The sequence below is a fragment of the Manis pentadactyla genome, chromosome 9 (genome assembly GCF_030020395.1).
Source record: "Manis pentadactyla isolate mManPen7 chromosome 9, mManPen7.hap1, whole genome shotgun sequence".
Taxonomy (NCBI): Eukaryota; Metazoa; Chordata; class Mammalia; order Pholidota; family Manidae; genus Manis; species Manis pentadactyla.
This window is the reverse complement of record NC_080027.1, coordinates 6,189,068-6,250,015: the sequence shown is the minus strand read 5'-3', so window position 1 is coordinate 6,250,015 and position 60,948 is coordinate 6,189,068. Positions and strand designations below refer to the sequence as shown.

The 60,948-nt window shown below is 46.5% G+C and overlaps 1 protein-coding gene and 1 long non-coding RNA gene across 7 annotated transcripts in view; both read left to right on the top strand.

The window, feature by feature from the left end:
- Positions 1–17,205: 17,205 nt before the first annotated feature.
- On the top strand, positions 17,206–26,465 carry C9H11orf24 (chromosome 9 C11orf24 homolog). 4 transcript variants are annotated; one of them, XM_036875912.2, is made up of 5 exons: positions 17,207–17,382; positions 18,199–18,303; positions 20,393–20,651; positions 24,095–24,261; positions 25,037–26,465. In XM_036875912.2, exons 4-5 carry the CDS (start codon positions 24,192–24,194, stop codon positions 26,161–26,163), a joined length of 1,197 nt encoding a protein of 398 aa, XP_036731807.1. In that variant the 5' UTR covers positions 17,207–17,382; positions 18,199–18,303; positions 20,393–20,651; positions 24,095–24,191; the 3' UTR covers positions 26,164–26,465. The 4 variants fall into 4 exon arrangements, with proteins under 4 accessions (XP_036731810.1, XP_036731807.1, XP_036731805.1 ...); XM_036875915.2 differs by lacking the exon at positions 18,199–18,303 and having other exon boundaries at positions 17,206–17,382; positions 20,393–20,611; XM_036875910.2 differs by lacking the exon at positions 18,199–18,303.
- A 27,617-nt stretch (positions 26,466–54,082) lies between these two features.
- LOC130684767 (uncharacterized) overlaps positions 54,083–60,948 on the top strand; it is a 183,937-nt gene continuing 177,071 nt past the window's right edge. For all 3 annotated transcript variants that reach the window (XR_008999091.1, XR_008999092.1, XR_008999090.1), the window contains exons 1-2: positions 54,083–54,196; positions 55,202–55,320. This is a non-coding gene — a long non-coding RNA (uncharacterized LOC130684767). The remainder of the gene's footprint in view (positions 54,197–55,201; positions 55,321–60,948) is intronic.

The window sequence follows — 60,948 nt, the reverse complement described above, 5'->3', positions numbered from 1 at the left end:
TCCCAGGCCCTGGTGGGAGTGGGTAGGGGCTTTCCTGGCCTTGTAAGGCCAGCAGGATACCTGGGCCTGGCATTGAACCTAAAGATCCACTTGTTGGGGTGTTGGGGCAGCAAAGATAGGGAACCTCATGAAGTGGGCAAGTCAGACCCTGCGCTCGACCCTCAGCCCCAATTGGTGAAGCAGGCAAGACTGCAGCCTGCTGCCTAGGGGTGCCTGGCAATAGGGGACGTGTCTCCTGCCAGCACCCCATCCAGGGCCAGGATCACAGGTCCTGCCCTGTTTGTCCTGAATTCTCCAGCCAAAGAGCACAAGGGCAGCAAGCAGGGCATAGGCACCTTTGATGTGCAGCTCAGGGTTCACAGCCAACAATCTCTTGTGCAGATTTTGTACCAACACTGTTTCTCCCTGCAAGGAAGGGGCAGATCAAAGGTCTCCTGCTCTGTTCCAGAGGTGCAGGGAGAGTTTTCCCAAGATTCTCCAGGAGTGTCACTGAACCCCTGCTTGCCTAACAGCCCTTGAAGGGAGGTCTCACTCATGCCCAATCTACAGGGTGAACCTGAGGCAGGGGGACAGGTTGAGTGACCTGACTGAGGTCCCTCAGCAAGCAAGGGCTGCAGCTACAGACCCCATTATTTTTCCTCTCTGCAAGGCGCTGTGTCCTTTCCTTTTTATATGGGGAAAAGTCTAAGGCAGATGATGGCCAGGGTGGCTGAGTCACCGGCCTCCCCTCCTCGGGCCTGCAGTGAGCCGTGCGGCCACCAGGGGCCAGCAGCATCCTGCCCTGCCTGGATTCTTCCCGGCACTCCCAGAGCTTTTGTCAAAATGGGAGTGAGTCTCAGGTGCCTTGCCAGAGAAGCCACCGCACACATCTGATGCTGTCAAGACAAAAAGAAAGAAGCAGGCTCCCGGGTAATGGGACACAGTTCAAGTGCCCACTGCATGACCTCAGGCAAGCTTTTGATTGCCCAGGGACCTCACTTCTAATCTGGGTCAGTGGGAATTATAGTAGCTGCTGGCTTGGCTGTGTTGGGGATGAAGCTAACCAGGTAGCAAATACAGAATGGGTGCCCAGGATGCAGAAGGACCCCAGGCTGAGCCTACAGGGGGTGTCCGGGGCATCAGAGCTCAAACCTTGTAACATCTGAGTGGTGCTCCTCAGGGCAGAGCTGCTCGGAGCCTCCCTTGTCTGCCTATGACTTTCACAGGCAGGGCATGTTTTTCCTTAGCCAGCACTCGGCCTATACATGTACAGACTCATGCCAGCCTCTGAGCACTCATGTTGCCCCTGCAGGGAGACTCTGTTATCATCTTCCTTTTGTGATAATGAAGCTGAGGCTCAGAGAGGCCGAGCACCTAACCTGGAACACAGCCCACATTAGCCCCAGAGCTGGGATTTGCACTGGGGGCTCTGCCCCCTGCATCCCACACAAACCGCTGCCTGAGTCGCCTATGCAAGGTCAAGGATGTTGACTCCCTTCCAGATCCCCATCTCTGTCCCCATCTGGTTTGAGGTTTGCTTGGGAAGAAAAGCTCTAGGCAGATGTCCACTGTCAGCCTGCCATGGGCCTCCCCAGTGGCTCAGGACCTTCAGCCATGGGCAAGCCAACTGGCAGGCAGTGTGGTGCGGTCAGGATTCTCCTCCCACTCACTCCTGTCAGCCCCAACAGGCTGAGGAACATGCAAGTGGCCTGCGGCAGCCCTGTGATAAAGTAAGGTTGGTGTCAGTGAGGCTGAAGGTCAGAGAGGGAGGAGCCAGGTTAGAGACAGGGTTTATGGGTTTCATTAGGTTAATGGGATTTATTTTATACTCTGATTATAGAACTAATTCACGTTCATTGCAGTAAAGTTTGAAAAGATAGTAAAGGATAAAGAAGAGAACAAAAATCTTCTATAATCTCATGGATGCGATCTCATTACTGTTAGCATTTATATGTGCAGACATATCTCAGAGATACTGAGGGTTAGGTTCCTACACCACAATAAAGAAAATACTTCAATAAAGTGAGTCAGATGCATTTTGGTTTTCCAGTACATGTAAAAGTTATATTTACACTATACTGTATATAGTCCATTAAATGTGCAATAGCATTATGTCTAAAAAACATGTATGTACCTTAATTTAAAAATACTTCATTGCTAAAAAATGCTAGCCATAATCTGAACTTTTAGCCAGTTGTAATCTTTTTGCTGGTAGAGGGTCTCATCTCAACGTTGAGGACTGCTGACTAATCAGGATGATTGTGGCTGAAGGTTGGGGTGGCCTTTGGCTTCTTAAGTTTCTTAAAATTCTTAAACTTTCAATTCCTTAAAATAAGATAACAGTGAAGTTTGCTGCATTGATTGGCTCTTCCTTTCACACACGATTTCTCTATGAAGTGCAATGCTGTCTGATAGCATTTTACCCACCATGGTAGAACTTCTTTCAAAATTGGAATCAGTATCAAAACCTGGCGCTGCTTTATCAACGAAGTCTATGTAATTGTCTAGATCCTTTGTTGTCATTTCAACAATCTTCACAGCATCTTCTCCAGGAGTAGGTTCCATTTCAAGAAGCTAGTCTTTGCTCATTCATAAGCAGCAGGTCCTCATCTGTTTGAACCTCATCATAAGATCACAGTGACTCAGTCCCATCCTCAGGCTCCATTTCTAGTTCTGGTTCGCGAGCCATTTCCACCCCGTCTGCAGTGATTTCTTCCACTGAAATCTTGAATCCCTCAATGTCATCCATGAGGGTTGGAATCAACTTCTTCCAGACTCCTATTAATGTTGACATTTTCACTTCTTTCTGTGAATCACAAATGTTCTTAACAGCATCTAGAACAGCGAATCCTCCCCAGAAGATTTCTGTTTACTTTGCCCAGATCTATCAGAGGAATCCCTATCTATGGCAGCTATGGATTTACAAAATGTATTTCTTACATAATAAGACTTGGAAGCCACTTGGAAATCAGAATGACTCCTTGATCCCTGGGCTGCAGAGTGGATGTTGTGTGAGCAGTGTGAAGACAGCATTAACTTCGCCGTCTGTCTCCATCAGAGCTCCTGGGTGACCAGGTGTATTGTCAGTGAGCAGTCATATTTTGAAAGCTATCTTTTTTTCTGAGCACTAGATCTCAGCAGTGGGCTTAAAATATTCAGAAACCATGTTGTAAACAGCTGTGCTGTCGTCCAGGCTTTATTGTCCCATTTCTGGCAGGCAGAAGAGATTTAGCATAATCTTAAGGGCTCTAGGTTTTCAGAATGGTCAGTGAGCATTGGCTTCAACTGAGTCACCAGTTGCATTAGCCCCTCACAAGAGAGTTAGCCTGTCCTTTGAAGCCAGGCACTGACTGCTCCTCTCTAGCTATGAAGTCCTGGATAGCAATTTCTTCCCATAGGAGGGTTTCTTCTACATGGAACATCTGTTGTTTAGTGTAGCCACCTTCATGAATTCTCCTAGTTAGACCTTCTGAACAACTTGCTGCAGTTTCTCCATCAGCACTTACTGCTCCACCTGTACTTTTCATTTATGGAGACACCTTCTTTCCTTAAACCTCATGAACCAGCTTATATGAGCTTCAGACTTTTCTTCTGCAACCTCCTCCTCAGTTCTCTCAGCCTTTCTAGAATTGAGTAGTTAGAGCCTTACTCTGGATTGAGCTTTGGTTTAAGGGAATGTTGTGGCTGGTTTGATCTTCTATCCAGACAACTTGAACTTTCTCCATATCAGCAATAAGGCTGTTTCACTTTCTCATCATTCTTGTGTTCACCACAGGAGCTCTTCCAATTTCCTCTAAGAACTTTTCCTTTGCATCCACAACATGGCTAACATAGGCACAGGAGGCCTAGCTTTCAGCCTATCCTGAATTTCAGCATGCCTTTCTCACCCAGCTTAATCACTTCTAGCTTTTGATTTAAAGTGAGAGATATATAACCAACACTTAGAGGCCACTGTAGGGTTTTTAACTGGTCTGGTTTCAATGTTGTTGGGTCTCAGGGAATAGGGAGGCCCAAGGAGAGAGAGATATGGGAACAGCCAGTCAGTGGGGTGGTCAGAATGTTATTTATAAATTAAGTTCACTGTCTTACTTGGGTGCAGTTCATGGCACCCCAAAATAATTGCAATAGTAACATCAAAGGTCACTGATCACAGATCACCACAAGAAATTAGTAATAATGAAAAAGTCTGAAATATTTTGAGAATTACCAAAATAGACACACAGACACAAAGTGAGCAAGTATGTTGGAAAAATGGCACCGACAGGCTTGCTGAGCCCTGGGTCACCACAAACCCTCAAGTTGTAAAATGTGCAATATCTGTGAAGCACAATAAAAAGCAAAGTACAGTAAATCAAGGTACACCTGTATTTTCTTCCAGTCTTTTTTTTCCTAGGCACCTACATGGAGATGATATTTTAAAAGCAAAATCATGGTCAGAGGGTTCTTATTCTGTCAGAATGACAGATTAGATGTCCAGAGAGCCCCTCTTGGTACAGGACATGTAAAAATACTGAAACGATATTAATTTTTAAAACACTTTTTAATGCATAGTAAAGTTGGTGGGAAAGTAGGGGTCATCTTTAAGGCCAGAAATAATAAGAAAGCCATATTCATATTTTTTAGACAATAGGCAATATGAACACTTATTATAGCAGAGAAGTAAACACTGATGATGTTAGGGGATTGTTACTTAAATTTTTAGGTGAGAATACAATATTGTGGCTATCTTCCTTATTTATTCATTTATATATATATTTTTAAATTAAGGTATCATTGATATATAATCTTATGAAGGTTTCACATGAGCAACATTGTGGTTACTACATTCACCCATATTATCAAGTCTCCACCACACACCCCTTTGCAGTCACTGTCCATCAGCACAGTAAGATGCTATCTACCTGTCTTCTCTGTGTTATACTGTCTTCCCCGTGATCCCCCCACACCATGTGTGCCAATCATAATGCCCCTCAATCCCCTTCTCCCTCCCTCCCCACCTCCCCCACCGCCTCCCCTTTGGTAACCACTAGTCCCTTCTTGGAGTCTCTGAGTCTGCTGCTGTTTTGTCCCTTCGGTTTTGCTTTGTTGTTATACTTCTCTGTGGCTCTTTCTTAAAGAGTTCTTATCCTTTGGAGATGTACACGGAAGTGTTTTCAGATGAAATAGTGTATCTGGAATTTACTTCAAAACCGTATCGAGGATGGGTGGGCTTTGAGATGGGCCATGTGATGAGTTTATTGGGGGTTGTTTTACCATTCTTCATATAATTATATATATTGGAAATTCTCCCTTAAAACAAAAAGATGAGATTCAAAATGGCATGAGAAGTGAGATGGAGAACTCCTCCTAAAACCACAAATAGTACGAAAATACAGCTAATTAATACAACTAACACTAAAACAGCAACAGGAAAGAGGGCTGCACCAGACTGCACAGAGACCTCACGAACAGAGCAGACCTCACAGAACAGGGTAACGTACAAAACCCTTGATCTGGCGGGACCCGAGCCCTTCCCGCACCTCAGCTCACCGGCAGGAGGAAGAGAAACGGAAAGGGGAGGGGGTGGAATCCCAGAACTGCTGAACACCCAGCCCTGGAGGTCTGCTTTGGAGCAGAAACCTACATTGTGTGGTGCTCTGGAGGTTGGTGGGGTTGAGGAGCTGGGACAGGTGGTGTTGAGAGACTGAGATTCCAGCCGTTTGTGGAGGAGGGGATCCACAGCCAGCCACTCTGGGACAAGGGAAAGGCAGGCGGTCTGAGAGGCTTCCTAGCAGCGAGAGGGCTGCTGAAGGGGAGGGGTTTGCACAGAGCCTGCTGAGTAGGAGAAGGGATAGGTGGACAAGGATATCAAGGAGCGTTCAGCACGGCTGGTTGGGAACTTTGAGGAGCTTCAGGCACCCCATCCCGCTGGCTGCCTACTCAGCTCTGAGGACCTCACTGTGATATGCAGCCTGCTGCGCCTTCCTCCTGGCCTGCCGGCACTGTCTCACAAACCGGCCGTCACTGCGCTGGCATCAGGCCAGCCAGAGGGAGGCCGGCCTACATCACCTAGAGATGCAAAGGACAGAGGCTTACACCTGTGTGCTCAGCCCACTGGCTCTGACACTGGAGACAGGCACTGCTCCAGGAATCAGGAAAGAGCTCTTGTCTCCCCCCAGGCACCAGCGCCACTCCCCTATGACCCCCAGCCTCACTCTAGGGGCTGAGCACCTCCAGAGGCTGGAGCTTCTGGCCACTAGAGGGCGCCACATAGACATATGAAACGTCAAAGGAACCTGGTTCAGACCAAAACCTCACAAACCCCAGAAAAAGGGCCAAATGAAACTGAACTCACCAATCTTCCTGAAAGAAAGTTCAAAATGAAAATCATAAACATGCCTCTGGAGGTACAGAAAAATAATGAAGAACTCAGGAACAAATTTAAGTCAGAGATTCAATCATTAAAAAATTCTGTATCTGAAATGAAACATACAATGGAGGGATTTAAAAGCAGATTAGAAGTATTAGAAGAGATGGTAAATGGAATAAAAATTAGAGAAGAGGAATACATAGAAGCTGAGGCACAGAGAGAAAAAAGGATCTCTAAGAATGAAAGAATATTGAGAGAACTGTGTGACTAATCAAAACGGAACAATATTCGCATTATGGGATACCAGAAGAAGAAGAGAGAGAGAAAGGGATAGGAAGTGTCTTTGAGGAGGTAACTGTGGAAAACTTACCCAATCTGGGGAAGGAGATAGTCTCTCAAGCCATGGAGGTACACAGGTCACCCAACACAAGGGACCCAAGGAAGACAACATCAAGACATATAATAATTAAAATGGCAAAGGTCAAGCATAAAGACAGACTTTTAAAAGCAGCTAGAGAGAGAAAAAAGATCACATACAAAGGAAAACCCAACAGCCTATCATCAGACTTCTCAGCAGAAACCTTACAGGCCAGAAGGGAGTGGCATGATGTATTTAATGCAATGAAGCAGAAGGGCCTTGAACCAAAAATACTCTATCTGGCAAGGTTATTATTTAAATTTGAAGGAGGGATTAAACAATTTTCAGATAAGCAAAAGCTGAAAGAATTTACCGCCCACAAACCACCTCTACAGTGCATTTTGGAGGGACTCCTATAGATGGAAGGATTCCTAAGGCTAAATAGATGTCACCCAAGGGATAGACAAAGAGCACAGAATATGATTCATAACATACAAAAAATGGAGGAGGAGGAAAAAAAAGAAGAACCTTTAAGTTGTGTTTGTAATAGCACATGAAGTGAGTAAAATTAGACCGTTAGATAGTAAGGGAATTACCCTTGAACCTTTGGTAACCATGAATCTAAAGCCTGCAATGGCAATAAGTACATACCTATTGATAATCACCCTAAATGTAAATGGTCTGAATGAACCAATCAAAAGACATAGAGTCACTGAATGGATAAAAAACATCTATATGCTGCCTACAAGAGACTCACTTCAAACCCAAAGACATACACAGACTAAAAGTGAAGGGATGGAAAAAGATATTTCATGGAACTAATAGGGAGAAAAAAACAGGAGTTGCAGTACTCATATCAGACAAAATAGACTTCAAAACAAAGAAAGTAACAAGAGACAAAGAAGAACATTACATAATGATAAGTGGGTCAGTCCAACAAGTGGATATAACTATTATAAATATCTATGCACCCAACACAGGATCACCTACATCTGTGAAACAAATACTAAGAGAATTAAAGGGGGAAACAGAATACAACGCATTCATTTTAGGAGACCATTCACTCCAAAGGACAGATCAACCAGACAGAAAATAAGTAAAGAGACAGAGGCACTGAAAAACATATTAGAACAGATAGACCTAATGGACATCTACAGAACACTCCATCCAAAAGCAACAGGATACACATTCTTCTCAAGTTCACATTGGAACATTTTCAAGAATAGATCATAGAGTAGGCCACAAAAAGAACCTCAGTAAATTCAAAAAGATTGGATTTGTACCAAACAGCTTCTCAGATCACAAAGGTATGAAACTAGAAATAAATTACACAAAGAAAACTAAAAAGCCCACAAACACATGGAGGCTTAATAACATGCTCCTAAATAATCAATGGATCAACAACCAAATAAAAACAGAGATCAAGCAATATATGGAGACAAATGACAACAATAATTCAACACCACAAAAATCTGTGGGATGCAGAGAAGGCCGTGCTAAGAGGGAAATATATTGCAACACAGGCCTACCTCAGGAAAGAAGAACAATCCCAAATGAACAGTCTAAACTCACAATTAATGAAACTAGAAAAGGAAGAAAAAAAATGAGACCCAAAGTCAGAAGAAGGAGGTATATAATAAAGATTAAAGCATAAATAAATAAAATAGAGAAGAATAAAACAATAGAAAGAATTGATGAAAGCCGAAGCTGGTTCTTCAAGAATATAAACAAAATAGATAAACCCCTAGCCAAACTTATCAAGAAAAAAAGAGAGTCTACACACATAAATAGAATCAGAAATGATAAAGGAAAAATCACTACAGACACCACAGAAATACAAAGAACTATGAGAGAATACTATGAAAAGTTATAAGGTAACAAACTGGATAACCTAGAAGAAATGGACAACTTTCTAGAAAAATACAACCTTCCAAGGATGACCAAGGAAGAAACAGAAAATCTGAATAGACCAATCACCAGCAAAGAAATTGAATTGGTAATAAAAAAACTACAGAAGAACAGAACCCCTGGACCAGATGGTTTCACTGCTGAATTTTATCAAACATTTAGTGAAGACCTAATACCCATCCTCCTTAATGTTTTCCAAAAAGTAGAAGAGGAGGGAATACTCCCAAACTCATTCTATGAGGCCAACATCACTCTGATACCAAAACCAGGCAAAGACACCACAAAAAAAAGAAAATTATAGACCAATAACCCTGATGAACATAGATGCAAAAATACTCAATAAAATTTTAGCAAACTGAATTCAAAAATACATGAAAAAGATCAACCATTATGATCAAGTGGGATTCATCCCAGGGATGCAAGGGTGGTACAGCATTTGAAAATCTGTCAACATCATTCACCACATCACAAAAAGGACAAAAACCACATGATCATCTCCATAGACACTGAAAAACACTCAACAAAATTCAACATCCATTCATGATAAAAACTCTCAACAAAATGGGTATACAGGGCAAGTACATCAACATAATAAAGGCCATATATGACAAACCCACAGCCAACATCATTCTCAACAGCAAGAAGCTGAAATCTTTTCCTTTAAGATCTGGAACAAGACAAGGATGCCCACTCTCCCCACTTCTATTCAACATAGTACTGGAGGTCCTAGCCACGGCAATCAGACAACACAAAGAAATACAAGGCATCCAGATTGGCAAGGAAGAAGTCAAATTGTCCCTGTTTGCAGATGACATGATATTGATATTGTACACAAAAAACCCTAAAGAATCCACTCCAAAAATACTAGATCTAATATCTGAATTCAGCAAAGTTGCAGGATACAAAATTAATACACAGAAATCTGTTGCATTCCTATACCCTAGTGATGAACCAGCAGAAAGAGAAATCAGGAAAACAATTCCATTCAAAATTGTATCAAGAAGAATAAAAGACCGAGGAATAAACCTAACCAAGGAAGTGAAAGACTTATACTCTGAAAATTACAAGACACTCATGAGAGAAATTAAAGAAGACACCAATAAATGGAAACACATCCCACGCTCATGGATAGGAAGAATTAATATTGTCAAAATGGCCATCCTGCCTAAAGCAATCTACAGATACAGTGCAACCCCTATCAAAACACCAAAAGCATTCTTCAATGAACTAGAGCAAATAGTTCTAAAATTCATATGGAACCACAAAAGACCCCAAATAGCCAAAGAAATCTTGAGAAGAAAGAATAAAGTGGGGTGAATTATACTCCCTGACTTCAAACTCTACTACAAAGCCACAGTAATCAAGACAATATGGTACTGGCACAAGAACAGACCCACAGACCAATGGAACAGACTAGACAGCCAAGATATAAACCCAAGCATATATGGTCAATTAATATACAATAAAGGAGCCATGGATATACAATGGGGAAATGACACCCTCTTCAACAGCTGGTGTTGGCAAAACTGGACAGCTACATGTAAGAGAATGAAACTGGATTACTGTCTAACCCCATACACAAAAGTTAACTCGAAATGGATCAAAGACCTGAATGTAAGTCATGAAACCATAAAACTCTTAGAAAAAACATAGGCAAAAATCTCTTGGACATAAACATGAGCAACTTCTTCATGAACATATCTCCCTGGGCAAGGGAAACAAAAGCAAAAATGAACAAGTGGGACTATATCAAACTAAAAAGCTTTTGTACAGCAAAGGACACCATCAGTAGAACAAAAAAGACATCCTACAATATGGGAGAATATACTCATAAATGACATATCTGATAAGGGGTTGGCATCCAAAATATATAAAGAGCTCATGCACCTCAACAAACAAAAAGCAAATAAGCCAATTAAAAGAAAAAATGGGCAGAGGAGCTGAACAGACAGTTCTCCAAAGAAGAAACTCAGATGGCCAACAGACACATGAAAAGATGCCCCACATCACTAGTCATCACAGAAATGCAAATTAAAACCACAATGAGATACCACCTCACACCGGTAAGAATCTCTGCCATCCGAAAGACAAACAACAACAAATGTTGGTGAGGTTGTGGAGAAAGGGGAACCCTCCTACACTGCTGGTGGGAATGTAAATCAGTTCAGCCATTGTGGAAAGCAGTATGGAGGTTCCTCAAAGAGCTCAAAATAGAAATACCATTTGACCCAGGAATTCTACTTCTGGGAATTTACCCTAAGTATACAGCTGCCCAGTTTGAAGAAGACATACGCACCCCTATTTTTATCTCAGCACTATTTACAATAGCCAAGAGATGGAAGCAAACTAAGTGTCCATCAGTAGATGAATGGATAAAGAAGATGCGGTACATATACACCATGGAATATTATTCAGCCATAAGAAGAAAACTAATCCTACCATTTGCAACAACATGGATGGAGCTAGAGGGTATTATGCTCAGTGAAATAAGCCAGGCAGAGAAAGACAAGTACCAAATGATTTCACTCATATGTGGAGTATAAGAACAAAGCAAAAATTGAAGGAACAAAACAGCAGCAGACTCACAGAACCCAAGAATGGACTGACAGGTACCAAAGGGAAAGGGACTGGGGAGGATGGGTGGGGAGGGAGGGATAAGGGGGGGGAAAAGGAGGGGGCCATTAAGATTAGCATGTATAATGTGGGGGTGCATGGGGAGGGCTGTGCAACACAGAGAAGACAAGTAGTGATTTTACAGCATCTTACTATGCTGATGGACAGTGAATGTAATGGGGTTTTTGGGGGTGAGTTGGTGAAAGGGTGTGTCTAGTAAACATAATGTTCCTCATGTAGTTGTAGATTAATGACCCCAAAATTTAAAAAAAAATGGACAGAGGACTTGAAAAGTCCTCACTAGTCAAAAGGCTTTGAGAGGGTAGCTGGGAAGAGAGGGAGAAGGGGATTGAGGGGCATTATGATTAGTGCACATAATATAGGGGGGCATGGGGAAGGCAGTATAGCACAGAGAAGACAAGTAATGACTCTGTAGCATCTTCCTACGCTGATGGACAGTGACTGTAATGGGGTGTGTGGTGGAGACTTGATAACGGGGGAATGTAGTAACCACAATGTTGCTCATGTGAAACCTGAGCATAAGATCGTACGTACATCAGTGATAGAAAAAAAAAACTTGAGCATGTTTCACTGTTAAAGGCAAGAAGCCAGTAGAGAGGGAAAGTTGAAATGTGCAGGAGGGAAGTAGTTAATCAGCAAGATAAAGTTCTAAAGGAAACTAGAGAATGAGGAGATAATCTTTTACCGGAGAGAACACGTCTTCCAACTTCACAGGAAGGGAGAAGAACAGCATGGGTGTGGATGCAGGCCCATTTGCAGGTGGGTAGAGCAGGTGGGTATAAGGAGGCTTGAGGAGGGAGAAGGAAAATGGGAGCCAATGCCCACCAGGCAAGCATGGAGTCTGTGGCAGCACAGAGGGCCCCCTGAGGCAGGAGACCACAGATCTGCTTCAAGACCCTGGGGTCTACATGAAAAGGTAGACCCCAGAATCATCCAGTTGAACTGTGTTGCCGAGTGGGTGTGCTGGAAGAACGAAAAAGTTGAAGATACAGTATTGGCAAGAGAGTGACTTACTGGGCGGGTCATAGAACACGAGCTGGAGGAGGAAGGAACGAGGGCAGTGCGAAGGGTGTAAAAGCAGAGAGGGGAAGGGGCTGCAGGCCCGGGAACAGGTGAGGCAGAGGAAATGAGGTGGGTTAATGGAAGGATGGCTCAAGAACGAGAGCCTGAGAGAATCGTCTCTGAGATGGAGCCTCTCTGAGTGTGGCCTTGGGGTGGGAAGCTGAAGTGGGGAAGCCATGGAGGTCACTGGGATGGGGAACAAGAAAGTCAGAGCACACAACGATGGAATCGCCCTTGATGCTATCAGAGTAGGGGTGGGGGGAAGATGGTGGTCTGATGCCATCAGAGGGGGAAGAGGAGGTTGGTAGAAGGCGGTGCCAGGAGTAGGAGAGGGTGGGCATGGTCCGCCTGCGGACAGGAGTAGGTGAGTATGTGTGGGTATGTGACGATGATCAGTGAAACCGTAAGCACTACAGGGAAACCTGAGTTAAATCTGAAACTTAAAGGAGAGGGAAGTGCAGCATTTCCCACTATGGGCCTGGGCCTGGTTAGAGGTCCTATGATGCAATTTGTGATTTAAGTAATCATCACGGACAGTGAGTGAGGTTTATTGTTTATAACGGCCCAGTGTTCCTGGGCATTCCCATCCATTGGGCTGGAAATAAATAACTCATGGGACACAAATGACGCCACTGGGTACATGGTTGTGAAAATCTCAAAGACAGAAAGCAGCATTTCTGCATTTCCCAAGTGCACCAGGGTTCCGTCTGGTGACTCTCGGTGCTTATTTTCTCCTCTGTACAGACAAGGGATCCACATACTTCTTGGAAAAATCCTTCAGGTCTGCAAGACTGAAACTGATTAATTTGCGTCTTTGTGTTTCTCTCAAAGCAAAACAGTATCAAATCATTAACAAAGAAATTTTTTTCCATTCCTTTGCCAGTCTTTAAGTGGAGTAACTTGAATTTCTAACAACATCTAAAAAGGAATGGCTAAATTCGTAGAATAGAGAAAGTTTATGTCTCAGCAATTACATGTTATACTATTTTAAAATATGCATTGGGATTAATTTGTCTTTTATTGTTGTTAAAGAACATTTTTCCTAAAACAAAAATTATAATGGAAAATTTTCTACAATAAACTAATACATATTTCTTAGAAATTTTTAGAAATACAGAAAGGCGTGATAATTTTCATAAAGTTTCATAAATAGTTTCAACCATTTAGTGTTACAGATGAATGTTAGAATTATTTTCTCAAGTTCCAAAAGAAGACAGAATGAGTTTTTTAATTAGAATTGCATTAACCCTATTAATTAATTTGGGAAAATTTACAACATTACAATATTTCATTTTCCCATCCAGAAACACTCTATACCTGTTCATTTATTTGAGTTTAGTTTTAAGTCCTCCATACAAAGAGAATTAAAATTTGACTAAGTCCTGAATATTTCTTGGTAATGTATCCCTAGGTAAATCATTATTGGAATAACTGACATTTATAATTTTTTTAGTTATTGTTGGTATACAAGAAATCTGACAAATATTTATTTTGTATCCAGATGGATTATTCACTTGTTCTTATAACTTTTAATTGATTTTAGGTTGACTCTTAGACATTCCAGGTAATTAATCATATCTTACATAAATAATGAAAACCTGTCTTTAAAAATATTCTATTGTTCTTTCATTCCTTCGACTAGAGCAATATTTACTAAGAGCTTGAGAACAGGCATCTCATTTCTGGTCTTTCTGGGAACACCTTTAGTGGTTTTTCTTAATCAGTAATAGCGTGAAATAATAATTCTTTATCACATTAAGTAAATATTCTCCTATTCCTGGTTTACTAAGAGCTTTTAATCAAAACACGTTAACCCTTTTTCACTAAATTTGTAATAGAGAGTCCCATCATTTTCTCCCTACCTGTATTATACATAGTGAATATATGCTTGCAGTGATTACCCAGAATTCCTGATCGACATTTTTTAATGATGACCTCTTCAAATTTTGGTAATCAGGATATACAAGATATGTTGTTTGCATAAGTAGGAGATAAACATTTAAAACCAATATTTTTAACAACCATTTCTGAATGAAAGTCCCTGCTCTGCCTCAAAGTTCCCTCATCCTCAGTTTTCCATGATTGGACCCTGAGCCATTCAGTCAGGTTCCTAGAACACAAAGTTACACAGTAGCACCACCCCCCATCTGTGAAGGCTGCAGTGGGTTCATTAATCCTTTCCCCCGGGACATCCAACAAAGCTATTGGCTGTTCAGTTATTAGGTGATCTAAGTCTGTTCAGGAGGCCAGAATTTGCTAGTTATGTCATTTGAGTTTTTAATGATCTTACTGGATTTTGTTATGTGTTTACTTTTTATTTATTAATTTATTGGTCTGCCTGAGCCATACATTACTAAAAGAAGCATATTAACATCTCTATATTGGGGATTTTTCTGTTTCTCTTCTGTCAATTTTGCTTTGATGTATTTAGATATTTGGGTATTTCCAGCTTTTGCCAATTATGAATAAAGTTGCTATGGACACTTTCATATGGTTCTTTGTGAAGATATATGCTTCCATTCCCCTTGGGTAAATACCTAGGAGAATGCCAAACCGTTCTCTAAAGTGGCTTTGCCATTTTGCATTCCCACCTGCAATGTGTTAGAGTTCAGGTTGCTCTGAATCTTTGCAGAAACTTGGTGTTTTCATTTTGGGACTAGCAGGGGGACAAGCGGGTCCCAGGGGTCTGATTACACAGGGGGGTTCAGTTGGTGAAAATTCAGCACGCTGTAAACTTACATGTATACTTTTCTGTATGTAAAATAATCCTCAACAAGTTTTTAATACCATATAAAATACCTTTGAATAATTCCACTAAATTAACTTAAAGTGTATTGAAATTCAAAACATTTGAAATTTCTTAAAAATTTGAAATGAAAAATTCAGTGTAAATCCATAGCATCCCAGTTTCATAATCCTTAAGATTTTTTTATTATTGTAAATATCTAAAAAGCAAGTTAATATTTCTTAACATTATAAGTGACAGGAGGATCAATCCAATAATGCATATATGATTATATTCCTATCCCCATCAATTATATATTTTTATTCTAAAAATTATCGTAATTTTAATGTCCTTAATTTTATGTTTAGAGCATAAAAATGAGCCCTTGATTAATAAATAATGACAATAAAGGGTGAAGGGAAGTGTTGGCCTTGTGTTTTTTCTCTAGGAGTGATAGTTCAGTATTCACTAAGCTAGTCTTCATGGTGACTTTATTAAACGTAACTACCATGAGTTATGACCACATAATAAAAGCGAAGCTCAGGGAGTCTGAACCGCTTGTTCTCTGTCACTCAGCTAAAGAGTGGAGGAGCCAGGATTTGAAGCCAGGCAGTGTTACTCCAGAGCCCTTTCGTGTGTGGCACCTAGCCTGTAACTGTATTCCAATTAAATTTTATATACAAAAGCAGACACGGCCAGCACACAGACCTCAGCTCTCCACTATGCTTTACCTTTGTAATTTCAGCCCTAGCACTAAAAATTGTCCCCATTTTACCAAAGAGGAAATGAAAACAGCGTGACAGACATTGATATTTGAGGAAAACAAGCATAGAATGACAACTGGCTGTTTGGGTATATTTTCATTTGTGAACATAGATACTGAACTTCTCATGTTAGGTCTGTGTCAGTTGGGAAAATTAAAACAAGCACAAACCAGACGGATCTTGTCACAAATGCTTGTAACCGGCCTGGGTCCCAGCACACACAAGTTGAATCTATGAAGTTGAACTGGAGATTAGGGTGGTGACAACTCTAAACTGCATTTCAGGTGCTTCCAGAACTCAAAACTGGCGAGTTGATCCTGTCTTTGCACATCGTTTTCTGTGTGTAGTTTCATTTCTTAGCCCAGGACCCCAAGAAAGGTTATAAAACTGTCTTAAAGTCTTTTGGTTTGCTCCCTTGAGATCGTCCTTCACACACAGGCTTTGGTTTGGATTTAGGGAGGCCTGAGAGATGGGGATTCAGTCAGACTAGTTGGATAAAGGGAAGGTTCCTGTGGCCTGGATTCTCACCTTGCCCTGGTCCGCTAGTTCACTACACACGTGTGGGCAATACGTGTTATTGACTCTACATAAAGAGCTCCGCCCAGGGCTCTGGGCTGCACGGTGGCATGGCTGCAAGGCTGCAGGCGGGCAGCGATGAGACTGGAGTGGTGGCAGCGCCGAGGACAGAGACTGAGATGGCTGCACACGTAGAGAGGCCCAGAGGCAGAGACCGGCTTGCTGCATGTGTACTCGCTCTGAGTGGACGGGATTCTAGTGAGTGACCTGCCACCGTGGGAACAGAGTTGGGTATAAACCCTTTCACCCCAAGAACGTTCTACTGTCATTTCTTCCCTTTCATTGAATCCATAGTGAACTTGCCCAGGGCTGAAACCCACTGTTAAGACAACGAGTAAGTTTATTTCTAAGTAAGATCACGTTACCGTAACTTTACTCTACACTCCATTTTGCCAGCTGTTACCCATGTCTTACAATTAACAAAGCATTTTGTTGAGTCTGTTTCCGCGTCTGCAAATCGGGGACAGAGCGCCTCGTAGGGCTACTGCACAGCAAAGTCAAAGAACCTGCAGGTGAATCACTGAACCAAGGGCGGTCTGGGCACGTTGTAGCGCTCAAACCGCGCTGGCTGCCACTACCAGGTCGCCACCTGAGGCCGGATCCAGCCTGAGGGAGGAGGGCAGGGGCGTGTCAGGGCCCCGCCCTCGGGTTCTACGCCACTGCGCTGCCTGGGCAGTCGCAGCTCCGGCATCGGCAGTCCGTAGCCCAGAGCTGAGGGCCGGGCCACAGGTACGGCAACTTCCGGCCGCGCTCGAACACAGCCGGAGTCGCCCGCGGTGGGCGGTGCCCGAGCGCAGCCACGCCCCCACTTTCGGCTCGCAACCGGCTGTGCCTGGCACTGCGGGCCCACCCTCCTCCGGTGACGTCACTTCCGGGGCGGCCTGGGCGGGGCCGGCTAGGGCGGCTGCCCCGAGCAGTCCCGGCTGGCGCCCCCGCCGCTCGCAACCTGCCACGTCCCCAAGCAGAACCGCGGGCGCTTTCCCGCCGTCCGAGGGCCGCCGGGCCGCCGCAGGCCTGCCGCGCCCGGGTAAGGGGCCCCCTCCGCCGCCCGGGGGGCTGTTGTCACGTAGCCTGAACTGGCGGTGGCTGAGAGGGAGGTGGGGTGGGAGGATGAATGGGGTCTCGAGAGGCAGAAGGCGGACGATGGGAGAGAGGAGTGGGGGCACAGAGCACAGGACGGTGAGGAATAGGGGGAGAGGCAGGAACGGCGGAGTCGACTGGGGGCCGAGACTCGAAAGGGGCGTGGATGGGGGCCCGGAGGGGGAAGAGGGCGAGGGGGCCCCACACCGGGAAGGGGCCCAGGCTGTTCCAGTTTGGGAGCGGAGGACGGGAAGGTTGGGGCACCCGGTGTGCGGGGAAACTGAAGGGTCTTCCCGGGGCAAGGCTGTTGTCCTGAAAGACGGTGCTGACCTTTTGGGAGACCCAGGCCTCCCCCAGCCCCTCTTCATCTGGGAGGGAGTTGGGCATCTCCACCTACCTGCCTGCCTTCCCCATGTGAGTCTGGGTGGCTCCTTAGTGTGTCTGTGAGGCTGATAGGAGGAAGGAGCACCCACGTGGGTTGCCGTAAGACCTAAACAGTGCTTAGAAATCTGCCTATAACTACGTGCAGTTATTTTTCCCTCTGGAGGAAGCATCTCTAAGATTTCAATAAAATCATCCAGGAGAGTATTTAAAATACAAGTTTTCCACTTATAGGGTGGACTTACCTAATGGACAGAAGAATGTCAAATTTACCTACATTGCCAACAAAAATTAGGCCCTTGATCAGCATTTAACTGTGATACCAAAACTTCCAGAAACTTGGAAGTGAGCAATGTAATTAAGATGATATCCAATGCTGTAGGTTCCCATCTGCCATGGAGACACATCTTTGAACCACAGGGCGATGTCTATATCTGCAAAATGGCAAGCCTGTATTCCTTGGGTTCTGCTGCCAAAGTTCAGCCAGGTGATGTGTCAAGATAAGTTATCTGTGGTTTGCCCTGTATTTACTAATGCAATTCCTATTCTTTAGTACGTATAGCTTTTCCAGCTTGGAGTAGGGGCCCTGGCCACGTTGTTGCTGATAAATATGTATTACTAGCTTCATGGAAGGTGGGGGTGACACTTGCAGTCCTGTGCCAAGCCTGAGGATTACTTGTGTTGGGTCTTAGGAACCTGAGAAAAAGGAATTCAGCAATTTGAAGTTGGCTTTCATGTAACTTGTACACAGCACTCTGCATGTAACAGGTTCATAAAAGAGTTTTTTAAAAAAACAAGCAAAGGTTGGAGACACAGGAAATGAGGAGAGGAGGTGTTGGGAAGCATCAAAATGTCATGGACCAGAAAAGGATCAGGAAGTTGACACCCAGAGCCACAATCTGGGGGTGCCTTTCTAATGGATCATCACCTGGGAGTTGACCCATGAAAAAGGGGACTCCTAGCACCAGCCTATCCTATCTTTCCATCTGTCCTGGTCTTCCACGTAGTATTAAATCTTTCTTGCTTATTCCCCTCCTTTCCTCAGGATCTCTTTCCAACTATAGTAGTCTGACCTTGATCTACCCATCTTTATACCAGGTAACGAGAATAACTGGTTAGACCCTCATTTAAGGTTCACTGAGCCCTTTGCAGGGGAAACTATTATTTCAAATCTCGCCAATGGTTTATCCTTTGTGAGTCAATTTATAAAGATTAGTGCAGATCCCCACATGTTAATCTTGACATTTAGAATATGCCGTTGGAACGTGGAGGCAGGACCATACCAGAGAGATGAAGTCACACCACAACTAGGGCCTATTCTTGACTCTGCACAGCGGCCAATTCCTGTTTCTGTGGGAGTGATCACCAGCCCCACTGACTGGGAGTGACTAAACAGTGATGGTATCCAGCGGAAGCTTTCTGAGAAGCTTGAGGAGTTTCCTGAATTAGCCTTCTGGAGAGGCTCCAAGAGTGCACTCACCTTTGTTTGCAACCGTGTGTGTGATTACCCACCCGTATCTATATGACTGCCTGTATGTGCCTGTACATGCATGTGTGTATGTGGCTGGATGTGCATGCAGCTGTGTGCACACAAGTGTGACTACATGCACACATGGATGTGCCTGTGCATGGGTGCATGTGGCTATGTGCACATGTGAGTGTTTGTGCTGGGGGTGGGCCAGTCTTGGTCCTTAGGCAGTATCACTGTCTGCCACTGTAGGAGGTGACAAGCTGTTTCTTTCATCTCCTCCTGAGTTTACATTAAATATGCATCAATGAGAGAATTTTTGTGTTGGTTAATATCTCTGCATTACAACTGTACTGCTGGATTTCTCAAGTTTTGGTTGGCTCCTAGAAAAATTTATATATATAAATCATGAAGTTTCTCTAAATTATTAAAACCTACCTATAAAACTGTCCAAAGGGATTACTCTGTGCCCTTCTGCCTGGCGGCTCAAAGCACTTGGAGAAGATCATATGTTTTCTTTCATTGGAGCCTTTCAGAAAAATATGTTCCAAAAGCTATTCATACTTGTTAAAAAAAAGGAGAGAGAGAGAGAGAAATGACATAGAAAATAAAAATGACCAGTAAATTCCTTCCGTAGGGATGACCATTATTAACAGTCTGGTATAAATATTTCCAGACCCTTTGACAAATGTCTGTCTAAATAAAAATAGGCTCATGGTGTGTGTACTGTTGTGGTGTGACCCGAATGGTACATGCTACTCATTTCCCATGTCAATAAGTAGAAATCTGTTTACTTTTTAGCTGCTGCCATACTATTTTATATATGGATGAGTCAGATTTTACATAACTGTTCTAATTTTTTGCTATTTACTATTACAAATAATACTGTAATGGACAACTTTGTAGACCTACATCTTTGGACATCCATCTAAGTGCGCCCTTAGAAGAATTGCACCCTTAGAAAGTGCTACATAAGTTTTGACATTAACAATTTTGATACATATTGTCATTTTCCAATTATAATGATCTACTGAATGCTGCTATTTCCTGTGCCTCCTGCTTCACTGGACTTTTTCCTAAGGAGTGTTTATTCTTTTTCAAACCCTAGATGTGTATAATCAGAGTGGAACATCTGCGTGTGTCCCACATGTGCCACAGAGCATGCCATGGCTGGGAGTACTCTGCGAAGCTGCCCTTGCCTCCTGCAAAGCCAGACCTCACCCACCAGCACACAGTGCCAAGCCCACAACTCTCCAAGGAGGAAGGTGCCCCAGCCTGGGAGCATGCCCTGAGCAGCTGACTCTGGTGAATGTCCAGCGCTCAGCAGGTGGGCCACCTGCTTTGTGAAGAGACAGGCTCTGGAGAAGGTACCGAGGGGGCTTTGCCTCGGAGTGGGAAAGGAACAAGGAAAGGCAGCACAGCCCAGAGGGCCGAGCCTCCCCATAACCAGGAGGGCTGTGGCCTCCAGCACATCGCCACCAGAGGCTCTGCCTCCTGAGGCAGACCGGGACAATGGTCCACAGGTAGGGTGGACCAGAAGGGGTGGGATCCGTGTGGTCCTCTGTGGCCTTCTCTGTGTCCATCACACAAACGCCAAGCACCGTCGAAGGTTCCTGGTGGCCCTGCAATACCATAACACTCACGGGAGCCCCCTGTGGCTGCACAGACAGGGGTGCTGCATCTCACTGATGAGGGGGGTAGAGGAGCTGCCTCATAACAGAAGGGACCCTGGAAGGAGACCAGCTGGAGGCTGGCCCTGAACCAGGAATGAGCTGGGCTGTGTCTGTCCCAGGGTGAGGACTGGATGGTGGGGAAGAAACCCTTTCAGCGCCTTGAGTCAGTCCCTCCCCGGCTTAGCTGGAGCAGCGCTCTGAAGCCCACTGTAACATGCTGGGGCAGGGGTTGGCAGACTTGGGCCAAGGGCCTCCTGCTGCCTGGGTGTGCAGATGAAGCTTTGTTGGGACGCAGCCATGCCTGTCATTGACATACAGGGATTCTGCACCCCGGCAGCTGACTTGAAGAGCTGAGATGGAGGTCGCATGGCCCACAAAGTCTAAAATATCTGCTGAATAGCACTTTTCAGAAGAATGTCGCCGACCCTGCTGTAGAGTTCTGTAGTTCTCTAGAGGAAGGCGCTAAGGCCTGGGGCCCATTCAGGAGGCCCCGTCACCCCACCCCAGCGGACCCCAGATCCAGGGCTCAGACATTGGGGGCATGTTGGGCTCAGCGGTGGTGGCATTTTAAATGCATTCAGTGATGTGACTGGCCAAAGAGAGGACCATTTAGATACACATTTCCCCAGAGCCCAGCTGTGTTGCTTCAGCTCTTGGGGGATGTGAGTTCTTTGTGCCTGAAACCTTCCCGTTTCAGTCCCTCCCTCTCATGGTATTGGTCTGTTTCTTCTCTCCCCTGCTATCCCCCAACTTGCTTCTGTCAGAACAAAGAATGCCTTTTGCACCCTGAAAAAACAGATGCAAATCTGTGGTCTGTGGGGCTGAGTTAACTATTCTAACCCTCTAAGACACCAGGGGCCCTTCCAGACATGCAGCATGCAGCTCGACTCAGGTTTGCGACTCCTGGAAGGAGACTCGCAGCACTCCCGGAAGGGGCCCACCTCTCGGAGGGGCTGTGCATGCCAGGGTTTTCCCAGTCATGGGCTGTCTGACAAGAGTCCCCACTGATCACAGGCAGAAAGCCGGTGTGTGGCCACCCCCCAGACATTCCTTCAGGCTGCCTTCGTGTAGCTCCCAGCAGAGGGAGGGCCTCTCGGCTGGGCTGCGGGTTCAGCCAGGTGCTGGGCTGGGACCTGCAGATGTTTCACGTGCCAGTGGGGGTGGGAGTGTAGGGGAGAGACCAGTGGGGGCTGGATTTTGAAGACTGCCTTGGCCACGTTAAGGAGCTCTGGGGTACCCTGGGACAGTACAGGATTTAGGCAGTGGAGGCAGGGTCAGCTTTGGGGGTTTTCTGGCAGCTGTAAGATGGCAGGTGGATCTGGGCCAGGATGTTGGATGCTTGTAGGTGATTTGTTGTTGACCCATAGGGCTGATGGAGGACAGCAACTCTGCCCTGATCACAGGAGCCAGCCTAGCTTCAGGGCTGTGGAGGGCCGTGATGAGCAGCTAAGCTGGGTGAGGAGTGGGTCAGGATGTTTCATTCAAAGTGACTTGAAGGCTTCCTCTGTGGTGTTCGTGGAGTTCATTCAAGAACTTCCTGGCGAGGGCCAGCAGGAAAACTGAAGGTATAGAGGGTCTTCAGGCAGCACCAATTCAGGAGGCACCCTGGGGAGCCCCAGGCTCATTGCCTGCCCTCCAACACTCAGTGCAGCTGTGTTCTGCTTGCCCTTTGCGCAAACTGAGTGTTTAGTCATGGACTAACATGTGGCCAAGCCATTGTCCAGGGCGGGCCTGGGTCTCACAGGTGGCTGCATTGACTTTGACGATTGGGCAAGACAAGGATGGGATCGGGGCGTGCCCAGGGCCAGCAGGACATGAGAGACCCCGGTGAGTGCGGGAAAGGCCCTGTGCACTCAGGAGACGGGTTGCAGTGGGCACAGTCTCCGTCCTGGTGTCATCTCTGGAAGTTTCTGCAGTCATATTGCTGTGCAGAGATGGGCCTCTGCGGCCTGGTCCTTGCAGCCCACCTGCCATCTCTTGCGGTTGCCACCCCTTCCAAGTCCCTCATCCACCTTGGGTTTTGTCCCTCCTGCTTCATCGTTGCTGCTGCTGCCTCCTTGCTGGGCTGCTCTCATGGACCCTCCCTGGCCTGCCCTGCCCACTGAAGCACCTTTCTGCACTGGCCACAGCCCTGCCTCAGGCCTGCAGGGGCACCTGTCCCCCCAAATCCAGACTGCCCCACGGCGGTCTGCCTCTCTCTAGTCTGATCCCAGCCCCACTGCACTGTCCCTTGGCCTCTGGCCTTGCTGTTGTCATCTGCTGCTCTCTCTTTACCCCTTTCCCACCAGGTGGATCCCATCCATCTTTCCAAACAGCCCAGGTGTCCTTTTCCCAGGAAACATTCTCTGGCAACCTCCCACATCACCAGAATTCAGTGCCCCTCTGGACCTGTATCGCACCCTGTCCTCCACCATCCACCATTGGGGTCTTCACAAAGAGGACCAGCCTCCAGCTTATCCTTCAAGGCCTACATGGGTACCATTTCTACCCTGCTTCCCCACACCCAGTTGCACCTGTGCTCTACTCCTGCAGTGATGTCTTTTCTGTGTCTCCTACTGGATGGCAGGCTCCCTGGAGGAGAGAGTTGTGTGGCTTTCATCTTTTTGTCCTAAGTACACTGTCTGGTACATGAGCAGGTACTCAGGGAATATTGGATGAATGGTTGGGTGGATGGATGGATGGATGATGGAGGATGGGTGGTGGATGATGGCTGGTTGGCCAGATAATTGATGGGGGTATATGGATGGGAGAGTGGCATCTCCCATGGGAAAGGGATGGTCAGCTGTCATTGGACCTGATCTGTGTCCTGCAGACCACAGGGGAAGTTGAGGAGGAGCCCTTGGCTCATCGTAGTGATTGGAAGGCTTTGACCCTGTGAACATGGCCTTCTCAGCCTTATCTCTACTGCTCTTTCAAACTCTGAACTCTGGGGAGGGATAGTGGGCACTTGCGGAGGTTGAGACACATAATGAAATTGGATCAAGAAGTGATTTAAACTCATCAAATGCAGACACTGGGCCAATCACTAGACCACGGTGGCTGAGATGCTCAGTGCTCTCGCTGCTCAGGCACTTTGTACCCACTGCCCCAGGCAGGGCTGTGTGTTACTGACCAGACACCTTCATTCTTGACCACAGGTGCCCCGGCCAAGCAGCAGGAACTTGTTAGCAGCCTGAGAAGCAGTTGCTGGGAGCCTTGGGCAGTGCCCGGCCTTGTTCCCAGCTCACCTGCAAGATGTGGACAGTTCTTGTGCTCATCTGCATTTCCTCCTTGTCCTTATCTGAAAGCCTCCTCCAGGATCCAGGTAGGTGGGAAAGCTGTGTGGCTGCTGGACAGGCCCACTGTGACCCCAGGACACCCTGAGCCTGAGGGGTGTGTGTAGGCCCTGCCAGAGTGTCAGGAGCCCAGCTCCCTGGGGGGATGGGTTTTCAGGCCAGGTTTCTCCAGGGCCAGACAAGTCGGGAGCCCCCAAGGGGCTGGGCCTCTGAGCCCCACTGGCCCTGAAAAAGTTCACCTTTTTTATGAACTTAATCTTCACTGGGGAGCTTGGACATCTATATATCAAACATTTAATTGTGCTCCTACTCTGTGCCAGGCACTGTCCATCTCCAGGAATTCCTGCTGCAAATGTTTTCATAAAGGCAAGAATTCTTTTATGGTGTGAATATCTGAGCCATGGTTTATCTGCTCTGGGAACCTGGGTGTGTGTTTGATGGGTTTTTTAATCGTGATTCACACCTGTACATGAGGCTTTCACTCTCTCTGATGTTTTGGGAATTGAATCAAAGAGTAAAGCTCTTAAGCCTTTGATGGGCTTGGAGCTGAGAGAGGGCAAAGGAGTTTTTAAATCAAAGTGCTGAGTGCTGTCCAGTGGGCTGCAGGCAGAGGGATGTGTGCAGCGAGAGAGAAGAGGGAGGCTTGCCCACACGTCTCCTTTATTCTCCCTCGGTGGAGAAAGTCACCGCAGGGCTGCCCGGGCCGGCCCGGTGAGCTGGAACGTAGACAGTCTCTAAGTGATTAGTCCACCTGCATGGGATGGAAAGTGATGGTATCTTTTTTTCCCCTCTTCTGACTTTAAGGGCCCTCAGTCCTCAATGAGACATCGCATAGTTTTGCCAATAAAAATGCATCTGTGAAACAAACGATCAAAGTCTTTAATGAAACGAAGATGGCCATGGTGACCACTTCTCCTGTCATGGTGACCACAGGGAGTTTGACAGCCAACCCCAAATCCCCCATGGTCACAGAAGGGCACACACCCAGAACAGATGACACCTCACCAGCTGGGGAAGGCACCCCGGACCAAGCGGCCTCCAGGGTGCCCACGCCGCCAGAGCCCACAGCCACAGGACAGACTCCGCCCTCCACTGCCGTGCTCAGCATGGCCCATGCCCAGGCTCCCAGCAGCAGCCCATCGCCAAGGGTGGCCCCTCTGATGACGCTGGCTACAAGTGCTCAGATTGCCACCGCGGCCATGGCAGGTGCAAGTGGCCAGACGGGGACACACAGTCCTTCTCAGCACATGCCCGGTGACTCCACAGACAGCCCCATGCGCCCCAAGAGTCCCCATGCACTTACCATGTCCACACAAGGCCCCACTGTCCAGGGGTCAACGGCTGGGCCTGTTGCTGGCACAACAAGTTGGCCAGCACCCACCCTCTCTAACACAACTACAGAGCCCACCACCACCCTCTCTGTGGCCTCTGTGTCCACGCCAGTGATGAGCGCCACCAAGGCACAAGGCAGGGAGCCGGCTGCCAGCACAGCGCCTGCACCTGTACCTCACACCAGCCCAAACCCTGAGGTGGATGCCATGTCCCCCACGACACAGCCAGATCCTGCCCCATCTACCCAAGGGGCCGTGGGGCCAGGCACTCCCCAAGCCCCAGAGCAGGTGGAGCCTGAAGCCAGCCCAGGTACTGCTTCCACCAGGCCAACACCCGGGAGCTCAGGTGACTCTAAGATGCCAGCCACAGACTTGTGCCCGCTCAGCACCCAAGGTCAGTACCTGGTGGTCACCACCGAGCCTCTTACCCAGTCTCTGGTGAGCAGAAGTTTCCTCCTGGCGGTGCTCTTACTCGGGGTGACACTTTTTGTCACAGTTTTGGTTTTGTTTGCCCTGCAAGCCTACGAGAGCTACAAGAAGAAGGACTACACACAGGTGGACTATCTAATCAATGGGATGTATGCAGACTCAGAAATGTGAGGGGGAGGCCTGCACAGCTCCAGCCCGGGAGGCTGGGCCCTTCCCTCCTTGCATTTTGCCTCTGAGACCAAACCAAGTGCTTCCAAATTCTTTTGGTGCAATTTAGGAGATATGCCAGATGCTTAAACACAACTAATTGCTGTCGGATTAATTCCATGATCACTGAAGAGTTGCTGCTGCTCTCGTATTAATTTTTGTAAGTGATCACATGGATGGGGCAGCCGGTGATTCACCACCAACGGGCAGGTGGCCCTGGTGTGGATCCTGACCAGAATTAAAGCAATGACTGCTTTCCACCCAGACCATGTCTCCCTGTCTGTGTAGGCTGCGTGCTGCGCATCACACCCAGGAGAGCCTTTTCAAGATGCATATGTCAGGATTTATTTTCATAAATATTTAACACACAGGAGGCCCTGGAAGTCTGCATCTGTGCTGCTTTCTTGGGCTTTGCTCTTATGCCCATACCTGCCCACGCTTGGGCAGGAGGAGCTCCAGCGTTTGGGGGTCTCCAGTACCAGGTAGAGACCAAGGCCTTTCCCCTAATCCTCCTTTTTCTGGACTGTTAGGTGGTGAACACGTGGAGCCTGATTTGGGCACGAAATGGCTAAATACAGCATGTAAACCCCACCTGAGCTGTGCAGGTGGCCAGGTCAGCCTGGCCAGACCTCCAGGGACACTGCACAGTTCATGTGGAAACCCAGCAGGCTCGTACAGTGGGACAGCCATCATGAGCACCTTGCCCAGGTCACCAAGAACCCGGGGAGGACCCCAAGCCCAAGTAGCCCAGGGCCCTCTCTCAGCAGGATGAAGGCCTGAGTGCCAGGCCCCATGTACTGAACAGCGCTGAGAGCCAACACTAGTGCTTGTCACATGCCAGCCCCTGTCCTTGTGCCTAATGCACATAACTCGTTTAGGCCTGCCAAACCCCAGCCCCAGGAGATCCGTGCTGTGAGCCCCATTGTAAAGGCACAGAGGAGATACCACTAACCCATTGAGGGCCAGAGTCAGGGTAAAGCCCAGTTCTGGAGTCCAGCTGTTCTTTAACTACTCCCTTTCCCTCCTGCCCGAGGCAGCAAGAGCTGGAGGGCCACACACACAGCTGTGTTCCCAGGCCAGGTCTGCAGCTGCCAGCTGTGACCTGGAGCACACGTGAAATGTTCTGGAGCTCCACTTCATCTGTGAAATGGGGAGACGGTAACAGCTGCCTTGGCCCCAGGAGGTGTGGTGCCTAGCCCCCTTCGGGGAGGGGAGCTGACCTGTGCTTCATCTCTGAGCCTGAAGAAGAGACCTTGTTTGTATGGAGCCCCCATCTCCCCATCACAGAATTGAGCTAGGCCTGGGTGTCCAGCTTCTCTTATTTAAACTGTGCCTTCTCCAAAAAGGATTTCAAATCGCCCATAATAAAAGACAAAGATAATAAACTCCCAAGTGTCTTGAGATAACTTGAGACAAGGGTGAAGTGTGGGGGGACCAGGACCTCCATCCAGTCCTCCCCTGTCCTCCAGTTGCCTAGGGGTTCCTCAGCCTGCCTTTTCTCGCTGGGTGGTCCCACGGGCCCAGCAGCCACCTCTCCCCTGCCAAGCCTGCCCTGTCTCAGCCTTGCTGTGCGTGCTGACAGGCTCTGGCCAGCCAGCTACGTCCTTCCTCCCTCCCCAGGTGGATGCTGCCACACATCTGTGCCATCTGCATGTGTGGTCACAGGTACTGGCACTGGCCACAGTGGGTGAATGGGTAATCCAACCCTGGCTCAGGGTCCTTGCAGTCCTGAGCTCCAGGCCTGCGGGCAGCGTTGTCCCTGGGACAGGCAGCTCTGCAGCCAGGCTACAGAGCCAGGCCTTGATGAGGCACCAACTCCACCAGCCATCACCCAGCGGCAGTGGGGTGGGTGGCAGGGCAAGGCTGGGCCACCTGACCGTAACCCTAAACCTCAATCTCACCCTGACCCTAACATAAAACCAGACCCTAACCCTAAACCACACACCTTCCCAAAAACTTAACCCTAACCCTAGCCCAGGCCCTGAGCCTAACCCCTCACCATCACCATTGACTTCACACACACCTCACTGTAACCCTAAACCTCAATCTAGCCCTCACCCTAACATTAAACCCAGACCCTGACCTAATCCTAACCCTATCCTCCCCATACACCTTACCAAAAACCTACTCTAACCCTAGTCTTGGCCCCTGAACCTACCACCTCACCATCACCATTGACGTCACCCACAGCTCACTGTAACCCTAAACCTCAATCTTATCCTCACCCTAACATTAAACCTGGACCCTAACTCTAAACATAACCTGATCCTCCTGTACACCTTACCAAAAACCTAACTCTAACCCAAGCCCTGGCCCCTGAATCTAACCCCACAGTATCACCATCGACATCACCCACACCTCACCATAGCCCTTAACCTCCAACTCTCCCATACCCTAACATCAAACTCGTACCCTACCTTTAATTGTAACGCTATCCTCCCTGTACACCTTACCAAACACTTAACCTAGACCCTAGCCCTGGGCCCTGAAACTAACCCCACAGTATCACCATAGACATCACCCATACCTCACCGTAACACTACATTTCAGTGTTAGCCTCACCCTAAAAGTAAACCCAGACCCTCACTATAACTGTAACCTTATCCTCCCCTTACACCTTACCCCAAATCTAAGCCTAAACCTAGCCAGGGCCCATGAATCTAAACCCTCACTGTCACCATTATGGTTAGTTAGGATTTAATGTTCTGGTGAGGGCGATATTGAGGTTTTGGGTTATGGTGAGGGGCTGGTTTCAGGGGCTGATACTAGGGTTAGGGTTAGGGTTAGATTTCTGGTAAGGGGTAAGGGGAGGATAGGGTTACGGTTAGAGTTAGGGTCTGGGGGTAATGTTAGGGCAAGGGCGAGATCGTGGTTCAGGGTTATGTTGAGGTGTGGGTGACGTTGATGGTGACAGTGAGTGGCTGGGTTCAGGGTTTGGGGCTAGGGGTAAGATTAGGTTTCAGGTAAGGGGTATGGGGAGGATAGGTTTACCGTTAGAGTTAGGGTCATATGTAATGCTAGGGTGATGCCAAGACTGAGGTTCAGGGTTACTGTGAGGTGTGGGTGTCATTGATGGTAATGGTGAGGGACTGGTTTCAAGGGCCGGGACTAGGTTTAGGGTTAGGTTTCTGGTTAGGGCTATGGGAGAGGATAGGGTTAAGGTTAGAGTTAGGGTCTGGGTTTAATCTGAGGGTGAGGGCGAGATTGAAGCGTAGGGATATGGTGCATCGTGGGGGACATCGATGGTGATGGGAGGGGTGGGGTACAGGGGCCAAGGTGAGGGTTAGGGTTAGGCCTTTGGTAGAGTGTACGGGAATGATATGGTTATGGTTAGAGTTAGGGTCTGCATTTAATGTGATGGTGAGGGCAAGATTGAGGTTTATGGTTGTGGTGTGGTGTGGGGGACATTAGATGGTGACAGTGAGGTGTGGGGTTTAGGGGCCAGGGCTAGGGTTAGTGTTGGGCTTTTGGTAAGGTGTATGGGGAAGATGGGTTTGCGGTTAGAGTTAGGGACTAGGATTAATGTGAGGGTAAGTGGGAGTTTGAGATTTAGGGTTATGGTGCAGCTGGGGGACATTAGTTGGTGATGGTGAGGGGTGGGCTTCAGGAGCCATTGCTAGGGTTAAGTTCAGGCTTTCGGTGAGGTGTACGGGGAGGATAGGGTTATGGTTAGAGTTAGTGCCCGTGTTTAATGTGAGGTTGAGGTCAAGATTGAGGTTTAGGTTTGTGGTGCAGTGTTGGGGACATTAGATGGTGGTGGTGAGGTGTGGGGTACATGGGTCAGGGCTACGGTTAGGGTTATGATTTTGGTCAGGTGTATGTGGAGTATAGGGTTTTGGTTAGAGTTAGGTTCTAGGATTAATGTGAGGGTGAGGGCAAGATTGAAGTTTAAGGGTGTAGTGTGGTATGGGGGATACTAGTTGGTTATGGTGAGCGTTGGGGTTTAGGGCCAGGGCTAGGGTTAGGATTAGGCTTTTGGAAAGGTGTATGGAGAGGATAGGATTATGGCTAGGGCTTGTGTCCATGTTAAATGTGAGGCTTAGGGCGAGATTAAGATTTAGGGTTACTGTGCAATGTGGGGGATGTCAATGGTGATGGTGAGGGTTGGGGTTCAGGTGCCAGGGCTAGGGTTAGCATTATGCTTTTGGTAAGGTATCCGGGGGTGGGGGTAGCATTACAGTTAGAGTTAGGGTCTGGCTTTAATGTGAGAATGAGGGCGAGATTGAGGTTTACTGTTATGGTGCGGTGTGGGGGACGTCAAAGGTGACAGTGAGGGGTGGGGTTCATGTGTCTGGGCTAATGTTAGGATTAGGCTTTTGATAAGGTGTATGGGGAGGATAGGTTTATGGTTAGAGTTAGGGTCCAGGTTTAATGTGAGGGTGAGGGCGAGATTGAGGTTTAGGGTTATGGTGTGGTGTAGGGGTCATAGATGGTGACAGTGAGGGATGGGGTTCAGGGGCCTGGGCTAGGGTTAAGTTTAGGCTTTTGGTAAGGTGTATTGGAAGGATTGGGTTATGGTTAGAGTTTGTGTCTGTGTTTAATGTGAGGGTGAGGGCGAGATTGAGGTTTAGGGTAGTGGTGCGGTGTGGGGGACTTTAGATGGTGATGGTGTGGTGTGGGGTTCAGGGGCCAGAGATAAGGTTAGGGTTATGCTGTTGGTAAGGTGTATGGGGAGGATAGGTTTATGGTTAGAGTTATGGTCTAGGATTAATGTGAGGGTGAGGGCGAGATTGAGGTTTAGTGGTGTGATGTGCTATGGGGGACATTAGATGGTAATGGTGATGGGTGGGGTTTAGGGCCAGGGCTACGGTTAGGGTTAGGCTTTTGGTAAGGTGTATGGGGAGGATACGTTTACCGTTAGAGTTAGGGTCCAGGTTCAATGTGAGGTGGAGGGTGAGATTAAGGTTTAGGCTTACGGTGAGGTGTGGGGGACCTTGATGATGACACTGAGTGGTGAGTTTCAGGGTCCAGGGCTTGGGTTAAGGTCAGGATTTTGGTAAGGTGTACGGGGACTTTATGGTTATGCGTAGAGTTATGGTTCGGGTTTAATGTGAGGGTGAGGGAGAGATTGAGGTTTAGGTTTACAGTGCGGTGTGGGGGATGTCGACAGCTACATGAGGGGTGGGGTTCAGAGTCCAGGGCTTGGGTTAGGTTTAGGCTTTTGGTAAGGGGTATGAGGAAGTTGAGATTAACCTAAATTATCAATATAGTATAATTTTCAGTGTATAGGATTTGCACCTTGTTTTAGTCTATTCTTTGGATTTTATTAATGTTCACATTATTTAATATGGAATTTTAAAAAAGACAGGCTTCTCTGTTCCCAGGGCTCTTTCCACAATCCGTGGGTAGGGGACTACACTCCCCACCCAGAGGTGCAAATGGACCATTACAGAAACTTCCTTTCATACCCTCAAATAGCCATGGAAGCTAATACTTGTCACTATGGCCAGATCGACCTTATAGTTGGAATATCTGTCCATACATCTTGGGGTCAAACATTATACCTTTTTTATAACTCACCTTAGTTTCTGTTTTAAATTCTCCTTCTCCTGGGATAGTAAAAACACAAGTTCCCAACCCTCTCTCTGGGATGTGCCACTGTGAACACAGAAATACAATAGAAAACATGTCTATTGGTCTGTGCCTCAGTCCTGGCACTGGGCTTCTAAAGCCCTGGGGATTTACTGAGTAATAGCAGCATCTTTTGTTCTAAGTAGGTGGTTCTGGGTGGGATGTGCTCAGGTGTCTGACAGGCAGAAAGCTCACATCATGATTGGAAATTTGGAATTTTCAGCCTCACCCCTCCATTCTCCAGAGAAAGGAGAGAGACTAGGAATGGAGTTAATAAAGGGCCATACCTATGTCTCAAAATATGGATTTTGGAGAGCTTCCAGGTTCATGAACACATCCATGTCGTGTACTGGGAGGGTGATGTGTCCCAACCCCACAGGGAAGAATGAAGCCTTCTGCTGGCCCACTCTATACAAATGCTTTGAGTGGGGTTATAAAGACAGTAAGTTTGGAAGCAAAATATACCCTTAAACAGCAAGTTTGACATGTGAGTGCAGTGCTGTTAACTTTGCTGAGAGATCTGAATATTACATTATACAAATACCATCCTATGGTATTTGTTCAGATTTTCCAGTGTTTGAATATTTGCTGTAGGTTACAGTTCTTTGTAAAATGGACAATATTTTCATTGAATAAATAAGGAAATCAGCCTATGTGTCCTTGTTTTTTATTGTAGCCACCATTTAAAAACATGTCAACAAATGTTACAAAAAATATATAGAAGCTTATGATTTATGAATTTCTGAGAATTACTATTTCTCATTCCTGAATCCCAAAGATTAATATCTTTTGAGAATTTTGGAACACTCAAGAAGCTTTTTCAGTTAGAGTGGGGACCCCTAGGATTTGGAATATGCACCAGGAAAGAAGAAGATATGCTGGGCAGAGCCAGGAAATGGTAATGATGTCACGGGCGGCACAGTAATGTAAGGCCCTGATGGTCTTCATACAGATTAGCCTGGGGGATCATCAAAAGAAAACCAGATTTGTACTGGATGTGTGCCTGCAGGTATTCAGGAGAAAACTGCCCCCAGTACTGCTGGGGGAGCTGAGAGGAAGAGATGGATGGAATGGCACTGTTTGGGTCACCCAGGGAAACACTTGGGTGACCTGGGTCCGGCCTGTGCCTCCCTCCGCAGAACCAGCAGGAGCTGGGATGAATGAGGAAGCGTCCCAGGATTTGTGAGGTACACAAAGGGGCTGGATGAAAGGGGCTTTCTCCTTCAGAGAGGAGCAGAGTGTGCTGAGAGGGCACGCCGGGCTGTGAGGCTTGAAGGGGAATGAGGTGACTTGAAGTGCTGGGATGAACTCCATCCGTCTGGCAGTGTGAGTGGTGAGGCCTTGTGCTGACCTTCCAGGGTTCGAGAGGGAGAGATGTGCCCGGCGGTCCTGCTGCAGAGCTGTGACAGACCCCTTCCAGGCTGGGATCAGAATCAAAGTGTTCGGTGGCAGTAAGCACTGTCCGTAAGTTATATTTGTATTTCCCACTTGTGTCAGATGCTAATATCCTATTCTTGGTGAAATACAGCAGCCTTTTCAGAGGTATGGGAAATGCCTTTGGGGAAACCCCCTCACTCAAGCCTCTATGCCCTTCTCAGGTCCTAGGAAAGAGGAAAGACAGAAAGGCACGACCTCATGGAAGACACGATGCTATTACCACCCAGGGTGCAGAGGAACGTGCTTCAGAGCGAGACAACGGCTGGTTCACACAGGCCTGGTGGAGTCAGCTTGTGCCTGGCTTTGGTCAGTGAGCCAAACTCTTAGAAAGACACAGCTGCTCCCTCTGTCCCCAGACTGTAGGTGCTGTGACAGCCCGGGCTCTCAGAGAGAAGGCAGTGTGATGCAGAGCTGAGGGCCCAGCAATTGCAGCCAGACAGCACCAAGAGCGAGTCCCAGCTCTGCCCTCCCGGCTTTATGTGGCCCCTCCCTTTGGTCACCTTGTGGGGTCACCTCCACAGGTGGCAGTAGGCTGGACTGAGGTAACATGTTCTGCTTCCTGGTCCACACTGAGTGCCTTGTAGCTTTTACACTTAAACAAAGGATGGGTTTCGAGGTTTAATCTCTTGCATTGATTTGATCCACATCAGTGGGTCACATTGCTGTGGTTGCATCAGTGTAGAGTGAAGAACTGCCTCTGATTGGAGACAGGCTACATGTTCTTACATATGAAAGCAGTTGATAAGCTGTGAAAAATAGGTGAGATTTCAATGGCTTCCAGTGATAGCTTATCTGTAAGCTCAATAACTGCTGTGATTGGAAATGCTTACTTCTACTACTTCTCCCAGTAGCTGCTGAGCTCTCTGCCTCTGGTCAGTCCTCACTGGTCTACTAGCCCCACTTCCTTCTGCTGGCCTACATCCCCCAGGTGCCTCCTGGCCACCCAGCAATTGGTTCATCTGTGCTCCATCTTCACATCCAGAGAGCCTCCATGATGATGTAGCTCCCATCCTGTTCTTCAAAACTTTGTTCCACGCCCCTCCAGGAATCAGTTAGATAATCTGCTAAGCCAGGGTGGGCCTCAGACGCAGCCCACTAGCTTTCTGACCTCAGTTCACCTGCCTTCTTGGGGCACCACAACAGCCCTGAGGGGGTAAGGGCCACCGGGAACCAGCTCTGCCAAGAGTCGGCCCTCAGCTGACCTACGTGCCATGTGCCACAAACTGGATTGTGTTTATCAATTTTCTTTCAAAATGAAACACTTCCAGGAAAGATTGGATCTATATATACACTATTATTAGTTTAATATCTATGATTATTATGATGTAGAGTCATTAGTCAGAAATGAAACTCTCAACTCCAATGTTACTGTGATGGGAAAGTTCTATCTACCTTACAATATTCTTCATATGTGGTTTCCAGAAAAACACTGTTGGCAAAGGGGAAGGCTATTTTTTCTCTAAAATAATCACCTCTCTTAATGACCTATAATGGATTCATCGTCCCTGAATTTCAATGCACATACCAATCCTATGTATTTTTGTTTACCCTTATTATCATTAACATGTAACACAGTTTCTTATCTACATGCTGGTTTCCGAGTCTGCCATTGCTGTAGCTGATGGTGTTCTGGGTTTAAGGGCATCTATTATGGGAAGCAGGGAAAGCACACACATGGTCTGATTTGAGAGGCAGCTTCTCTTAACTCATGTTCCTCCACTGACCCTGTGCATATCCCTGAGTAGCCAGTGTTCAGCTGTTAGTCCAGGCCTTTCAGAGACCTCAGAGGGGCTTTAATTGTCATCTAGTTCCATGCCTTCTCTGATCTTCACAGAGGGGAACCCTGAGGTCCTCTGTGGCTGGCATCTCAGCTGAGCTCACAGGGAGCAGCACTGGGTCTCTGCCACTTCAGGCTCCTCACTGGGGAACAGTGCATTTCCCACCTTGGGTGGGCAAGGACTGGGCACTTCCAATGGCCACAGTCACCAGGCAAATGCCATCTGGAAGGAGTAATGCCTAAAACTGTTACTACCCTCTCTTTGGCAGTTGCTATTAATGTAGAAAAGGAAAAGGAAAATCAAAAGTAGGACCAGTCTACTAGATCTGGAGCAGCCTTGTGCAAGAGAAATGCAGTGCAAGCCACACGTGTGATTGTAAGTTTCCTAGTAGCCACATGACCAAGTAAAATAATCTAAATATATTTTAATTCTAGTTATGTCTTAATTACCTAATTAATTCTAATAAATATAATTTACTTAAGCTGACACACACAAAACATAATTTCAATATAATAATTATTAAGATATTTTACATTATTTTTGTACTAAGCTTTGAAATCTGGAAGGCATGTTACACATTTGGCACACCTCAGGACTGGCCACATGTCAAGTACTCAATAGCCACATGTGGACAGCATATTGAAGAGCATGAGCCTAGTGTACTCTCTGCTGGGTCTGTTTTCTGTTTGCTGCATTAGTGTAGGGGGCTTAGAGGTCAGGGCCATCACCCCAGATTCTTCATACCCTATAAATAAGAGGATCATATACTTTATTAAGCAATATAAGACAACATTGAGGGTAAAAGGAATGGGTGCTCTTCAAAATAGTGGCGGACAACAGACATGCATCAGTGAACAACAGCCCAGGACATGTGGTCTCTTTGTTTATAAAGACACTCTCATCAGAGGTGGGAGTCCTCAGGGAGCCCTGGGCAGTCAGTGTTCAGCACAAGAGATGGCAGACACCTGAATTGAGGCATCACAGCTACAGGGCACTCTATGCTGAGTCACCCTATCTGGCCTCCCCTTCAGTATTCCCTGGAGCCCCAGGTAGGGCTCAGGTATCAGAAGGGGCATCGACAGACACCTGTGCAAAGTACTTGCAATCTAATCCAGGATGAAAGAGGCCCATATCAACTAAAGAAGTGCTGAAAAGAGGAAACGAGCTTAAACTGCACAATCTAAGATTTGTGTCAGACCCAGGAAGGATTGTCTGGTGCTGAAAAACACCATCCAGGCTGCTCCTCTATCCAGAAACTGCTCTGTGCAGCACACTGTTGTTTTCCATGGCTGTGCTAACAAAGTACCACAAACTGAAAGGCTTGGACTGCACACGTGTATCATCTCACAGTTCTGGAGGCCACAAGACTGCAAGCCTGTGCACCTTCCTTAGCCTCTACAGGAGGATCCTCTTCTGCTCGTCAGCTTCTGGTAGCCTCAGGTGTTCCTTGGTTTACTGCAGCATGATCTCCATCTCTGCCTTCAGCTCCATGCGGTCTTTTCCCCTCTTTGAGAGACTGTGACCAAATTTTCCTCTTCTTATGAGGACAACAGCCATACTGGATCAGGGCCCACCCTAATGACCTTCATCCTAACTTGATTACATCTGGAAAAACCCTATTTCCAAATGAGGCCACATATATATGTACCAGAGGTTAGGACGTCCACATAGCTTTTAGGGAGACACAATTCAACCCTTAATACACACGTAGCTACAAGGTAGGCACACCAGGACCAGACAGGGCTGGAGGATACCAAGGGATGTTTTCAAGGGTCAAGTCTGGAAGTGGTTTCTTTCACTTTTGTCCATCTCCCCTTGACCAAAACCTGGTCAATGTACACTGAGATTTTCTTCTCAGAGAGCTGACCCATTCCAGGTATGTAATCATATAGTTGTGTTGTTCTTTATTTAATGTCTTTGCACCAGTGTCTGTATATGATGAGGTTGTGTCTATGATTTATTTTTCCCACTACTGTATCTCCAGGATTTTCTAGAAAGATTGTTTTAATTGCTTGCTTTAAATTGTCACTGGAAAATTTAGCTATGTACGTTTCATGTACCTTTTTGTTTATAATTACCCATCCATTCACTCAGCAAGTATTTATTATCTACCAGGTGCTAGGCATGTTATGTCCCCTCAGAGACAGAGAGAGGCCTGGGGAAGGGCAGGAGGCACAAAGCTGGAGGAGTTGTGTACATCTTCTACTTCACAACTTCCCCCTCAGGGTTTGAGAGCGGGCACATGCTTAACCTGTGGGACTTGAGAGAGCAGCTGCTGTCACTATACTGGGAGATGCAAGTCAGCCTCACCTCAGCAGAGACATGTGAAGAGGGGATACCCCCACTTCCACATTCCCTGGATAGCACGCAGTAGCATCTACTTCCAGGAGTGGCCAGGGTCTCCCATGAGCCCAGGCAGGGAGTTCACATGCCCCAAACAGATCTGGTGCATCCATCTTTCTGGCTCTCACTTTCCCAGAGTCCCAATTTCCTCATCAATTGATTTAAGTGGCATTACATCCTTTCTGAGAGAAGGTTGGATGTAAGGAAGTAAAGCACCTCTCTAAGGCAGCAGAGCTGGTTTGCCTACCTCACCCACACCACTGTTTATTTATTAACAGGCTGAATGTCACCCAAACTCAGAGCTCAAGAGGTTGATCCCCAAAACTAGCTGACATAAACATACAGGAAACCGAACTTAATATTGAAGTTACTCTAGACCACTCTGAAGGAACTTTTCTGTTACCATTTTGCCCATGATGATTCATATCAACTATCAGTTTATTTTCCTCAACCAGAGTAGGTGGCAGCCTCAGTGATTATTACGGAGGCCTTAAGTTCCTTAACCACAAAATGTCTTTCACACATCAATTAGAGAAAAGTTTCAAATGCAGTCCCCTTCAGGCAACGACTTAGCTTTACAGTAAGTATAAATTATTAGTAACTCATACTGAGAAAGAAGGGGAAAAGAGAAATTCTAGCACCTGCAAAGGGTGGGTAGAGAGAATCCCCTATCTGACAATTAAATTCTTGAGTAATTTATTAAAACTACTCTATTATTAAATATAGGCCCAATAAAAATTTTCTGAGTAAATGTAAATTGGGAGAAAGGTAAGGGGAGAAGGGAAATTTTGGAAAATGGAAACCGATTCTACTTTACAAAGTTGTTAAACAGTACTTTGGCAACAAACTAGTAGGGAATACAAAAGAATTTCCACCAGATAAAAAGAGAATCTACTAAAAACCCACAACTAGCATCATATTTAATGGAGACAAACTGAAAGCTTTCCCCTTGAGAAGTCCATCCTCACCATTTCTATTCCACTGTATTAGAAGTTCTAGCCAGAGCATTTAGGCAAGAAAAACAAAGGCATCTAGATTGGAAAGGAAGAAGTAAAACAACTTTTATTTGCAGATGACCTGATCTTACATACACAAAATCCAAAAGAAGCCACTGAAAAACAATTAGAACTAATAAGTTCAGCAGAATGTGAAGATACAGAATCAACATACAAAAAATCAATCGCATTTTTGTACACTAGCAAAAAACAGTCCAAAAATAAAGAAAACAATTCTGTGTATAATACATGAAAAATAGAATATTTGGTAATCCATTTAACAAAAGAGGTGTAACACTTATGCTCTGAAAGCTACAAAAAGCTCTCTTCTGAAAGAATTTTAAAATATCAAAATAATGAAAGACATCCTATACTTGTGAATCAAAAGACAATACAGTTAAGATGGTGATACTTCTGAAAATGATCACTAGATTCAATGCAATCCCTATCAAAATCCCAGGTGGATTTTTTTCAGAAATTGACAAACCAATCATAAAATTTATATAGAAATGCAAGGGATCCAGAATAGACAAACAATTTTGAAAAAGCAAAATGTTGGGGAATACACACTTCCCAGTTTGAAAGCTTACAAAATATCTACAATAATCAAGACACTGTGGGGCTGGCATAAGAACTGGCATAAGAATCAATAGACTAGAACTGAGGAAAACCAGAAAGAAAACCTTACACTTATGGTCAATTTTTAACAAGGATTCCAAGACAATTCAATGGGGAAAGGATAGCCTATTCAATAAATGGTTCTGGTACAGCTGGATATTCACATGTGAAACAATAAAGTTGAACCCCTACCTCTCATCACATATGAAAATTAATTCAAAATTAATTGTAGGCCTAAATGTAAGAGCTCAAACTATAACACTCCTAAAAGAAATTATAGAAGTTAATCTTTGTGACCTTGGATTAGGCAATGATTTCATATATACAAACCAAAATCATACCAATAAAAGAAAGAGTAGATAAATTAGACTATATCAAAACTAAAATGTTTTGTGCTTCAATAAACACTGTGAAGAAGGTGAAAAGACAAGCTACAGAATGGGAGAAAATATTTTCAAATCATGTATCTGACATGGAATTTATATGAGAATACATAAGGAATGCTTATAAATTCACAACAAAAGGACATAAACAATTTAAAAGTGGACAAAGAATTGAATGGACATTTATTCATAGAAAATATACAAAAGGCCAACAAGTGCTTGAAAAGATGCTCGATATCATTAGTTATAAGGGAATTAATCAAACCTCAATTAGATACCTGTTTACACCCACTGTGATGGCTAAAATAAAAAAGACGACAATAACAAGTATCCATAAATATGTGTTCATGAATATTGGAACTCACATTCATTGCTAGTGGGAATGTAAAATGATGCAGCTGCTTTGGAAAATAGTTTGGCAATCCCTTAAAATACTAAACATAGACTTCCCATGTGACTCAGCAATTCCATTCCTAAGTATTTACCCAAGGGAATTGAAAACATATGTTCATGCCAAAACTTGCATACAAATGCTTATACCAGGATTGTTCATAATGGCCAAAAAGTGGTAGCAAAGCAAATGGCCATCTACTGATGAATGGGTTTTAAAAAGTGGGTTTGTTTAAAATGGAATATTGTTTGGCAATAAAAAAAGAATGAAGTACTGATACATGCTCCAATATGAACGAACCTCCAAGTCATTATGCTAAGTGAAAGAAGTCTGTCACACATGATTACAAATTATATGATTCCATTTATGTGAAATGTCCAGAATTGACAACTTCATAGAAACAGAAAGTAGGTAGGGGTTGCCCAGTGCTGAGGCAGGGAGAGAGTGGGGAATTACTGCTAATATATATGGGGTTTGTTTTTACGGTGATGGAAATGTTCTAAATTAAGCTGTGATGTTTGCGTGGCTGTGAATACACTAAAAACCAGTGTACACTTTAAGTGGGTGAATTTTATGTGTATGAAGTATATCTCAAATCTTGTAAGAGCATACTTTGTCATAGGATCTATTAGGAAAAACTGATCAATTTATTATAGTACTTGATTTTCAAATTTGGATTAAGATATTTTGGTAGAGTCTGTGAGCTGACTACCCAACAGCCATTCTGCTTTTGTTCTTGGGGGTAGAATCCCAGTTTTGCCTAGGTAAGAGACATTGTGCCTGATTCCCCATGAGTATTGATTGGCCTAACTCCTATTCCATCATGATAACCTCATTTACCTTTAACAGTGAGTTTAGAGGTGACAAGTGACCCAGTCCTGGCCACTGACACAAAAGAGGAATCTTCTTCTGTGTCTTATCAGGATAAAAGGTTCTGGATACAAAGAAAGTTCCCTCCATTCCCTGCCTTTTAGCTACATTTAGTAAGGAAGTAATACTTGTGCATACATATTCACAAGGACAGAAGCTGCTCCAAAGCTGCTGTGTTAACTGTCTCTGCAATTACCTACCTCCAGAGTTCTCAAAAAATGAGATTTATTAATAAACCCCACTGTTTAAGCCACATTATGTCCCATATGCTATTTATTGTGGCCAAGAGCCTACTAACTGGTATGTTTCCTCATAAGTGGGCTTATTTGTGAATCTCATACAATTACATTTTTCAGTCCTACATCAATGTTCTTCTTTAGAATATGAGAAAATAGTTGATCTGGATTTTATCAGAAGACAGGCCTCGTGCTAGTCAATGAAAGGTATAAGAAGGGGGCATTTTTCTCAACAGGAGACATGAAATGGGTCTGACGATTGGTCAGGGTTTGTTAGAATGCAAAAGGACTCCTGAGGGTCAACTGTCACAGATGTTAATGCGCATCATCTGGGGCCTGGGCTAGATTAGAGTGTCCATAAGATTCTAAATTCTATGCGCTTTAATTTTCCCATTACAACCTCTAGGATCACAGACATTTTCATATAAAGATGAAATCAAGCAACTCTTCTTCCAGATATGTTAATATTTTATAACTTTGTTAGCTTCAGCTCAGACTAACAACCAGAAGCCAGCTCTTAATTGCTTGTCTAATTATGAAAATTAAAATATCTTAGCATTCACCATTTAAAATAATTTCATAAATCATTTTAGAAGTGAGCAAGAAATTAATCATAGTAGAAAAGCAGGCATTTTAATAATTCTGAGGAAAAATTAGCATTTTTCTTTAAATTTTTTATCTTAATAGAAAGTAGGAAATGTATGAAAATATCTACAATTGTTAATGCCTTGATGGAATCTATAAACTTGTAAGCATGGGATTTACATGTATCTCATATGTGATTTAATTCTTTGTGTACAAATTCTTTAAGCAATATGATTTGACCTACACCAATGCAAAATTATGCAATGAAATACTGAGGCAATCTCAAATTTTATTTAATGATAGAATTAATCCACAGAAGCCAGTGTAACTGTTTTTTTTAATATTCAAGTTTTATGGTAAAAAGACAATTGGATAATCCTTTTCCCAAGCATCTAACAGCTGGATATGATGCCAACAGGGGCACATAGCTGAACTGCGCGATCAGAGAGAAGGGCAGTCAGAGCCCAGATAAAACGATCATCCCGGGGTGACCATGTACATGCGCAGTGCTGTGCGCTCTACATTAGAGGCTTAACACTGCAGAGAAAGTAGACTTCACTAAAAGTGTCCAACCAAGAAACTCAGTAAATAAACAGGCAAACAACAAAAACATGCCCTGGAGTTGGCAGTAGTCAAGCACAGCGCGGGCCCAGAACTTAGCGGGTCTCTCAACATCTGGTCTCCGCCGGGCCCGCTGCGCGAACGGGACGGCGGGGCGAAACAGCCCACACAGGGTTCGCCGACCGGCACGGAAGGCGCCGCGGTGACTGGCTCTGTTCTGCGCGCCCGCCAAATGGCTGCCTGCGCCGCGGCGCCGCGCGCTCATTGGCCGCGAGGGCAGCCAGTTGGGGACGGCCGTTGGGCGCGCGCGCAGATCACGCTGCAGGCGCCGCTGCTCGCCATATTCAAGTCAGTAGTATCGCGAGTGCCTGGTGGAGAGACAACCTTCCCGGCTCCCTCTGTGCTTCGGTCCGCCGGCACTGTCCGGCGCGTCTGGCCCGCAGTCCCATTCGCTCAGGGGACCCCGCGGAGACCAGATGTTGATGGACCGTGAAGTTCTGGGCCTGCGCTTGCTTGGCTGCGCTGTCCTCCGGCGCGCATGTGGGGGCGGCACCGACCTGGCCCCCCGCACCCCCCATCCCCTCGGCCTCGGATAGCCTCTTGTCGCCCGCTGGGCTCTCCGCGCCGCACTCGACCCTTCTCGGCTCTCCCGCGGAGGGCGGAGGGCGGAGGGCAGCGATCGGCTGGGACTTGGAGCCACTGGCCCGGCCGGACTTCAGAGACCTCTGCCGAGAAGCGGCTCCCGCGGTGGAGGGTCCAGAGCGGGCCCCGCTTCAGGGGTGAAGGCGACAGCGACGGTTCTGCGGGCTGGAAGGTACGTGGCCGCGGGCGCGGCGGGACCCGAACCGGGCGCGGGGACCCCTGCCCCCGCCTGAGGGCGCGGGGCGGCCGGACGAGGGGGCGGGCGTCCGAGCGGCCGGTGAAGTTTGCCGGGGCAGGTGGTGGAGGGGCGCGCCGGAGCCGCTGTTTCTCCGTCCGGGCCCGGGTGGTGAGGGCGGCTGCTCTCCGCCCCTCGGCGCGCGTCCGCCCGGCCCGGGGCCGCCCCGCCGACCTGCTCCCGCCGCTCTGGCCGGGACCGCAGGCGGAGGGGACGGGCTGGGTCGCGCAGACGGGGAGGCTGGTGGGCGTTTTGCCGTGTGTGGATTTTCTCGGCGAGGGCCGGGTGGGCTGAGGTTCAAGTGTGACCCGCGGCGGGGCGGCGGGCGAGAGGCCGCCTGGAGGCAGCGCCTTTGAAATTAAAATTTTTTAATGAGGTACTTCTTGTATTCGAATGAAGTTTCTTTACTTTGATTTGGGGACTGACAGTGCATTTTCTTGTATTTAGAAATTCATCTTTCTGTCTTTTCGGTTTGTAATCTGCAGCTGAGTAATTTATGACTGGCCACAGAGATTCTGAGACGGGGACCGTGGCTGTAGTCAGAGTAGGGTGAGGGCACCTGAAAAAAGACCCCTGCCAAAACTCCGTATTAAACAATTAAGCAAAGTCAGAGTCACATTAATTCTCTAAAGTAGAATATCAAAGTGGGAGTATAAGCATTCTTCAGTGAAGATTAGTTAAAACTGAAAAGCCAGGAGTAACCTGGCCTGGAATGTTTAAACATCCCCCAGATAAGAAAATACCTCAGCACAGCCCATTGTCTTCATTGTGTCAATTAAATGAGGCTATTGTGAAATTTACTTTAGCTCCCTAAAAGGCCCCGTTTATCTTTAACTTTGCCCAGATGCTGCTTTTCCTCCTCCAGCCCCTAATCAAGTAATGTATAACCTGGACAATTAATATGACAAGTAAGCCCAGCCATGAACAATATAGTGAAAGGCGGGAAGGATCCCATCTTAAAGATAAGATTGCATTTTAACACCCAAGACGTTAAGAAGTAAGATTCTTAACGTACTCTTTAGCAAACAGACAATACCTCAGCCCACCTTGGGAGAACCGTCCAGAAGGGTGGAGGAGGAGGGGGAGAGGGGGGGTGGGGGGTGGGGGCTGAGGAGCGTTCAGAGGGGGTCGCGCGATCAGGGTTTGGAAGGCCGGGTGCTGTCTTTACAGGTGCCCCCTGCTTAGGGCAGCCCGCGCGCGTGTGTAGGCCCCTCAGCCCCAGGACTGAATCACCTCCTGTGTGCAAAACCAGTTTTCATAGTAGAGTCTTTACTTACTTACTTATATTTATTTATTTAGGTATCATTAATCTAGTTACATGAGGAACATTATGTTTACTAGACTACCCCCTTCACCAGGTCCCCCCCCCCCACATAACCCATTGGTCACTGTCTCATCAGCATAGTAAGATGCTGTAAAATCAGTTGTCTTTGTGTTGCACAGCCCTCTCCGCGCCCCCGTTACATTATGTCTGCTAATAGTAATGCCCCCCCCTTTTTACTCTTATCCCTAGCTTCCCACCCATCCTCCCCAGTCCCTTTCCCTTTGGTAACTGTTAGTCCATTCTTGGGTTCTGTGAGTGCCGTCTTTCATTTTACATCGATGCTGCACAGAAAGGGGAGTGTGGTATTGATGCGCGCGGGCACCGTCTTAGGGGATTGGGGGCAGCTCCGGAGGGGGGCGGTGTCCGCCCGCAACCGACACTGCGCACGCTCGTCCAACTGGCCAGCGCCGCCCACTTCCCGCGCTCACCGCGCATGCTCGTCCCGCCAGCCTGTGCCGCCCACTTCCGGTGCCCACCGCGCATGCCCATCCATCGGCAAGCACCGCCTACTTCCGGTGCCCGTCATCTTTCCTTCCCACTGCGCAGTCACCCCCCCCCCCCCGCAGAGAAGTAAGCTTCCCACGCTCCCCCGCCAGTCGCCTGTGCCTCCCGCTCACACCGTCTCCGCCGGCAGCTGCCCCGCCATCTCCAAGGCCTCCTCCCGCTGATGTCGCCGTTGCCGCCAACGCCCTGCGCCACCGGCCTGAGCTCTCCAACAGCGGCCGCCTCCAGCCGGCTCGAGGGGCCCTCCTCGCCAAGGACCCTGCGCCTTCTTCCTCGCGCAGGCCTGTCCTCGCAGCGGCAGTTCACAGTAAGCAGCCACCCCCTGGGGGCAGGCGGCGTCTGCTCGGAGAGGGATCGGGCGGGGAAGGAGTCCGCTGCGGGGAGCTGCGGGCTCGGGCGCCTCGGAGGCGGGGTCTGTGGCTGGGGGCGGAGTCCAACCCGCCTTCTGCAGGTGCGCCGTGAGAGGCGGCAGAGGCAGCGGCGGGCGGTGGGGAGCGGGGTCTGCAGTGAGCGGCAGCCTGAACGGGCTGTGCTCCATGGTGGGCCGTGGCGTCCGCAGTGGCAGGAGGCGCGGGTGTCTGTACCCGAGGCCGACCTCCGAAGCTGCCGTTGGCAGGTGCGCAGCCAGAGGCGAGGGCAAGGCATCATTGGTGTTGGCAGTGGGAGGGCAGCTTGAATGGCTGGCGATGGCGTCCTTTGGGGGCGGCGACTGGAGGTGGTGAGCGACAGTTGGTAGTGGCTGGCTGTGTCTGTTCCTGGGGCAGAGGGGCAGCAGCGTAAAGGGTGGAGTCTGCCCACAGCCGACGCCCAGCATGTTCCCCCCCACCAGGCAAAGCCCACGGCCTCCGACGCCGCTTTCTTCCACCAAAGCGCAGACACTTGTCCAAAAGCCCGCCTCTCTCCTGTCCTGCCCACCGGTGCCTCCCGCTGACACCTGCCCTAGATGCCTGCCGCCACCGCCGCCCTCCAATGCCATCTCCCTCTGACGCCGAAGTTGCTGCCTTCGCCGACGACGCGCACGGCCCTCCGCTGCTAGACGCCCTCAGACTCGTACCGCCGTCAACAGGGACCCCCTTGCCAGGGACCCGGGTTCCCGGTTCCCACGCAGGCCTCACTGCCTTGCAGCAGCCTCAGGGCATAGTAAGTAGCCGCCCCCATGTTGGCTTTTTTATCAGGGAGTTTGGGGGTGTTGCATGGGCCCCGGAGGAAAGGGGAAAGCTGTGGGTGGGCAATGGAAAGCCATGGGCAATGCACACACCTACCCAGCCAGGAAGGTGACTGGATCTCAGCTGGGAGCTCCCCAGGCCCGCCGGCTTCTCTGACTGCGGGTAATTGTTCGGATGTCCGGTTGGTGGGCACGCGGGCATGGCTGCTGCAAGGGTGCATCCGTGGGGGCAGGGGGGGCCTCCTGTGCTTCCAAACGGGTCAGCGCGGGAGTCCAGGGAGTGTGTCAAGGTCCCTTCAGCTGCGTGGTGGCGGCTTGGCCCACTGGTGAGTGCGTCGCTGTGGTGTCAGCTGCCCTCCTTCATGTGTGTGTGAATGTGGTAGCTCTTGCACATGTGGTCTGTGTGTGTGTGTTAGAGCACTGTGCGGTCTGAGACAGTGTGTCTGGGTGCCTGTGCACTAGGAGAACTTGAGGAAGGCAGATGGCTTTCCATAACTGCCAAGTGAAGAAGTCAGGTGGGGAGACTGGGGTGGGCTGCTGGGGAGATTGGCCTCAGCAGGGAGGGAGGCCCCTGGAACATGCATAGTCATAGGTGAGAGCATCCTTCCCCACCCCCTTCCACCTGGCAGATTGCCTGCAAATCAGGGCTTCCCCTGTGACCCACTCTCTTTGCCTCCGAAAAGCCGTCTGCTAGTGGACTGTCCCTTCTTAGTGGGGAAGCCCAGTGGGTCAGGTTCACCGTCTTACTGACATTTTTGTTTTTTCTATAAGGTCTCCACAGGGAACAATCTCATCTCTCTGAAGTCAACTCATGAAAGTTCTACTTGATCCATTTCTGCAAACATCTGCTGTTCCCTACCACCAGGGTCACACAAGGCAGGTAGGTAATTCCTTTTAGCATCCTTAGCAAGCCACCATTCAGTGTCCTTCCTCATCCCTTAGCATGACAGAGAGCACAGCTGTTCTCTGAGAAACCTCCCTCCTGCTTTCCACGGTGGCTGTACCATCTTGGAGCCATTGTCCCACTAGCATTCTGTTGTCTCCACATCCTTGCCAACACATGTTATTTTTTTGTCTCTTGTATTGTGGACATTCTGACTGATGGGATGTGACATCTCATAGGGTTTAGTCTTGCATTTCCCTGATGATAAGTGATACTCAGCATCTGTTGGCCTTCTGTATGCCTCCTTGGCAAAAATGTCTTTGAAGTAGGTGAGGGGTGAGAAAATGAGAATATTTGATATCTTGATCTAGGCGATGGTGATGTGTGTACCTATGTCAGAATTCATTGAAGTTTTCGATTTGTGCATTTTACTGTATGTATTTTGGTGCAGTTTCTTAAGAGCAAAAATTGTGGTCCCTTGACAAGGGTCAGTGTTGGAGAAACACACCCTGTATTCTGGCACTCTGAAGGTGAACTCGGGCTGCTCTAATATACATGCATCTGTGGGGGTAGTTTCTGTCTTGCAGCCATCTAGGCAGGCTACTTAGTGAAGTGGTCATTCCTGCTTGCTGATGCAACTCAATCTGGTACATGCTATTAGAAAATTAATAAATAAGTACAGTATAGGAGTTGACATTTTGTTCCATGGTGCCATCAAAACAGAGGGTAGCTTTGGGACAGAGAAGGTGAGGAGGCCTGAAGCGCACATAAACCCCCGGCCCCCTTCTCCTTGGCATTACTTACAGACCCTGATGGGCACCGTGAAGCCCAGCCAGAGGGTCAGTTTTCTGGGGTAAACGTCAGGTAGCATCGAGTTCATTGTCCCTCTAGGCTTGTGGCTCCCAAGGCCTTAGGCTGAGTTGAAAGGGGCATGCCATGGAAGTATACAGGACTTAGACCTATAATTTAACTTTGACAAAGTTATGTAAATTTTACTAATACTTCAATAATTGAGAAAGGTTATGATACTGGCTTGAAACCTGTTTTGGAGGTTTGATTCCTTTCTTGTTTGCTTAAGTTTACAAAGGCAGGCTCCTCAAATGTATGGTAAGGTGGGAAGCAGCTGTGTAATCATTCAAGATCAGTATTCTACTTATGTGCACCTCATTTAGAAGCAAAAGCAAAAGCTTCTCAGATTATAAAAATTATAACGGCACTTAGTGAAATAAAGGATCCTATGGATGACACAGTATTTCATGTTGTATAAGCATCTGGGTAATCAGAATAACGTGGTATTCCTGAAAGTCCCAAGAAAATGTTGAGGGGAAAAAAATATTAACACCCACAAATATAATTGTAAAGTGAATCTTTGCTCATGTAGGGTTGAGGGTATATCGGAAAACAATGTACAAATCCCCCCATAATAGCAAAAACTGCACCTATGGAGAGCACATAATAAAATGGGCTCTACTACATAGTAAGTATCATGAAGAACAATATCTAATGATGAATTAACTAGTACAATACCAGTTAAGCCCCATACTGTAAACAAGAAAATAAAGCTCAGGGCCCATAATATGGCCGGGGATCATTTTACATTTCTGCCGTGCAGAGTTGCTAATCAACTGAATACTTTCACACCTGTTGGAATTGAAATAATTATAGTGGTGGATGTAAAACAGGCTTGTGTATCGACCTCTATGCCTACTGTAAATATATATGCTCATATAATGAAGCCTAGAAAGCCAATTGACATTATTGCCCAGACTATGCCCATATACCCAAAGGGTTCTTTTTTCCCAGAATTGTAGGTTACAATATGAGCGATGATTCCAAAGCCAGGAAGGATTAAAATATATACTTCGGGGTGACCAAAAATCAGAATAAGTGTTAATATAAAATTGGATCCCCTTCCTCAGCAGGATCAAAAAATGTATTTAGGTTGCGGTCTGTTAAAAGCATAGTAATGCTGTCAGCTAGAACAGGGTAGAGACAGTAGTAGGAGTACGGCTGTAACTAGAACTGATCACACAAATGGAGTTAGATATTGGCTTATAGTGGGAGGTTTTATGTTAATAATAGTTGTGATGAAGTTAATAGCCCCTAGAATTGATAAGACACCTGTTAAGTGAAGAGAAAAAATAGTTAAATCCACTGAGGCCCTTGCATGTGCTAAATTACCTGCTAAGTAATTTATACGGTTCAACTGGTTCCAGCTCCTGCTTGGACTGTAGAGGATGCTAGGAGAAGAAGAAAGGAGGGAGGGAGGAGTCAAAAGCTTATGTTATTTATATGGGGAAATGCTATGTCTTGGGCACTAATTATTAAAGGCACTAGTCAGTTTCCAAAGCTCCCAATTATAACTATCGCCATAAAGAAAATTACTAAAAAGTTGTGTGCTGTTACACTTACATTATAGATGTGATCACCACCTAAGAGGGTCCCAGGCTGGCCTAGTTCAGCACCATAAGAAGGCTTAGAGCAGGTCCCACTATTCCAGCTCAAGCGCCAATAAGAAGGTGTAATGTGCTGATGTCTTTGTGATTAGTTGAAAATAATCAACGATTGATGAACATGGGTAAGGTGGTTGAATAAGTATTAGACTGTAAATCTAAAGATAGAGGTAAAGTCCTCTTTTTGTCAAGTCCTGAGGTGTGTGTTTTACATACTGAATTGCAAATTCAGAGAAGCAGCTTCAATTCGGCCGGACTTCTCCCGCCACCTTTTTTTTTTTGTATGGCAGTAGAAGTAGATTGAAGCCAGCTGATAAGGGTTTTTAGCTGTTAACTAAAGTTTCACGGGTTTGTATCCCATCAATCTAGTGAGGATTTGGCTTAATAAAAGTGTTTGATTTGCATTCACGTGATGTAGGATAGAGTCTTACAGTCCTTAGGATCAGAAATAAAGTGTTTTATACTTGCTTAGAGCTTTGAAGGGTCTTGGTCTGTGTAACGTAAATTTCTAGTTTAGAATTGATATGGTTGGAATTAGTGGAAGTATATTGTGGATAGAATAATTAGGGGGGCTAATTTTATGTGTTTTGTAGTTTCAAATTGTCACTTTTATGTTGTTGGTTATTGGGAATATTGTTAGTGTTGTAGAGTAAGTCAGTGCATATACAAATATAAGTTTAGTAGAGCTATCATTGCTATTATTGGTAATATTATGTTGTTTCTGCTAAGTTCTTGAATGATCATTTAGGTAAAAATCTGGGTAATGGTGGAAGGCCTCCAAGTATAGTTAGGATTTTGAACATGATGGTTGTAATTAGCAGTGTCTTATTTGATAGGTGAGACAAAGATAAGGTTGTTGTCGATGAGTTGTGTACTAACATTATAAATATTGATAGGGTCATTATAATATAAATTAGGAGATTTAGAATAGTAATAGTTGGATTATATGTTGTTATTCAACCTACGTGGGCAATTGAGGAGTAAGCTATAATTTTTTGTAATTGTGTTCGGTTTAGACCTACTCAACCTCCAATTAAAATCGAGAGTGTTGCTCTAGGTATTATCAAGTTTATGTTAACTGTGGGTGAAATTTGACATAGAACTGAGATGGGTGTGATTTTTTGTCGGGTTAATAGTAGTATGCCCTATGACAGCAGGGTTCCTTTGTGCTACTTCTGGAACTCAGAAGAGTAATGGGGCTATTCCTAGTTTTATGGCTATAGCTGTGGTAATGATGACAGATGCCATCACCTGGCATCCAGTGTCCACTTGGTCTGCACGGCATGAGAATTATATCCCTACAATCCCAGAATTTGGAGAGCAATGGAGCCCTGGATGGAGTGAGATTATGTTCTAAGAACTCTTTCCCCACTGGCCTTAAGTAAAACAGGGAGAAAGAAAAGGCTTGTAAAACTAGAAAGCTGAATTAAGTAGCAAAGTGACAGAGACGTTTACCTCTGGAGGTTGAGGTCACAGGGATTTTGTCTTGATTAGGGTAAAGAGTTAATAGACAAGTCCAGTTGGCTTGTGCAACAAGAAGGTTCATTTACTGTCAGACAGTACACACCCAGACGGGAGTGCAGGTGACCTGAGAGAAGGCGCAGTTAAGGGCCTTTTGGGTAGCTGTGGGCGTACGGCATGCTGCATACAGGTGATTCCTAATTCCTGTGAAGTTTTGTCTTCAGAGTAGGGTTATTCAGGGGACTGTATTGATCCAGATCTCAGCATTTTTTATGCCCCTAGGTTCACTTACACTTTGGAGGTCTACCTCCCATCCTGGTTACAAGGTTCCTTAATTGATAGAGGGGCTGGAAGAAGCAGAACAGCATGTAGATGGAGTTAAAGTATAAAGTGGGCTTTTTCTAGGCTGAGTATATTTCACAGTGTCATGACCCTCATCCCATTTCTGTGCTTTGTCTCACTGCAAATGCAGAGAGTGGATGGAGAAGGTGTCTCCAAAATTTGCACTTTTGTTTGACAGTCAAAACTTCCCAGTAACATCCAGCTAGTTCTCATCTTGGTCACCAGAGGCAGCGGCGAACGGGTAACGTGGGTGCTGTCTCTCAGAAGTGGAACCTGCTGCTTAGACATTCTTTGTTCTCCAGTGTAGTCAGAGCAGCAGAAAGTCTAGTCATACTCAGGAAATTAAAATTCTAGATTTGGGAATTTCCCCCCTAACTACACCCTATCGTGCTGCCTTGCAAGTGCTCAGACAGCCAGGAAGCATCTCCAGCGGAAGTGGAGCTTGCACTGCCCCATTCGACGTGGCAACGGGGAGTTGCTGGACCACCTCATCTTCCCTGTCGGGTTTTTCCAGTCTGAACCCCGGGAGGAGTGGAACCCCTCGCATTGCAAAGCTGAGCACACACGGCAGCTGTTCAGCTGCTCTGACTCCAGGATTTTTTTCTTCGCAAGCCCTTGTGTGTCAGGCTGGGTGGTGAGGTGACAGCTGAGGCTGGGGGAGTGGAGAGCGGCTGACAGGAAAACAGACTCCTGAAGCCATTTCTCCCGTCTCTCTGCCCCATGTCCCTGGGGAGGAGGGCCTCCTTGGCCTTGGCATTATGCCGGAAGCCTTCACTTTATCCTCCTGAAAGGGATCGTCCTTGGTGCAGATCAATGTCATGACTAGGAAGGAAATTATGGTGGAAGTGGGAAGCTCTATGCCTCGTCTTGGGGAGAGAGAGGTCCCTGCAGGCATTATGGGTATGTGGGGACACCTGTTGTGATATGATTGATGATAAGTAAATATTTGGTAATTGAGATGACCAAAATACATTTCCTAGGTATTTTTGCTCCTCATGCACAATTCCCTGAAAATCCTTCTGAGCCATAACTGTCCAATGGGTGTCTTGTTAGGTTAATGCAGAGGCTTTGGGGCCCTATCCTAGGTTAGAGGCTGGTTGCCAGGGGCACCAAGCTTGTGATTAGAGGATGGGAATTATTAGCCCTCAGCCCCCAGGGAAGAGGAAAGGGATGAGGGCTGGAGGCTGAATCAGCAATGGCCAGTGATTTAGTCAGTCATGACTCTGCAGTGAAGCCCTCACGAAACCCTAAGAGAAGAGCACATCTCTCTCATCTCCTGTTTCCCTGTCAGAGCTTCCATGCCTGGGGAACCAGGTGGCCTGCACATGCCACCATGCCAGGCCCCAAGCACCCCAGGAGGATAGAAGCTCTTTTATTTGGGACCTTGGCCATATGTGTGTGTTCATCCGGCCGTTGTGTCCTTTATGGTATACTCTTTGTTAAACGTGAGTGTTCTTCTGAGATTCTGAGGCACCTTAGCAACTTGGGCAGACCTAAAGGGTAAGTTGTTGGAACCCGCAATCTTAGCCTGCAGGTGGGAAGCACAAGCTATAATTGCATGGGGCTTGCAACCAGGCTCTGGAGCTGGGGTGGAGGGCAGTCTTGAGGATAGAAACCTTACCCTGTAGAATCTGGTGTTGTCTCCGGGCAGATAGCCTCAGCATTGAGTTCTCAGACACCCTGCTGGTGTTCAAGAATTGCTTGGTGGTGTGTGCTTTGGAAACAGGTCCGGTATCCTGAAAGGAGTTACACTGCTGTGTATGAAAAAGAACGCTGGGTCACATGAAACCGCTATTAATATATGTAGGGACCTCCACACTGTTTTCCATAGTAGCTGCACCAATTTACATGGTCACCAACAGTGCATGACGGTTCCCTTTTGTCCACATCCTCATAAATACTCGTTATTTCTTGTTTTTTGGGAACTAGCCATTCTGAATGCTGTGAGGTGATAGCTCGTTGTGATTTTTTTGTTGTTACCATTAGAGTACAATTACATGAGCAACATTGTGGTTACTAGACTCCCCCCCCCCCCTTATCAAGTCCGCTCCCCGCACCCCACTACAGTCGCTGTCCATCAATGTAGTAAGATGCTATGGAATCACTACCTGTCTTCTGTGTGTTACACTGCAATCCCCGTGGCCCCCCACCCCCTACATTATGTGTGCGGATCGTAATGCCCCCTTTACCCCCTTATCGCTCCCTCCCCACCCGTCCTCCCAGGTCCCTTTCCCTTTGGTAACTGTTAGTCCATTCTTGGGTTCTGTGAGTCTGCTGCTGTTTTGTTCCTTCCCGTTTTTGCTTCGTTCTCATACCTCACAGAGGAGTGAAATCCTTGGATACTTGTCTTTCTCCACCTGGCTTATTTCACTGAGCATAACACCCTCTAGCTCCGTCCGTGTTGTTGCAAATGGTGGTAGGATTTGTTTTCTTCCTATGGCTGAACGGTATTCCGTAGTGCGTATGTACCACCTCTTCTTTATCCCTTCATCTCCCGATGGACACTTAGGTTGCTTCCATCTCTTGGGTATTGTAAATAGCGCTGCGATCAACACAGGGGTGCATCTGTCTCTTTCAAAATGGGCTCCTGCACTCTTAGGGTAAATTCCTAGGAGAGGAATTCCTGGGTCAAATGGCATTTCTGTTCTTTGGTTTTTGGGGGAACCTCCATACCGCTTTCCACAATGGTTGAGCTGACTGACATTCCCACCGGCAGTGTAGGAGGGTTCCCCTTTCTCCACACCCTTGCCGACATCTGTTGTTGTCTGTCTTTTGGGTGGTGGCCATCCTAACTGGTGTGAGGTGATACCCCATTGTGGTTTTAGTGTGCATTTCTCTGATGGTTAGCGATGTGGAGCGTCTTTTCATGTGCCTGTCGGCCACCTGAAATTGCTTCTGTGGAGAAGTGTCTGTTCAGAGCCTCTGCCCACTTTGTAATTGGATTCATTTGCTTTTTGTGTGTTGAGGTTCGTGAGCTCTTGATACATGTTTTGGATGGCAACGCCTTATCAGATATGTCATCAGTGAATATATTCTCCCATACTGAAGGATGTCTTTTGGTTCTACTGATGGTGGTCAAACAGAATCTTACGAAACCCCCTACCACTTCATTCCAAATCTGACTAATTTTTTAAATTTTTTCCGGAACACCAACCAGCCGAGAAAACTGGAACGAAGAGGAGAAGCTGTGATGCGGGAACATCTGGCGTAAAACTGAGAGGTGAGGTGGTGTGGAGACTGGTAGGTTGTATCTTTCCATGTGCTGCTTTCAAGGGTCATAGGGAAGAAAGATTGCCAAGGAGACGGAGCCCGGGGTGTTGACGTCACCTGGTATCGGTGGAGCCACGTAGCCTCTAGCCATTGACGGGGAGGCTAGCATGCGGCACTGTTGTCTTTCCTGCGGAGTTAGACGAGCGGCGTCCCCCGTTTGCAGTTCAGTCAGAGCCCGTGTGGGACTGTCCTGGCACCGGCCGGGGTGGACCCGAGAGCTGTGCCGTTCCTGCTGGGCTGTCGCAGCACCCCTCTCGGAACAGGGCCTCAGCAGCGCTCCCGGGAGAGAGAGAGAGAGAGAGAGAGAGAGAGAGGGAGAGAGAGAGACAGAGAGACAGAGAGACAGAGAGAGAGAGACAGAGAGAGAACTGCGCTCGAGAGACAGGGACAGCTTTATTTTCTGTAGCTCCCTGAGCATGCTCCTGATGTTTATTTTGAGATCTCTTTCTCAGGAAGATTGATTTGAGTCCAGTTACCAGGTTCCTTTGAAGGTTCATATTTGTAGGTGGCGCCCTCTAGCTCCCAGAAGCTTTACTCTCTGGAGATGCTCAGCCCTTGGGGGGGTTGGTGGTGGCAGGGGTCCCAGGGGAGCGGTGCCCGTGCCCACCCCCGCCGGGAGGAAAGAGGTCTTTCCTGCTTCCCGACCGCAGTGCCCGTCTCCACTGCCAGGGCCAGTTTGCGGAGCACGCGGGGAGAAGCTGCCGTAGGTGGGGGCGGCCGTTTTGCAGGCCGGTGCCGGCACGGTAAGGGGCCTCGGAGCTGCGAGACCAGCCAGGGGGATGGAGCGCCCGGAGCTCCTGAAAGCTCCCCCGCCTGCCGGGCAGAGTGCACCCGGGCAGTTTGGCGCACCTGTCCTTTCTCCTGAGCGGCAAGCCCTGCGGAAGCCTTGCCCCTTTAGCAGTTCTCTCGCTGTCAGGAAGTCTCTCAGACTGTCCGCCTTTCTTTTGTCCCACAGCGGCCGGATGTGGATCCCTGTGTTGTCCCACAAGTGGCTGGAATCTCAAGTCTCTCGAAGTCTTCCGCCTGTCTCTGCTTTCCAAGCCCACCGATCCTCCAGAGCGCAGCACGTGTACGGTAGGTTCGTGCTCCCAGAGCACATCTCCGGGGCTGTACGTCACACGTCTCCTCGAGGTGACAGCCTGCCGCAGCAGCGTTCTTCCCTGCTGCTCTTCCGGGATTTGGTGTAGTTGTTCTATTTCCACATAGTACGGATGTATGTGGTTTTGGTTTTGGGAGGAGGTTTCCGCCTCCCCTCTCACGTGAGCCGCCGTCTTTAATCCCATCAGCACATCTTTTTTCTTCTTTTTTTTCTTTTCAGTTTCACTTGTCTAGGGTACCTGTCCCCACCCCCTCAACTTCTGGTTTGTCTTCGTCCTTGGATCTCAAGTGAGTCTCCTGTAAGGGAGCACGTAGGTGGTCTTGAGTTTTCATCCCTTCTTTTAACCCTGTGTCTTTTGATTGGAGCACTCAGAGCCTGTCCTTTTATTCTGACAACTGAGAGCTGTGTCCTTATTGCACTTAAAAAATTTTTTTTGTTATCATTCATCTACAGTCACGTGAAGAACATCATGATCACCAAGTCCCCCCCAAAAACGCCGTCACAGTCGCTGACCATCAGCGTGTAGTAAGATGCTGTAGACCCCTTCACCATGTCCCGCCCACACACACCCCGTTACAGTCGCTGTCCATCAGCGTGTAGTAAGATGCTGTAGAATCACTACTTGTCTTCTCTGTGTTGTACAGCCCTCCCCATGCTCCCCCCACCCCACACATTATACATGCTAATCCTAATGCCCCCTTTCTTTCTCCCCGCCCTTATCCCTCCCTCCCCACCCACCCTGCCCAGTCCCTTTCCCTTTGGTAACTGTTAGTCCACTCTCGGGTTCTGTGAGTCTGCTGCTGTTTTTTTCCTTCAGTTTTTCTTTGTTGTTATACTCCACACACGAGTGAAATCATTTGGTACTTGTCTTTCTCCGCCTGGCTTATTTCACTGAGCATAATACCCTCTAGCTCCATCCACATCGTTGCAAATGATAGGAATTGTTTTATTCTTACACAACACTTTCTTCTTTATGATGCACTTGTAAATGGCATTATTTTCTTCATCTCTGATGTTTGGTTATTAGTGAATACAAGCAACCGTCTTTTGTAAGTTGGTTTGGTATCTTACAAGTTTACTGAATTCATTTTTAGTTCTATCATGTCTTTGGTGAAGTAGGGCGGGAAATTGGAATTCTAAAATCCCACTGTTTGTACCCCAGATCTTTCCAAAATCCAAGGCCCAGAGACTGCAGGGGATCCTCCCACATACCTTCTAATGAGCCCTGGACCCCTGCACCGTGCCATTTGTTTGAACTGGGTGGAAGGGCTTGGCCTCTCTTGACAGGGTGTTATGTCTGCTGTGCTTTTCTTATGTTTATTTTGCAAACTAGTTTATTTTCCAGCAATTTAAAACATACAGCATACTTGTAGTGTCAGTACAGATTCACTTTATACTGAATTTCCTAGCATCTCACTTTACCACAGTTGCCACTTCACACAAAATTTCTGTGGTGTCTACCCCAAACAGGGACACGCTTCCAGGGAAACAACACCTGACTGCAAATGAGGGAAGTATTAGGGTTTCCACATGATAATCCAATGCACAGAACCACCGCAGCTGTCACCATCCGCTCCAGCTGTGTGCACATGTCTTTCTATCCTGATGCAGTTTCCTTTTTTTGGAACTGTTCCCGAGACTTTACCTTAGTTGGTTTCTCTGGGACTTTGAATAAGCAGGATCACCTAATATTTGTCCTTCTTGGAGGGGCGCATTTCCCTGAGCATAATGGCTTTATGGGTCCATCTGTGCAGCAGGATCTAGGACTCCTTGTTTACTCCACTTTGTAGAGACCACATTGTTTTCGTCTGTCTGTGGACACCCGGGTCGTCTCCACATTTTGGCTGTTGTGACTCATGCAGCTGTAAACAGAGGTGTGCAATATCTGTGTCCCTGCTTTCATGTCATTTGTGCAAATGCCCTGAAATGGAATTCCTAATTATATGTTAACTATGCTCGAGTTTTGGGGGACACTCTTCACACACAGTGTTTTCAAATCAGCTTTGGACCATTTTTCTTTATTTCTATATTTGGCAGAATAATGTAGTTTATGGATCAACCCTGTTTTGTTCATCTGTTCATCCCTTGATGGGCATTTGAGTTGTTTCTACCTTTTTACTGTGGTGAGCAGTGCTGCTTAGAACTCTTGGGCCAGTTTCTGTTTGAACAGCATTTTCATTTTTTTGTGGTATTTATCTATGAGCGGTTCTTTACCCACAATTAGGTAACTGTATTATATATTATGAGGAAATGCCAAGCTGTTGTATACAAGCTGCATGTTTTATATTTCCACAAGCCAAGGTTAGGGGCTCTAATTCCTATGAATCCTTGGTAACATGTGATTTTGAATATTTCTGCGTATGGCCAATGCCATTTGCTTGCATTGGGTGGGGGACTTTGTGGTCTAATTTACATTTCCATAGCAACTAATGCTGTGTGGGACCTCTCCATGTGCTTGTTGAACATTTGTATGTATTACTTGGAATCTTAATCCACTTTAAACATTTGTCTTGTCTTGTTGCCTTGTACTAGTTTGTGGTGTTTCCTGGGACACAGGCTCTTTTCAGATGTACAAAGTGGAGATATTTCCTTTCATTCTGTGAGTGCTTTTCACTTTCTGGTTGCTGACTTTTGACGCAGAAAAGTTTTTAATTTTATGCTCTCTTCTGTTGCTTGTCCTTTGGTGTCAGCTCTGAGAAATCATGGCTAAATCCAAGGTCATGAACGTTTATCCTCATGTTTTCTTCTAGACTCTGTTTTTTTTTTTTACCTATTATGTAAGCCCTTTGTCTGTTCTGAGTTAATTTTTGTATGTGATATGTGTTTAGGGTTCAGTTTCATTCATCTGCACATGGACAGCTATTTGACAAGCACTGTATGCAAGGAAGACAGTTCTTTCCCTAATTTAATGTTGTCCACCCTTGTCAGAAAGCAAGTGACTGTATATGGTTGGGGTCACTTCTGGGCTTTCCACTCAGTTCTGTTGATCTATGCATACAGTTGACCCTTGAACAAAATGGGGGGTTGTGTAGCTGACATCCCACAGAGTCAGAATACACATAAAACATCTCACTGCCCCCAAACTTAAGTATTATCTTAATCTCATTGCTTATTTAGACTGGAAGACTTACCAATAATACAAACAGTTAACACATACTTTGTACATTACACATGTTTTGTGCTGTATTCTCACTGTAAGGTAAGCTAGAAAATATCAAGTGTTTCTAATTGTCTTAAGTCTTATGTGAGAGGTACCCTCCCTATACCAAGAGGTAAGGAAAGTCCTTTTCTTTGAAGACAAAGGGACAGAAAGAGGAATCTTAATGAGCAGGCCTTGATAAGTTCCCCCTATTTACAACACTATCTCATACTCCTTAACCTGTCATATTTCTCCACAACTGTCCCTCCTTATCAAACCCAGCACAAAAATGCTCAGGGCCAACTGCTTCTCTGTGTCTTCACTCCCTTGTTAAGTCTCCCATATCACATAAAACCTATTAATAAATGGGTGTGCTTTTCTCTGGTTAATCTTTGTCAGTTTCATTTTCAGACCCAGCAACCCTAAGAGGGTCAAGAACAACTCCCCCACCCCTTGCAGTGGTCCCAGTTGATACTAAGCACAGCACACTACAGTGGGCATCCTTCTATCACTCAGAAGAGGAAATTGAAGCTCCAAGCATTTAGATGACTGGACTAAGATAGGGCTGCCAGTCTTGGGGTAAAAACACAGGATAAAGTTCAGATGATAGCAAGAATTATGTTAATATAAGTATGTCCAAAAAATTATTTGTTCTCTGAAATTCAAATTTAACTTGTGTTTCTATGGCATCTTTACACCAAAGTTCCAGTTCTGGTGTATATAGGCATTTTCTCTGAGCCCAGGGCTCTTTCCACCACTCCAGTGGAGGGGCCTACACTCTCCACCCAGACCTGCGAATGGACAGTCATTGAAACTGCCTCGGTCAGACCCTCAAATAGCTGTGGAAGCTAATACTTTTCACTATAGCCATATCAGCCTTTTAGTTGGAATCTAATCCATACACCTTGGGGTAAAACATTATAACATTTTAAAGAAGTAAACAGTTTTTGTTGTAAATCCTCCTTATCCTAGGATAGCAGAAGCAGAACTTCCTGATCCTCTTCCTGGGATGTGCCACCGTGAACACAGAAATACAACAGAAAACATATTCTGGTCTTTGCCTCATTCCGGATCCTGGGCTCCTAAATCCCTGGGAATTTCCTGGGTAAGAGAGTCTTTTATACTAAGTAGGTGGTTCTGGGTGTGTTCTGCTCAGGTGTCTGACAGGCAGAAAGCCCATGCCATGATTAGAAACTTGGGATTTTCAGCCTCACCCCTCCATTCTCCAGAGAAAGGGGAGGGGATAAAAATGGAGTTAATAATACATCATACAGGTGTCTCAAAATATGGATTTTGGAGATCCTCCAGGTTGGCAAACACATCCATGTCGTGTACTGGGAGGGCAATGTGTTCCAACCCCAGAGGGAAGAATGAAGCCTTCTGCTGGCCAAAGGCCGATGCCTTCATAATCCCAAAGAAGCTCTTTGAAACCATTTCTCATGTGGGGTACACCTGTGACCTCCAGTGATCAAGGCACCAGCTTCACTGGGCAAATCACTGTACATTTCATTGTACAAATTGTAGTGAAATGTAATGGATGTACCCCAATTTGCCAAAGCATTCATCTGCTGAAACACATCCTGATTTCTTTAAGTTTTTAGCCTTTATGAATAGAGCTATTATGTAAAACTGCATGGTGGCTTTTGTTGGGGCATAGTTTTTCAAAGCAGTTGTATAAATACTGGCAATGTAATTCTTGAATGTCAAGGTGAGAACTTTCTTAATTGTAAAATATTTTTAATGGCTCATTTTTGTTTTATGGATTTTTGTATATCTTGAGTACAATCCTTTATCAAAAATGTATTTTGCAAATATTTTCTTTTAGTTTGTGTCTTGTGTTTGGGTTCTCTGAGCAAGGTCTTTTAGAGTAGAAATTATAACTCTATAAAGCACATGTGATTATTTTTCTTTTGTGGATAGGCCTTTGGTGTTGGGTTCAGCAAGGTTGTGTAGATTTTCTTGTTTTACCTACAAATTTTATAATTTTGCATCTAAAATTTGCCTATGAAGAATTTTTTTTATGAGTGTACCACTAAAAATTTTTTTTAATTAAAGCATTATTGACATACACTCTTATGAAGGTTTCACATGAAAGAACACTGCGGTCACTACATCCACCCATATTATCGAGTTCCCTCCATGCCTCATTGCAGTCACCATCCATCAGAGTAGTAAGATGCCGCAGAGTCACTACTTGTCTTTGTTCTACACTGTCTTCCCTGTGGTTCCCCACACCATTTGTGCCAACCATAATACCCCTCAATCCCCTTCTCCCTCCATTCTCACCTGCCCTCCCACATCCCTCCCCTTTGGTAACTGCTAGTCCCTTCTTGGAGTCTGTCAGTCTGCTTCTGTTTTGGTTCTTCATTTTTACTTTGCCTTTATACTCCACAAATGAGGGAAATCATTTGGCATTTGTCTTTCTCCACCTGGCTTATTTCACTGAGCATAATATCTTCCAGCT

Bases quoted from the DNA above. Each gene is read 5' to 3' on its own strand.
- C9H11orf24 (XM_036875915.2), top strand. From the start codon at position 24,192: ATGTGGACAGTTCTTGTGCTCATCTGCATTTCCTCCTTGTCCTTATCT. The intron at 24,262-25,036 runs GTAGGTGGGAAA...TCTGACTTTAAG, and splicing joins AAGCCTCCTCCAGGATCCAG to GGCCCTCAGTCCTCAATGAG.